Here is a 72,089-nt window from a genome sequence, read left to right as displayed (position 1 = left end):
TAAATGCCTTTATTCTTTCATCATAATGCCTTGGTTATCCTATTTTGTGTTGTTAGCAACCAGTGATATTCAATGTCTAGATTCTTTAATTTATTAGAGGTTATAAGATGTTGGTGTTATAATTCCAAAACTTAATTTTCATTCTAACAGCCATTATTTTATAAGAAAATTATTTTACTTATTTACTACTTATTTACTCAGTGGAGCAATTCATACAGGAAAGGAAAGATAAATGCTTGATTTGTTCATAACATTTATTTAATTTGCAAGGTAATTGGTCCCCTGTCATGTTCAAAAAAATGACTAGTTTTTTAATCATTCTGGACTCATGGATTTGAATATATTTATGGATGTATTGATGTATATAAGTTAATATATAATAAGTTAATATCCTTATTGAAGCTCAATTTTTTCTCATCTGTAGCCAGTGGTGACCTCTTCAAGCTTGCCTCTGAGTCTATTGATATAACCTTATAACCCTATGGTCCTTGAAAGCTTCTTTGCTATCTGGTGTCTCAAGATGTTACAGAATCATTGTGTATTTTCTCCTTCAGACTTGGATTCAGCCAGCTTTTCCCAAGAAGAATCAAATTATTTTAATAAGAAAGAGTCTTGAGAGACTACAGTCTGGGCACAGAGTGTTCATTTCTACTAGGCTATTCATTGTTTATAGATAGATAAATATATACATATAGATAGAAACTCTGAGTTCATACTGATATTTCCAATTCAAATTGAGGAACACAGTGTTTTTACTTAATTTCTTCTAAATTACATCTTTTTCTTCTTCCACATTGAGCATCCTGTGGAAGGGTATAGAGAATGAAAAAAAATAATCATTTGTGATTCCTGAACACTGTTAAATTTTTTGCATATGCTATCCTCCATTCTGCTTTTAATAATTTATCTAGATTCACATTGTCAGATCACATAGTCATTATATACTCTAGTGTTTCCCTTGTATTTCTCATTTATTCTCAATTCTATGAAAATTTTATATATTTAATTATCACCACTGGTTGTGATGTAGCTATCTCTTCATTATGGCTGTTTGAAGTTCAATCTCCAGGTGATTCTTTAGGAAGGTCTCAGGCTTTCTCTGAATTATTAAATGCTAATCACAGTTTATTTATGCTCTTTACTCAGTTTTGTTAAATATAAACTCTTTGGTTCACACTTTCTTTTATTAACTATCTTAAACGTTTTATACTATTTTCTTTTGGCATAAGTGTTGTCAAGAAGTCTGATGGTGATCTAATTTTCTTCCCCTTATATATCATCTGCTATTATTGTCTCATTGTCCAAAGCATTCTTTTTTCTTTAACATCCAGAAATTTTACTAAGATATATATTGGTATGAATTTTTCTGAGTTGGTACATAGTATAAACTTTCTATATGTAGCTCTCATTCTTTTTTTTTTTAATTTTAGGAAAGTTTTCTTGAATTATAACTTTTAATATTTCTTCTGTTCTCTTCCTTTGTTTTTTAATTCTTCAGGAACTTTGTTTTTAAGCTATATAACTTTTGCTTGTTTTCAATATTTGGTTTTTCTTTTTTTTTTTTTTTTCTTTTTTTTTTTGCGGTACGTGGGTCTCTCACTGTTGTGGCCTCTCCCATTGTGGAGCACAGGCTCCAGACCCGCATGCTCAGCGGCCATGGCTCACAGGCCCAGTCACTCCGTGGCATGTGGGATCTTCCCGGACCGGGGCACGAACCCATGTCCCCTGCATTGGCAGGCGGACCCTCAACCACTGTGCCACCAGGGAAGCCCTCAATATTTGGTTTTTCTTGAATACTTTTAGTTACTTTCTTCACTTTAAAAAATAAATTTAACTTTTTTCCATTTAAACCTTCATTTCTCTTGAGGCATGATTTATGGTTTTTATTAGCTCTTAACTTCCTTCTAGTTGAGTGTTCATTTCTTAAATGCCGTTTTCTTTCAATCCTAATTACTTTTTTTTACTACTTTCAACTAATTTCTGAGTTTTTAAAAATTATGATTTATGTTGTTTCATATCTTGTATAATTTTTAATGTCATAGCATTTGGATACTTATATATTATAGTTTTGATCTTTTTCTTGTCTAGCTGCTGTGTCTTCTTGATATCTGGATATATTATTTTGCTCCTTATTCTTTTTCTATCTTGTTATAATTATGTATGAGATCTGGATTGATAAATTTCTACTGCTCATCTTTATGTGAATTTATTTTTTTCTAAACTTTTAGGAGATGTGGTTTAGCTAGAGTTTTTCTTTTCTGTTGTTTTCCTGAAGTAATCTAAAATATGGTAACTTGATTTCTGAGATTCCTTGACTCTGTTCCTCTCTTCCACTTATTAATGGCTCATGTCTATTTTTTTGTCTGTTTTATCCTATCCTGCCCAATTTTACTTCCCCTTACAGCAGTATTCCTCAGTGTGAGGCCCTGTCCTACAATTGCTCCCTAACTAGTCAATTTCTAGAGTTTACAAGGAATGGGCTTCTTCAGCACCTAATGTCCCCCGTCAGAAGCCCTCTGTAGTCACACATTCTTTGAGTGAAATAAACTCCCAGATTTAGCTATTGTTCTCAAATATCCTGCCATGGTTTCCAGTGATAACATAAGAGTTTTGTAACTCTTGGTATCTTTTTCCCCAAGTGCTTATATTTTGGGTTTTATGGGGATACCTTCTCACTTTGTTTTATATATATATATATATATATATATATATATATATATATATATATATATATATTTCCTTTGTGTGTTTTTTTGTGGGTATTTGGGAAAATCCAAAATCTATGCTGTCATCTTCCCAGAACTCACTAGAATTTGTTTTAATTATTCAGTTGTAGCCTTGAGCCTTCAGATTTAAAATTTCTTTGGGTATTCTTATTGTCTTTATTAATTGTCAGAGAAAGATTCTTGGATTTCTGTTTCAGAACAACTCTCTCATACTGGATTACCAGATCTCCTTTCAGTGTTAGCAGGGTGACTGTATACTATTAATCACCAAATATGATTTTGGAATTTATAAACTGGCAAACCTTAAATTCGTGCAATTCAAAAATATCTCTGTTCCGATTTAAAAATTCTATTAGTTATTATTCTAATCTCAAATCTTAACTGGAGGTCTTGCTGTGGGAAACCAATTTCTACTAACAGTAAATTGCATAATAAGCCAATGATCACATTTAGCTGGATGTTTCTTACCTGAAAGCATGCATGGAGAACAACTCCAAATCTCCACAACCCCCAAGAGGCCCAAATATTCTTTGGCCTAGATCAGTGTATGATTATGTGTTGCCATTAGCTATCCTGCTGTGCAGGAATATTTTGGAGTTTTGGACCATAGGCAAAGTGATCTGGGTGTGCCCTAAATCCAGTGTTACATGTCCATATAAAAAACAGAAGAAGGAAACACACAGAGGAAAAGGTCATGTGAAGACAGAGTTCCTTCTGGTTAATTTGCCAGGCTTTTGAGGGAACAGGAGCAGCCAATGCCCAGAGCATGTTCTGGCTCCAAGCCAATATATCCAGTTTCTTCCCAAATATGAGTTCCCTATTTAACAACAAAAAAGCAGTGAGATTACAGTAGTTCACATTTTCTATGTTAGAAATCTCTCTACTTATTAATATATCCTCCCAGATCTAAGATATGAAAGGCAAGTGCTGAAAGCTCAAATGCCCACAGAAGCAAAATGCACAGGAAATATAAATGAATAAAGTGAAGAATGATGATAAAAATTTGTATTTTCACTCAGATGCACTTTGCATTTTAAAGAAGAATATACTTCTTCCCGTGCATATACAAGTATGCTTTCTCACTTATTTTCTGAATCACAAAGTCCTATCATTTACTTTCCTAATTTTAATACAGGCACGAATAAAATTAAATTTGTCTCTCCTCCTGACTCTATCTTGCAAGAAAAGAGCACAAGTACAATAACAACTTGACACAACCTAATTATAATGTAAATAAAGGGCAGTTGTAGGGATATTTTAAAACTGGAACTTACAGATTCCATCCAAAGGTAATACTTCCACTCAGCTCCAGATGAGTTTTGTCATGCACTAATATAGATCAAATTTGCCAGATACTCTACTTTTTCCAAAGAGGTAGTATGTCCAGATTACTCTGTGACATGTCCCAGGATTTAAATGTTAGCAACTCATTCAATTAATCTAAACATTGTGTAGGCAAATATTGTGTGGGCCAAACAAAATACATCTGCAGGTGATGTAATACAGTGTGTTAGTTCTGCTTAAGAAGTCCAAACTTATTCTTCTATATTTTCATTCTTCTTGTATTTCAAGACCAAGCTCACAAATTTGTGAAGCTTTTCTTGAATCCCTCCAGAAGGTTTGTATTTCACTCCTTTGTGTCCTTATTATCTCCTAAACAGACTTCTGTCACAAAATCTATATAATTTTTCCACTCTTCCAGATAATAGACTATAGTGGGTTGAATGGTGGCCCCCAAACTATGTCTACACACTAAACCCGAGATCCCATGAGTTTGACCTGATTTGGAAAAAGAGTCTTTGTAGGTGTAATTAAGTTAAGGATCTCAAGATGAGATCATCCCGGATGTGCCCTAAATCCAATGATACATGTCCTTATAACAGACAGAAGAGGAAAAGACACAGATAGAGGAGAAGGTCATGTAAAGACAGAGGCAGAAATGAGAGAGATGCAGCCACAAGCCAAGGAATGTCTGGAGCCAGCAGAAGCTAGAGGAGGCAAGGAAGCATCCTTTCTTATAGCCTTCAGAGTGAGCGTGGAGCTGCTGACATCTTGATTACTGACTCCTGACCTGCAAAATGTGATAGAAAAAATTCTGTTGTTTTAAGTCACCTTATTTTTGGTAATTTGCAGCTCTAGGAAACTAATTCAGATACCATGCTTCTATAATTTTGTATCCTAAACCCCTAGCACAAAGTCTGGCATCTAGGTGGCAGGCAGGAAATAGATGTTAATTCTTTGGAATCAAAAGTATAAATTCTCACTCTTTACGAGCTTATGAGTTTTCTTGCACACTTCATGCAGTGTAGTGGAATTTTATTATTCCATTTCTCATAAGTTTCTTAAATGGACTTATTAAAGCTCAAAAATCAAACAGTAGCAGTTTATTGGAGTTGGAAATCTTTATGTCCCATTCCTCTCAACAGAAGTGCATAATGGATGCCTCTCAATAGATAAGAAAAGAGAAACAGCTACATCTTCCGCTTCAGAGCTGTTGTGTAGTATAAAAGATCATCTCTTTCCCAAGGGAAGTGATCGTCTTCACTGAAGGCAGCGTAGCAGAGTGGGTTCTGATAACAGAAGACATGGATTTGAACCAAATTATTTCACTTCTCTGAGGGAATAGGGAAAGAGAGAGGATGATAAACACTAAGTATTAAAGGATTAGATAGGTTAAAAGTTCTCTCTGAGTATCTGGACTTAGCAGGGACTAAAAAAATGTTACTTGCCTTCTACGGATTTCCAATATGCTGTTTTCTCTTGATTGAAGAATTAAAGGTTGGGAAAATATATTCACTAAGTCTGCTGGTTTAAATTTAAGGGTATTAAGTTAGATTTCCTATTCTTAAAATGCAATCCAGATTTTCCTTCTCTAATTCCTGAAAAGCTGGTTGGGAGATGGGCAGGCTCAGGAGCTGTGACTTTTAGTACCATGAGGACCATTAAATCCTGAATTTGTTATTTCCCTTGCTGAAGTTTTTTGTTTTTTTTTTTTAAATTGTGTGCTGCCTTGTCTCTGTGTTTAACACCCTTCCTGTTGATTGTTAGTTGATGGTTATAATCAGAATTATGATTTATAATGAGAAGGTCACAAAGATGAAATCAGGTACTGACAACTAGAATCACATCAATGTCAAGGCTTTTTGTGAGGAGGCAGGTCTTGCAAATTATATTTAGCCTTATCAACTCAGTTTTCTCAGTTGGCAAAACATATTCATCACCATGCTAGTGTTGTTGGTAATTATGTCAGCCTGTCCATTAATCTTTCCAAAAGAGAAATACACCCAACACAAGACCTGTAGAAGAAAACAGCTTTTATCCCATTCCCTGTGAACCAGTCGAAAGAACTAGGCAAGTAGCAAGAGACTCACCAAAGGGAAGCATCTTCAGCTCTGTCAGTTTTGAAAACACGCATATGGTAAATTAGGTTATATAACTAATTGGTACTGATCAGTTGTTTTCAACTGGGTATGATTTTAAAGCCCAGATGACATTTGGTAATGTCTGCAGACATTCTTGGTTGTCGCAGCTGGGGAAGGGAGGGTGTTCCTGGCATCTAGAAGGTAGAAGCCAGGGATGCTGCTAAACATCCTGCAATGCACAGGACAGCCCCACACAGCAACATATTATACAGACCAAAATGTGAATAGTACCATGGTAGAGAAACCACAGAACAGGTAAACACAAGAGAAGTGTCTGGAAAGGAAAACTCACTTAAATTTGGGGCTGACGTAACTGTTACGAGGCATATGCATGCCAGAGCTTAGAGACCAAGAGAGGAAAGGAAAATTTTGTGAAGCAGAGACATGTATCTTCAACATAATAAGCTATTCAAAATGTGGCATTATTTTGAGCAATCATTAGAGGGTAAGAAAAGAGAGCTACTTGATCTGATACCTGGGATGTGTTTCTCACAATGGCATTAAGGTTACTAGATAGAGGCTGTAGTAAAACAAACGTTCACTGAAACACTATACTTTAATTAGTGTACAATGTTGAACAAGTCACAAAAATGTAAACTTTGTTGGTGTTTGTGGGATAAAGGACTGAATTTTGGTTACTGAGTATTTTTGGACCTTGTCAATTAAGACATAAAGGTACCAAAAATGGAGATAAATATAGAAGGAAGTATGAGGAAGAGAAATATGCTATTATCTTTGTCTAACATCATATCAAGTCAATAGATGCAACCTAGAACTACAAAATAATTGATATCATTTAAAGGTAACAATTGCCCTAAAGTATTAAAATTTTAACAATCAAAAGTTTGGAGTGGACAAGTAGATGGAAGATTGTGTGAGCAAAACCTTCAATTTTTGAAACTGGAAGTTGAGACAACATATTAAGATGATAATCAATAAAAGGTAGTAAATATATAATTTAGCATTTGAAAGGAAACTTCAGGAGAATAAACACACAAAAAATTGTTAAGAATGATTGTAACCAAGACGTGGAATGTTGGACAGTGGGTGTAGAGTAGCTATGTTGGTGGTAGGGGCTCAGATAGAAGGTTATTCTTTTATCATAGACATTTCTATGTAATTTCTTTTTTTAACCATGCGCAAGCATTATTTTGCTAACTTTTATTAAAGATTTCATAAAAATATGCTAAATTTAGCTGAAAAGTTTGGACTTAATACTCTATAGTTTGCCTTTGATATCCCAGCCATTGTAGCCTCTGCAGCTATCCACAGTTATTAGCTGTTTTACATAATAGTTGATTTTATAGTTAGTGTTCAGGAAGTTTTTCATATAGGGGAAATGTTTTTTTCACATTTATTTTTTCTATATATTTTTAACAACCCTGGGAAAAGTGGTTAGGACCCTTGGAAAATACACTGAGATAGATTTGTGTTTGGGGAGTTTGTTGGAGGGTACTAGAGATCAATATCTATGTGAGAATGGGAGAGCAGGATTGGGCAGGAGAGTATGGCAAGCTCAGACACAATGACATCCTCAGCCAATTCTAGAGGGAATTTTGGAGCTGAGATGGCCTTTCAGAGTTGTCCCAAATAGGCAAGAGGACCTGGGCTGTACTCTTCCATATTGACGATAATTGCCTAGAGGCTTGACCGTGGGTGAGGAGGCGAATCCCCAGAAAATCAGCTGAGAGCTGTAAGCCACTGACAAGCCAGCAGTTGGGTAAATCTATGTTTTATTACTGAAGCCAGCATGTCTGATCAGTGTATCAGCATATCCATTAAAATCTCCAATTGGTAGATGTGGAAACAGAAGGGTTCTTTATGATTTTAGCCATACTGACCTCCACTCACCAACATATCATATAAAAACACACATTTTATAATCTGGCCATTGTCAATTTTTCTCTGCTCCCTGCAGGCCATGGTCTCTTTTTTCTCCATGCCTTTGAGCATGCTATATTTCCATCTGAGATGTCATTCTCTTTTCTTCTATAAGACTACCTGTAGATGATCCTTCAACAATCCTAGGAAAAGTATAATACCAGATTATGTTTGGGGTATTTCCACTTAACATTCTGTACAATGCTGTAAATTTCCCATGAAAAATCTTATCAAATTGTATGCTTATATTAAAAAAAAATTTTTTTTGTTGTTTTCACTTAATAGACTTTGCAGCTGCTAGAATTTCAGACTTTGTTTCTTGGCTGTTACTGTTTCTCAAGCACCGAATTCACTGTTTTGCCTCTAGTAGATGCTCAACAAACACAAATTGCAAACTTGAAAGACAAATGGAAGGCTTGTTTTAATTCCAAAACTGATGCTCTATATTTTACACTTCAAATTTTAGGAGCTCAGACAAATCCTTTTGTCTTTGTTTCCAGGTTTGCTCTATCTACCTCATAGGTCAGGTATAAAAAACAAAATGCACTTCCAGTAATGATTTAGATGCCCTCTTTACAAGCTAAGGTAAACTGGATATATTGTTTTTCTTTTATGATTCTGATACCACCAGTTGTCAACCTTAAGAAACATCAATTTCATTACTATAAAATGGGTTGTTTCCCTACCACAAGCTTACATTTACCTCTTCTGACCAATCTACATGACTCATTGAGCAGTGAGTTATGCCATTTTCCTAATGTGATACCCAGTACCAAAACAAGATCACTGCAATTGAATGTTTATTTTCAAATACAGTGTCTATAAGCATCCACATGGTTGTGACTTTTCATAACACTATCCCAGCCAATGAAAGAGATTTTCCTCTTGCTTTCTGACATCTGACTCATGCTCAAACTAACTAAGCAGCAGGAAAATATGCATCATTGTCCTGTGTGTATGTCAGGTTTTTATGTATATTTTTTGAGGTTGTCCATCAGAACCCAGAAAAATACTTTCCTCCTGTCAGCTGGAAGGAGAAAAAAGCCTTGGATTTATCATAAATACATTTAAATTCTTTTATGATTCTTTTCTGCTACTAGAGGGATATAGACTATCAATAAACAAAAGAAATTGTTATCCAAGAGTTTATTTCATGAAAAATATATAGATATAGCTTTCAAATGTGATAAACTAATTTTATAAAGTATTCATACTAAGTGGACATTAGTGAATAATCTTTGGAAACCTAAACTTTAACGTCTGTCTTTCTCTAAATAAAATATGAAAATTATTTTCCACTTGAGAGTATTTAGAATATAGATACTGCCTGGTAGGAAACTTTCTAAAGTTATGGCTTTGTATGTCCTTTGGAGAGCTTTATAAAAGCCTATTTGCTTATCTGAAATTATAAAACTTTCTTTTAGACTTATTAAGAAAATTTAGGTGAACTTAAGAATTTCCTGGTTCTAGACAACTATGTAAAAGACACCATTACAGAATTAAACCAATCTTGAAAAACAAAAGAAAAAAAAGAAAATAGAAGATTTACTGTAGATATCAGACATAGAGTTAAAAATTACTGTAGGAACTCCATATAACTAGAATCATTTAATATTTATCTTTGTGGCAGGCTTATTTCACTCACTATAATGTCTTCACGTTTCCTCCATGCCGTGGCATGTGCCAGGATCTCCTTCCTTTTTAGAACTGAAGAACATTCCATTGTATACCTATTCCACATTTCGTTTATCCATTTACCTGCCAATGGGCACTTGGGTTGTGTCTAGCTTCTGGATCTTGTGAATAGTGCTGCTATGAAGATTGGTGTTCAGATATCTGTGAGTTGACGTTTTGAACTCTTTTGTGTATATATGCAGAAATAGAATTGCTGGATCCTATGATAATTCTATGTTTAGTATTTGAGGGACTGTTACATTTTAAGTTATTACTTATAAGTACCATTATTTTATTCATTACATTGAAAAGACCATGATGAATAATTTAAGATTTGCCACATTACAATGGATTCTTAACACGTTGTCTATAGTATGTATCCAATAAATGCTTGCTGAACGAATGGGTCAGTATCATTGAAGGTCAGTATACTGTACACTGGATGTAAGGGTAGAACATAGATGTTCAAATCCAAGCAATCACCCAACCCATCTTTGTGGTCGGGCTTCTGGGTACTTTAGTCAGTTAATTTTCTGGGCTTCACTATTAGTTCACGTGTAAAAGGGAAGAGGAGAAAAGCCTTGTCACGAGAAACAAATGAGTAAATTTATGTGAAGACAATCTGAAGTGCTTTGAAGAGAATATGATATTCTAGTCAATTTTTAACCATCATTCATCTAAAAACACACGTTTCAGCATTTTCATAAAACACATGTATTGTGGTTTGACATTCTTTATGCAACATTTTTGTAAAGCATATTTCAGAATTACTTCTTGAGAAAATGATGAATCCTGGTATTATTCACTTACATATTTAAGCCCTTCAAACTATCTTAAGAAATCAAAATATTACTTTTTGGTTCCAAATTTTCCTGAACATCAGGGTTAAGTTTACATTAACTATGTGAAAATGCTGGGGGGGAAATCTACATAACAATAGAGTTTGAAAAATATATGAGAAAATGAATAATGAAAAAAAGATAATATCTTGCAACTGCATAAGTAGTATAAAATACAAGCTATCTCCTCATTGTTAGGTTGAGTGTTAAGTATAAGGCACTCTGCAGGTCCTTAGCAGTGATAGCACTCTTTGCTGTAGGTAAAAGAAGCTTAATTGTAATGATTTTAGAGGAAAAATTAGGGAATAGTGGTATGCTGACTTCCAGAACTCAAGTTAGGGATGAACATATAAACTACAGGAAGTCAGGAATAAATTTGAACATCAGGAATGATTGGAATCACCTCTTCTTAACGGGGAATCACAGATCACATTTCAGGAGGGGAGACAATACTGTGACCATATTTGGAAAATATAATCTACTGCTCCCCTGCAAATCGCCCCACTTTCCTGCTTATCTACAGCCAAACAATTTCTAAGTGCCTGTAGAAACTTAGTGCAGAAACTAATCTCGGCTGCAAAATCTTAGAGGAATTCATTGATCCCACATATTCCTAGGAATATATGGTATGTTGTGTCAGATGGAGCTTAAGTTAGTTAATTTAGACAAAGCTCCAATTGTTGAAACCATACATGTAGGTATCATTGACTGGGCACTTGCTTTGTGACAGAAGTTATACTGGAAACATTACACATGTCTAATTTTTAATTTAATACTTATGACCATTCTCAGAAATAAGGGCTTGTAACCTCCTTTCACAGGTGAGGAAATTGAGACTGTAAGTGTTCAAATGACTTTGTGATAGATCTAAGTCATGAATCAAGGTCTACCTGCCAGCAAAGCTTATATTCTGTACTTTACCTTATAAACCTGTGTGTGTGTGTGTGTGTGTGTGTGTGTGTGTGTCTGTGTGTGCGTGTGTGTAGGGGGCACATACCTGAGCTTATGGGATTTGGCATCAGTCCTCCCCAACTCTCATATATTCAGCATAGCTCTCATTGACCTCCCACATCAAACCCCTGCCCTGGACAACAAATCCCAAATCCCATGTAATCACTGCCCATCCAGCAGGGCCTTCCCACTCCAACATCACACCCTTTCAAACATATACACGTACATAAATTTTCAGAGCAACAATTATTTTTTTTATGAATGTTTCCAGTGCCCTGACCTTCATGACATCTTGGTACGCAGAAATGTCAAAGCTATCAAATGTCAAATCACTGTTCTAGCTATCTAATTGTGCCACAAATACAAAGACAGCCTTAGATAAAATTTAACTCAGAGTACTGGGGTGGAGAGAAGATGTAATCACTAGCTAGCAAACCAAATGGCAAAAGGAATATTGGACAACGCAGTCTGCCTTTGTCCAGCTTAGTTTGGGCTAAGCTCGGCCAAATATAAACTACCTCAATCCCATCTGAATACTCTTACTTTATTAGGCCTGAAAAATCTCTCTCCAGAAATGACCAGCAAATTCAGTTATGCCTCATATCTATACAGGTTTCATGACTGGTGCTCTGGCATTATTATTTCTATACTATGCATCACAAGCTTTATGTTTTTATTCTCCACATTCTGCCCACTCAACCCATCTCCCCATCTCCTATATAAAAATTGTAAATGGTCTATTTAACAAAATTTAAATAGTTTATTCATTATGATAATTTAGCTTACTTTGGAGGCCAATAAAACATGTCCATGTTGGATCTATTTTATATAATTTCAACTATTAATTCAACATCCTATTGTTCCTAATATCCAGAGGTTACTCAGATATCTTATTCTTACTTCTGAAAATTATTTTGAAGCTCAGGTATTATAAAAATAACAAAAATAAGAAACAATTTGTTAGACAATAGAGAAATGGAGAATTTTCTGATGTCATAATGCTAAGTAAAAATAATAATGTTCATGAAACGTTATTTGACAAGTAGTGGTAATGTTCATTAAAAAACACTCCCCAGGGCTTCCCTGGTGGCGCAGTGGTTGGGAGTCCGCCTGCCGATGCAGAGGACGCGGGTTCGTGCCCCGGTCTGGGAGGATCCCATATGCCGCGGAGCGGCTGGGCCCGTGAGCCATGGCCGCTGGGCCTGCGCGTCCGGAGCCTGTGCTCCGCAGCGGGAGAGGCCACAACAGTGAGAGGCCCGCGTAACGCAAAAAAAAAAAAAAAAAAAAAAAAAAACACTCCCCAAACATGCATTATTCTTATTATTTAATCTATCTCTAATGGTGAAATTGTAGGTAGTAAAATATTTAAAATTTTTGAAACAATATTTTACATGATTACTTATAGTTTCATAATTTTTAGCTACGGCATATTGAATAAAGACTATTCCTTCCTTAACATATTTGACATGCTTTATATTTGTAGGATATGAAAATAGCTCAAAGGAATTTTTACTTTCATTTTTCCTAGATCACAAATGAAAATTGAAGTTTAGTTAAAGGAAAACAGTTTCCAGGAAGAAAGATATTTTAGACAAATCAGAACAGCAACATTCTCCAAAAACGCAGTCCCAGAAGCAACTCCAACGTGGCCAATAGAACTGCACCTGGTGCCCTGAGGGAGCAAGATGATGCAGCAAGTAATGTTTTCTGCAGCCAGTGCTTGGCTCTGTGACTAGCTTCTGAAGAAGAGAAGGGGTTTTAAGAGCGGAGACAAGTTGCACCCTTTTTCTTATTGATCAGCAATGATGGCATATTGTGATTAGAATTCAGAATACTGCCAAAAAAGAACAAATATTCTCAGTCAATTTCTGTTCTGTGGGCTTTCCTCATTTGTTAACTATTGTGATCACCTTTATTGGGACTTCATTTTCCCTGACTGCATTCTAGGAAGCCTTCACATGCTCATCAAGGAGTGGCAGGAATTAGTGAAAAGAAAAATAAACCAAAGTCAACAGGACCAAATCTTTTATGATAAATGTCACTCCATAGAATCAAGTGGTTAAAACATAAACATTACCTAAATTTCTGCCAAACTACTCTCTATTAGAGAAAGTTCCAGAATTGTGAATTCAGGAATACAGGAGTGTTCAGTTCTTTGGGGATGTCTCTGCTACTATTGATTTAAAGCATTAGTAGGAATTTGTAGTGCAAATAATAAATTCTGTAGTGCAATGTACTCTTTCCACTTTGCCTCAGGCAACTCTGGGCAGAAAGGAAGATCCTAGTCTACCTGCATTGGATCTACTAGAAGGCAAAGTGATCGTGTCACAAAATATTTGGCTTAAATATTCCTGAGCAATTTACTTAAACTCAGATTCCTCCTTTAACAATTAGGAAGACTATACCATCTTTATATAGTTGTACAAATAATTAATTAAATGATATAAGCAAGGCCTCCAGTATGACTTTATTTAGAGATAGGGTCTTAAGAGATAATTAATGTTGAATGAAGTCATAAGGGTGGGCCCTTAATACAATAAGATTGGTGTCCTTATAAGTAGAAGAGACACCAGGAGTGCACATGTGCAAAGAAAAGTCCTTTTGAGGGCACAGCAAAAGACAGACAGCTACAAGCCAAGGAGACAAGCCTCAGGAGAAACCAACCCTATTGGCACTTTGATATCAGACTTCTGGCCTCCCAAAAACTGTGAGGAAAGAAATTTATATTGTTTACACCATTCAGTCTGTGCTTAGTTTTTTTTTGTTTGTTTTGTTTTTTACTTCAGCTCAAGCTGAATTATACATACACCCAAATACATCACCAACAGTTGAAAATCAAAGGCTCTCTCCATTTTGTCTCCAGAATTTCCATTTCCTTGTGAAAGATCAGTCAAAAGTGCAATTTCAATTACTAGGAGCAACTGAGAGGACAAAAATGGCTGAATCAATACAGACCCCTCAGATGTAACAAAAGCAGCATCAGAAAACCCTATGTCAAGATTATGAACCTCCTTCTCCACTTAAACCTGTATAAAAGACTGAAGTGTGCCCTTTCGCTGTGAGGAGTGCATGAAGCTTTGGTGTGTTCATCTTGCATGTGTACATAGCCCATTGTGATATGGGATAACCTTGGAAGTGGGAAGAGAGGAGGATATACTAGGGGTCAGGAACAAGAGGCCAGAACTCCAAGGAGTTTGAAACTCTCAATTTGAGTCTGGCTTACGAGGTCATTTTGAAAGCACGTGTGTCTGTATAAGAGGGAAGATATATTTTATTTAATGAAATTTTAGCTTCATTTATAACTATTTAGACATATAATAGTGACCCTCTATTTGTCCTTTGCCCTTGGTCCCTGAAATGTTAGGAGAGCCTTTACATTTCTATATTCTATGGAGAGAGAGAAGAACTGAAACATGCAGCTTTAGGTACAGATGATATAGTGTGCATTCGTAATTTTACTTCCACCAATCAATAATGTTCACACTGCACTTCTGGGTTTCTATGCAGGTGTTCAGTGTAGGAGTTGAGTGAGCAGTAATGGGTGAGGACAGAGGATGGGTCCTGGGGATCCTACTCCATCAACATATCCATCTTGTTTAGGCTTGGGACTCTCACATATGTAGAGGACTCACCTCAACGAAAAGACCATTATGCATTTATAGTTTAGATAGAAAACACTTGCAGGTGCCATGCAATATAGAAAGCATTTCTTATTTTATTTAAACTAATTTAACAGTTCCATGAGATAGGTGTCAATGGTCTCACTATTTTGTAGAGGAGGAAACTGAATTTCAGAGAAGTCAGAAAAGTTGCTGATGATTCCATAGCCAGTAACTGATGGAGAGCCAGAAAATAAATCCTACACTTAGAACTCTAGTACATCCTATTTTCAGGACTCCATGCTGTCACTCAGCTTGTGTTGTGCTCAAAAGTTTTCTTTAAATATTATTCCAAACATCACTGAATATTACTGAGTACAAGCATATATATTGATATATATATATACACATATATATGTATATATACACACATACACATATATGTGATGATACACATATATGTATATATATACACACAACTATAATACATGTACATAATTATATATGAAAGTATATTATATAATCATGTGCATATATATATATACATAATCATATGTGTACATAAATACACATATATCTATTTATATAATCATAAAATTCATGGACCTTAACATTTCAAACAATTTAACACAAAACTGGATTCTTAAATATATTCAAATTATTATTCAGGTGATTATGCAATTCATCCAGAAAGTGGTAGTTATACCATACCTTATAATTAATATCAAACTGCCTACACAGAATAAAATTAACTGTTTGTACTCTAACTTTCATTGCAGCACCATCACTAAGGAATTCAAATAACTTTAACAGTAGGTTTTGTAATACTCCTCTCCAGCAAGGGGTTGATGGAAGCATCTAGTTCGTCTTTGAGGTAGTTTCACTGGGCTTGTGGAAAATCAATATTAAAATATCCCCAAATAATATTTTAAGTGCATAACAACAAAAATCATTGCTATGACACTGATAGATTTGTTTCTGTAATTCATTGGATTATTTTGATGAAAACATTATTATTCTGTAAACTTTCCTTCCATTATTATAAGGTGGATAAGAAACTTTTTAAAAAATCTTAAAACACTTGAGGTAGTTATTCATAAAGTAAGCACGAAGAGCTTGCTGTTAGAAACAAAATGTGCGTTTGAGATAAAGTTCACAAAATTAAAACATATTCTGATTTATTTCTTACTCTGTACTAGTGTCATAGCAGGGCTCGAGCACTGATTTTTGAGGTGGGCAGGCACTGGTACCTGTTTTTCACCTTCACTGTCAGTGCCCTTTTTAGACCATTTAAACTTTGAAATAAAGTTTATTAATTTTTACTTTTTTATTTTAGTATAGTTGATTTACAGTGTTGTGTTAGTTTCAGGTGTACAGCAAAATGATTCAGGTATATATATTTTTGCAGATTATTTTCCATTATAGGTTATTATAAGATATTGAATATATCCCTGTGCTTTACAGTAAATCTTTGCTCCTTATTTAATGTATAGCAGTTTGTATCTGTTGATCCCAAACTCCTAATTTATCCCTCCCCCACCCCCTTTTCCCTTTGGTAACCATAAGCTTGCTTTCTATGTCTGTGAGTCTATTTCTGTTTTGTAAATAAGTTCATTTGTATCATTTTTTTAGATTCCACATATAAGTGATATTATGTGATATCATATAAAGTTTAAAATGTATAATGAGAAACAAATTGCTCTGAGGCGAAAGTGGATCTTGAAGAATATAAAACTTTAATGAAATGGTTAAAGTTTAAATCTAATTTATTATAAAACTAAAACATTCCATTCTCTTATAATTAGTTTACACTCAGCAACGTATTTAGAAATCAGTAATGAATGGTGGATAGTAACAGAATTACTGATATATGGGGTTTATGCACTGAGCACCTGAGAGGTTCTACAAATACAAGCTGTGTGATATTTTTATAAAATACCTAAACTTCTGTAGTAGGCTGAATAAAATTACCCAAATATACCAGTTCCTAATTACTGGAAACTGTAATTGTTGCCCAATAAGGAAAAAAGGTCTTTACAGATGTGATTAAGTGTCTTGAGATGGAGTTTATCTTGGATTTTCCCTGTGGGCAGTAAGGATAATCACAAGGTCCTTCCTTATAAAAGAGGCAGAGGGAAATTTGGTACAGAGAGAGAGAAGAGACACACGCACCAAGGGGATTGGCAATCTGAAGGTGAAGGCGGAGATTGGAGTGATGCAGTCACGAGGGTCTTGGGGATCCTACTCCATCAAAATGCTGAAAGGGCCACCAGAAACTGGAAAAGTCAAGGAACAATTCTCCCCTGAGCCTGGGGACGAAGTGCAATTCTGATGACACCTGAATATAAGCCCAGCAATACTGGTTTGGGGCTTCTGGCCAAAGAATTCTCCATAAGAGAATAAAATTCTATTGTTTTAAACCACTTAGTTTGTGGTTATTTATTGCATCAGCCAAAGAAAACAAATACACTTGTTTTTGGTTTGGTTTCTTCAGCTGTAAGTCTGGGGTAATAATAGTATTTATTTCATAGAACTGTTAAGAGAATTAAGGAGTTGATCTACATAATGCATGCAGAATAATGCCCTGCACATAGTAAACACAATGAAGATGTTAGTGGGATCTCTACATCTCAATCTCTTTCTTTCATCCTCTCTCTCTCTCTTTCTCTCACCCTCTCTCCACTTTGTTATATCTATTCTTTGTCTCTTTCTGTCTATCCTAGATACAACTTTACTACAACTATACCTACCTATATAACCTATCTGTACTACCTGGAATTTTCAATTATTACGCATTTTTGTTCGACATCTCATGCTAAGATTATGAATAAAAATAAACAAAAACTATTAAAAATGAGAAAATACATTTCCACCAAATGACAGTACACAAAGAAACCCTAAAAATACGAAGCTTACATTATTCAAAGCATTTCTTTATAATGCTGAAAAATAAGTAGTAGCACAACACAAATTTGCTTTCATACTTGTCAATAAAAAAGATAGTTTGGAAGGACAAAGAAAATCCTAAACATGCTAGTTTTTATTTTTATTCCATATAACTTATAAAGCTTTACCAGATGACCTCAGACTGACTTTCTCTCCCCTCTTTCAAACCTCCATCGAACAATCTAATTAGCTTATTAATGTGTACTTCTTTATGGTATACTACTTATTCAGTTGTAATGTACCCACTCAACTCTATATTCCTTGGGGACAGAGGTCATATCTTTGCATCTATGTACCTGCCTTCTCTCCATAAATTCATACTATCCCATCTTTTTCCTCAACTTCTAAACTCACAGAAAAGTAGAAAACTAGAAAAGTACCTGGCACCACTACAAACTCACACACACACACACACACACACACATACACACACACACACACACAGCTTTTTTTCTTTCTTTGACATTGAGAGGGAATGCTTAAACCAAATTAATAAATGGGTCAGACAAAATAATCCTTAAGTTCCCTTTGTATTCCAGCTCTCTAAGATTCTTAATTATTTTAGATCTTTGGTACTTCCCATTATTTTTCCCTGCTTGGTCATTAGTTTATTCAGGACTATTCTACATAAAAGAAGTTGTGAGATGACTTATACTGCAAAAATAATTATTGGCATTTTGCAAACAAAACAAATATTAAAGGCACTGAGCACACTAGGCTGAATGTATTGACTTGTTTCCTTCTGGACTAACACTAAATTATTGAATTTTCAGGGTTGCATGAGTGATGGCCAGTTGACAATGAAGAGCAACAAAACACTTCTAACTATTCTGATTCTGTCAGGTAGTAGTCTGGAAGGCCCAAGACTGTATTTCCTAAGTTTACTTCTATTTTTATAGAACTACCATTTTAATATTTGCCAACAGATTATCTTTTGACAGTCACCTGTTGGTAATTGTATTGTAATCACCTATTTACTTCTGTTTCTCTAAGATTCCATCAGTTTACTGATGACACTCCCTGGGCCTTGCTTTCTTAAGGTCTAGAAAAGTATGCAGCAATAAACACACTCACAACAAATATTCTGGAATATATAAATGAATAAAAACTGACCACAATCTAAAATTAAGTGTAGTTCCTTCTAGAACAGTTGTGTGTTAATGCCAGAGTTAAGCTCACTTTGAGTGACCTTATCACTAATACCTTTCAGGACTGTTTGATTGGATTCTCTGTACAAATAAATCCTGCCCACATAATTATGTTGGCTCCTGAGCCCTCTAGAAACAATGATCCTAACATATCACTAGTTTTTATTAAAAACTTTGTGGAAAAGAGTATCACATGTCCCTGCATAGATTCAAAATCCCATCTCAAAAAGTCTAGTGCACATTTCCCCTCAAAAGTGAAACTTCTCCAGGACTTCCCTGGCGGTCCAGTGGTTAAGACTCTGTGCCTCCCCTGCAGGGGGCACAGGTTCGATCCCTGGCTGGGGAACTAAGATCCCATAGGCCACATGGCGTGGCCAAAAAAACAAACAAACAAAATCCTGAAACTTCTGGGCTAATTGTTAACTATGGGCTTGTGTTCAGGTGATTCTCTAGAAAGACAGAGAGACAATCTGAGCTAAAGCTGTTAAAAACAAGCTCCAGCGTGACTCAGAATGTACCATTCAGTAAGAGGAAACTGTGCAAACTAAGGCTGGAATCTTGCATCTAGTAATGAATATGCTGTTTTATAGTTCAAAGCAGATTTAAAATATTAAAGTCAGTATAATAAAATTAAAACGAGAAAGGAGATTAAAATGTGTATATTTTTTTCTTTCAACCAAACCTCATTTACCATGAGAAAGCAAAGTAGCACAGTGCAAAGTACCTGGAGTTCAAATAAAGACGGTTTCATATTCTCATCTAGCCAATGGCTTTGGGTAATCATTCACTTGTTAGTACTGGCTTTGTTCTCCTATCTATAAAAGTGCACAAATATCTATATATTTGTTTTAAAAATTATATAAAATAATATAAATAGGAAGCTTTGGGAAATACCCAGCATATAGCAATTACTCAAACAGTAGAGCTCATTGTTATAGGTTTTAGAGTTTGGTACATTTTTTTTTCCCATCTCTGTCCCCAGGACTTTATACTTTTAGTGATTGCAGTTATAGTTCCTATATGCCCTTGATTCCTATCGTGGATCATTTCACGGTAGACATTAGGCTGATTGAGGGGTTTTTTTTGACATAGTCTTAAAAATAATTATTTTAATCATTTCAAATACTGTCTCTAGTGAACATGGGTTCTTGATGGACCTGTAGGCTTTCTAACTCAGGTCTTTAGAAGCGACTTCTTGAATAAGGGTCACTAAGCCTTCACTAGAAATAGCTGTTTGTTCTTTCCATCTGCACTTGATGAGGAAGTTGTGGCGTCTTTTTTCACTGATGTGGATTTTACCATCATTATCCATGCCTCTAACCTGTGGCCTCGGTTACTATAATACTCTTGACTTTGGCTACTTCTGAGTTTTGGCTGGTGAGGAATGCAGCAATCTATTTGCTTGTGGGTAGGCACCGCAGGAAGTATATTGTACCAGTGTTCCATCGTAAAATGCAATGGAGCTGCACTTTAATGAAGCCACAGCAAGGCTGAGTATATTTGAGGAATCACTTGAATATTTAATAAGCCTAAATGGAAAAGAGGTTTGTTTTTTCTTTTTCACTTCTCACACTATTTTTCCTATCAGTGGTTGAACAAAACACACTTAATGAAAACATCTTCGCTGAATATTGTCATTTCCAACACCATAGGCATTACACAACAGAAAAGTTAGATTCACAGCAGAGCTTAAAGACCCCTGCTTTCAAACTCAGCCCAAAATGGTTGTTAAGAAGCCAAGATCACCATAAAAGGATATACATCCCTGCCTTTAGGTGCTGGCACCATCTTTATGGAAAGTGATGGAGCAAAACACAAAAAGTGTCCAGCAATGAGAGAGGGGAGCTCACCTGTTACATAAACAGGCAAAAAAAAATTTTGCAAAAGTCATGTCATGACATTATGCAAGGCATCTAGTATGCAAGATGTGAGAAAAGATATTCACGGTGATAGTCATACAAAGGGAAAGAATAAACAATTACCTCACTTCAGGCACTCTTTAGACATGCCTACACATATACAGAGTATATATTGTTTATTAGTTTCCATACAATACACACACATATACACATAAAACACAAGCAAATATATATTTCTTTCTTTCAATTGACACCCCATTTCTCCTTTTAAGATGTATCCGGAGCCATTATTGTATTATCCAAGTACCTTACTTATCTGGAAACATTTCACCAAATCTTATTTCCTAATTGTACCTTCTTTTCTAATAAAATGAAAATATCATGATCATATCAGCCACCTAGTTTTTGCATATTCTTTTGTAGCTAGTGATGCTCTGCTGTATTAGTGACTGGAACTGACTCAGAAGAAACTTGGATTTAGTGCATCCAAAAGTTCATTAACTCACGTGTTACAAAGGCAAATTTTACTGAATTTTTAGCCCACTTTCAAAAACCTGTGAGCAGATAATTCTAATTATGATTAGTTATAAGCAGATCCTGCTTTCATGAAGATTGACAGAGCATGCTGCAAAAGGAGGTTTAGGAATGGAATACTAACTCAGCCACTAGTTGGCTGTAAAGCTAGGAACCTGGAGGTAGAATTCCATAGTGGTTAAACAACGGTTCTGGTGTGAGATTAACCACAAATTCAGGCTTCCCTGCTCACTAGCTGTGAAAGTTTGAGCATATTACATAACTTTAAATCTCCATTTTCTTGCCATTAAAGTGATGCTATTAAGTATACCTATCTCAGAGGTTTGTTGTACTTATTAGGTAAGATAATTTCACTCATGGGTCTACACTTAGCCCTCAGTCATCTTAATTATTAGTGTTTATATCATTGTGTGTGCAACGAGAAGGGTATATTCTTTTCCTTTCTAGGTCCCTCCAATATCAATACTAGACTCAGGAGATCAGGAAAATAAATTAGTTTCACTGTTGTTTGAAACTGTTGTTTGAGTGATTGATTTGTTTCCTTTTTTAAATTTATTTAAATCATTCAGTGATTACTGAGTGCCTGCTATAAGCAAAGAACTGATGTTTTAAAGATGAATAAGGCAGAGTCTCTGTCTGTAGGAATCAGGTCTATGATCTCAGGCAAGATCCACAGATGAACGTGAATTACAGTAATGTTCGTTTTAATGGAAGACTGCACCTAACACAGCTGTGGGATTGGATGTGGAGGAGGGGTGAAGAAGTCTCGAAAAGAAGCTTGAACCTCATCTACATTGTAGATGTAAGAAATGTTACAACAAAAAGAGACAGGAGAGGTTAACTATTCCACAGAACTTATTTTAGAATTGACACTGAGTGAGGTTACATGCCATGGCCACATAGCTGAAGAACTACGAAGTCAGAGTTCCTTCTTTTACTCCAGGGCTTTTGCCTAAAGCCATGTTTTCCAAGCCACATACTGTGCTGTTGTTCATAGATCTCAAGGTTAAGAATTGGGCCACAACCTTCAAACTTACATTCTGGAAAGCAAGGCCCCCAAGGCAGAGAGACAGCCCATCTGGGGAATGTTGAAAACCCTATAATTTCCACCCAACCCTACAGCAATATTTGCCTTTTATTTGATGGTAAGGTGGCAATTAAAAGAAAATGTGTACAAGAAGAGGGCAAAGGCAAAACATGAGAGACTCACAGTGAAAAAGGGAGGAAGCATATGGTCAAGGTAATTAGCTTCTTTCTGTTAAGTGCAGGCACATAATTGAGAGCTGCATATACCAGTCTGTATATTTCTGACCTTTATAAGAAACTCACCTAATAGCCAGCTCTGACTTTCAATAAAAGTGTCAGAAATGTTATAGGTCACTATCCTACCTTACTTTGATAATTTCTTCAGCAGAGCTTTATATCAAGACTTTCATTTATATATCTACCCCCAATCTAATTGGACACCACTCAAGGCAACATGTAATTTACTTCTTTAATTGTAAGTCCAATATGTTCTTTCACTTTGCTAAACAATTCTTCAATTCCAAGCAGACACTTACTGGGTGTTTCACAAATGTGACTCAGTTCTGATTCTATTTACCTGGAAACAGTGTCAGATCCCACAGCTTAAGGGCTCAGTCCCACAGGACTGCCCCTGTTTCAAATGCCAATTGCAAATTCAGCTTGTTACCTGTCCTTCTGACTGATTAGCTATAAATTGGAGGTTCCCATGACCCCTTCCTCGGTTTCCATTAACTCCCTAGAGCAGCACATAGGACTCAGGAAGCCAGTTTACTTGCTAGATTACTGGTTTATTACAAAGAACCTTAAAGGATACAAATAAACAGTCAGATGAAGAGATACATAGGGCAAGGTCCAGAAAAGCCCCAGACACAGTATCTTCTGTCCTTGTGAATTTCAGGTGTACCACCCTCCTGGTGATGCTGAAAGCTTGGCCTCTGTGCACCAGTGGCAATATCGAATCTCAGAGACAGAGTTTTGGGTGACGTAGAAAAGAATAGCTTTATTGCTTTGCCAGGTAAAGGGGGACACAGCAGGTTCCTGGCCCAAAAAATTACATGTCCCAACCCGGGAGGATTTGATAAGGAGTTTTATAAAAATGGTTCAAGCGTGGGGTTCCTGATAAGATTACGGTGTGTGCGGGGGGGGCGGGGGGGCCTGCACGCCTCTAATCTGGTAATCTTCTTAATGAGCTTCTCTGGACCCTTTAATGTAGCCTCAGGTGGTCTTTCTCTGGTATGAAGAATGCTGACATCTCTTTTCCCTTCCTTCCTTCCTTCCTTCCTTCCTTTCTCCCTCTCTCTCTCTCTCTCTCTCTTATTCTTTCTTTTGCCACTCTCTCTCTCTCTCTTTTATTCTTTCTTTTGCCAAATGCTTTGTTCCTAGGGTGTTACAAGCAACACAGCACATTCTTCATGCATCTATAGGGAGTATGTTAGGATACCACTTTGTTCCTAGAAATCCCAACCATTTGTTTGTTGTTTTATCAATCCAACTCACAGTAAAAAGAATAAGAGGAAAAAACCAAATTCCCAATTTATGAATCTCTTAGGTAAGAATTAGGACATAATTATGCATGCTCAGGACTACATAGACTTGTGAATTATGAGTTGCCCCAATGTAATAAAAATTTAGTGGCATTTTGTCTTACATTGTCAAAAAAGTAAACTTCTGGCCTACTGACTAAAGTTTGATTTATGTTATCTTCCTCTTACTTTTTACAAAAGCGAGAAATTACAGAACTATCTTAATGTTTCAAAAGATTAATTGTCCATAACACCAATTTAGTTTGCATGAAGTCTGAACAGCTGTAATTATGCTTACCATCCCTAGTGAATATACCTAAGAAAATATTTCTAGGTTACAAATTCCATCATGTTACATTTAAGAGGCCAAATTAAATACAATGAAACCTGCTTATTTCACTCTTTTCCTGAGTGCTCTCCTATAGTTCACATTCAAATTTCAAAGCCTTAGCAAAGTTTCCAAACTGCTGGGTTGCCAACATTTAACTTATTTTTTTCTTCTCCACATTTTTGAAAAATGATAAAATTTTTGGTAATTATTTTTTGATTAATATCTTCCTTTCCAATTGCACATAGTCAGCTGATAAAAAGACACAAGGAAAAGTAAGATAAATTTACATTTCAACTTCTCCTTTTAATCATAGCTTTTGAACTGACCTCAATGATGTTATCTGAGGTTATCCATTTCTTCACAAAAACTGTAATATTTTAATCATCCTAAGGTAGTACAGTTGAAAATCATAGCTTTTGAACTGACCTCAGTGATGTTATCTGAAGTTATCCATTTTTTCACAAAAACTGTAATATTTTAATCATCCTAAGGTAGTACAGTTGAAAATACTAGCTCAAAGTTAATGCTAGGAGGGTAGAATTTTTATGCCCGCTCATTAGTGAGTACTTTAAATATTCACATAGATATTATTCTCTCTCTAATTGACAAAATTATTTTTAATTAAGTGTTCTTAATTATCAAAGAGGGGTTTTGGGGACTTATACCATTTTAAAAAATTATTCTAATGTCCTTATAAAAGGAGAGAAAATGCCAAAGCACTATGTATTCTGTTCCAGAGGCAGCAAGATCAAAATATACTTCAAATGTTTCCAGGAGGTTTGCTTCCTAATGTTCTTAAACTCACTTTCTTCTTGAGGCTTATATTCTACAAAATGGCTCCTTTTAGCTCTGTTGGTGCAAAAGGAAGAAGAAAAGATGTGAAAAGAACAGGCAAATGGAAATGTAGACTTTAGAATGTTTATACCTTAATAGATACCAGAATTAGGCATCTGCCAAAATAAACCCAAAAGTTTAAAGGTATCTTAGATATTAACACAGAAAGTTAAGAGACAAGAGGTCTCAACATTACTTAATGGGAGGCAATCTCAGAGAAAAATGTATATCACAGAGTAAAAAAAGACAGCATTTGGACTCCAGTTTTTCACTTAATGTATGATTTTGAGCAACTTATTCAAAATCTCTGATCTTCATTTTTCTTGTTTTTAAAATAAATATAATAATATTGTATAAATATTTATAGGGTAACTTCCATCCCCAAATAATATCACTTATCCTAGAACTACCCATGCTACCCCCTCCCCAACATTAAGTGTAGAGTTTGGTACCTATGTTCATATGATTTGATCTTGTCTTCCCTGGGAATACAGAATACATCACCTATCCCAAGTTGAACTAATACACTTTTATTCCTGAGAGGTTGGAATTTAGTCTAAGGCACTAAACTTAGTCTGACTTAACTGTTGGAATAAAGTAATATAAGACAACCATGTTTTGTGTGCAGGAAAGCAGAGAAAGCCATCTAAAAAGAGAAACAAATTGAGTAGACGTTCAGTGAGCGGTGCTTGTGAGAGACCAAGGGAGACTGGAATGGTGGATATATGTGTTCTGGTTGATTACCTGTGTCAGCCAGACACAGATGCAATATAGTGACACATATAGTTAAGATCCATATCCACTGGTGGGTGACCCAAAAGCAAAACGGGATATCAGAAACTAGGAGGTGCTCTCCAAGGAGTGAGTGGTTTGAGCCCCCATTGGACACTCCAGCCCTGGGTAACAGGGCCTGGAAAACAAGCCCCCCTCAGTGAATTTTGGAAACCAGCAAGGTTTACAACTTGGAGAACCAGAAGGCTGTAAGAAACTGAGACTTCTCTTAAAGGCACATGCACAAACTTATACACTCCTAGTCCCAGCACAGAGGCAGCAGAATGAAAAGTGCCTGATGCTCTAGCTGACCTGACAAGACCACCTCAATATGTCCCTCTGCTTGCACAAGGCTCTGGCTCCAGCTTCCACATGTCAAGGCAATGGCCCTTGGCTAACCTTGGAAAAGCCCTGGGCAATGCCTATTTCAGTTCCAGCTTTCCCACCAAAGCCATAGGGCACATTCAATCAGCAAAGGGCTGCTCTTACATGACATAATTTCAAGACTGGGAGAGATAATGGTTTTACTTAATTTACAGAGACAAACACAGAAAACCAAAAAAAAAAAAAAAAAAAAATGAGTAGACAGAGAAGTATGTTCCAAACAACAACATAACCTGCCCCCAAATAAAAAACAAAAAAAAACAAAAAACATTATGAAACTGAGATAAGTCATTTACTGAATAAAGAGATCAAAACAACAGTCATAAAAATGCTCACCAAACTCAGGAAAAGAATGGAGGAATACAGTGAGAACTTTAACAAAGAAATAGAAAATATAAGAAAAGAACCAATCAGAGCTGAAGAATACAATACATTTAAAAATACACTAGAGGGAATCAACAATAGATTAGGTGGTACAGAACACATGAACAACATGGAAGACAGAATAGTGGAAATCACCCAATTAGAACAGCAAAAAGAAGAAAGAATTCTTTAAAATGAGGATAGTTTAAGGGACCTTTGAAACAACATCAAGTGTTGTAACATTCATACTATAGGAGTCCTAGAAGGAGAAGAGAGAGTGATAAGGACAGAAAACATATTTGATAAAATAATGACTGAAAACTTACTTAACCTGTGGAAGGAAACAGATATCCAGGTCCAGGATTCACAGAGTCCTAAACAAGATGAACCCAAAGAGATCCACACCAAGACATCATAATTAAATTGATAACAGTTAAAAATAAAGAGAGACTCTAGTGGGCATTAGAGAAAAATGACAAGTTACATACAAGGGAACCCCAACAAGGCTATCAGCTAATTTTTCAGCAGAAGCTTTGCAGATCAGAAAGGAGTGGCAAGATATATTTAAAGTGCTGAAAGAAAAAAACAAAACAAAACACTACAACCAGGGATAATTTACCTGGCAAGATTACCATTCACAACTGAAGGAGAGATAAGAGTTTCCCAGACAAGCAAAAGAATTTATCATCACTAAATGGGCCTCACAAAAAATACTAAAAGGCCATCTTTAAGTGAAAAATAAAAGGTCATAACAACAAATCAGAAAATATATGAAGAAAAATATCTCACTGTTAAAGGCAAATATATAGTAAAGGCAACATATCAACCACGTAAAAAGCTAGTATTAAGGTTAGAATACAAAAGTTGGGTGGGTGAAGTAAAAAATATAGAGCTTTTGGATGTTTTCAAACTTAAATGACTATCAGGTTAAAATAAATATAAATATAAATATATTTTTGTCAATATATTTGAACCTAACGGTAACCACAAACCAAAAGCTTACAATAGATACAGAAAAAAGCAAAGAGAAATAAATTAAAAAATAATACTAAAGAAAATCATCAAAACACAAGGGAAAAGACTCAAAGTAGAAGAACAGAGAAGTACAAAACTACCAGAAAACAATGAACAACATTGCAATAAATACATACCTATCAATATTACTTTAAATGTAAAGAGACTAAATGTCCCAATCAGACAACAAATGGTGGCTGAAAGGATTAAAATAAACAAACAAAAAATAACAAAGCCTATAAGAGATTCACTTCAGAGCTAAAGATACACACAGACTAAAAGTGAAGGGATGAAAAAAGATATTCCATGCAAATGGAAATAAAAAGAAAACTAAGATAGCAATACTGATATTAGACAAAATAGACTTTAAAACAAAGACTATAACAATAAACAAAGAAGTACATTATATAATTATAAAGAAGACTATCCAAGAAGAAAATATAACATTCATAAAAATGTTTGCTCTTAACCAAGGAGCAACTAAATTTATAAAGGAAATATTAACAGGCATACAGGGAGAATCTGACAGTAATACAATAGTAGTAGGGAAGTTTAATACCCCATTTACATCAATGGATAGATCATCCAGACAGAAAATCAGTAAGTAAACTTTGGCCTTAAATGACACATTAAATTGGATGGGCTTAATAGATATCTATAGAATTTTCCATCCAAAAATAGCAGAATTTACATTCTTTTTGAGTGCACATGGAACATTATCCAGGATAGATCACATGCTAGCCCACAAAACAAGTCTCAATAAATTTAAGAACTTTAAAATTATAACAAGCATCTTTTCAATCAATTGCAAGAAGAAAACTGGAAAGAAACATTAACACATGGAGACTAAATAACATACTATTTATAAAACCTACGGGTCAGGGACTTCCCTGGTGGCTCAGTGGTTAAGAATCTGCCTGCCAATGCAGGGGATATGGGTTCGATCCCTGGTTTGGGAATATCCCACATGCTGTGGAGTAACTAAGCCCGTACACCACAACTACTGAGCCTGTGCTCTAGAGCCCATGATACACAACTACTGATTGCACATGTTGCAACTACTGAAGCCTGCATGCCTACAGCCCATGCTCCACAATAAGAGAAGCCACCACAATGAGAAGCCCATGCACTGCAATGAAGAGTAGCCCCACTTGCTGCAACTAGAGAAAGCCTGTGCAGCAATGAAGACACAAAGCAGAAAAAAAGAAAAAGAAAAAAAGAAAAACCTATGGGTCAATGAAGAAAGCAAAGAGAAAATTAAAAACAAACAAACAAACAAAAACCTTGAGGCAAACAAAGTTAGAATCACAACTTTCCAAAATCTTTGGGACACAGCAAAATCAGTTCTAACAGGGAAGTTTAGACTGATACATGTCTACCAGAAGAAACAAGAAATATACCAAATAAATAATCTAAATTTCTACTTAAAGGAATTAGTAAAACAAGAACAAAGCCCAAAATTAGTAGAAGGAAGGAAATAATAAAGATCAGAGTAGAAATAAATGAAATAGAGACTAAAAAAAAAGAAAGAAAAAATAGAAGAAAATAAACAATAGAAAAGATCAATGACACTGAGAGCTGTTTTTTTTTTAAATTAAAAAAATTGATAAACAGCCAAACTCAACAAGGAAAAAAGACAGAGGTTCCAAATAAATAAAATTAGAAATGAAAGAGGAAAAGTTACAACTCATATCACAAAAATACAAACAATCATTATAGAATAATATAAACAATTATGTGCCAAAAAACTGGACAATGTAAAATAAATGGATAAACTCCTAGGAACATACAATCTTCCAAGATTGATTCAGGAAGAAATAGAAAATTTGAGCAGACTGAACACTAGTAACTAAACTGAATCAGTATTCAAAAAACTCATTCTATTAGACCAGTGTTACTCTGATACCAAAACCAAACAAAGACACTACAAAAAATGAAAATCACAAGCCAGTATCAGTGATAAACACAGGTACAAAAATCCTCAACAAAATTTTAATAAGCCAAATTCAACAATAGATTAAAAGGATTATCAAGTGGGATTTATTATAGGGATGCAAGGATGGTTTAATATCTATTAATCAATCAACATGATACATCACTTTAACAAAACAAAAGTAGAAATCATACGATCATCTCAATACATGCAGAAAAAGAATTTGACAAAATTCAATATCCATTCATGATAAAAATTCTTACCAAAGTGGATATAGAGGGAACATTCCTCAATATATTGAAGACCATTTCTGACAAACCCACAGCTAAAATCATACTCAACTGTGAAAACTAAAAGCATTTCCTCTAAGAACAGGATGTCCACTCTGGTCACTTGTATTCAGCATAGTATTGGAAGTCCTGGCCACAGCAATCAAATGAGAAAAAAAAAAAATAACAGGCATCTAAATTAGAAGGGAAGAAATGGATCTGTCACTATTTGCAGGTGACAAAATACTAGATATAGAAAACCCTAAAGATTCCACCAAAAAAACTGTTAAAACCAATACATGAATTCAGTAGATTTGCAGGATACAAATTAATATACAGAAATCTGTTGCATTTCTATAAACTAATAATGAACTATCAAAAAGAGAAATCAAGAAAACAATCACATAAAAATGAATAAAGTACTTAGGAATAAATTTAACCAAGGAGGTGAAAGACTTGTAGTCTGAAAACTATAAGACATTGATGAATGAAATTGAAGATGACACAAATAAAAGGAAAGATATTCTGTGCTCTTGATTGGAATAATTATTATTATTAAAGTATCCACACTACCTAAAGCAATCTAGAGATTCAATGCAATCCCTATCAAAAAACGTATGGTAATTTTCACAGAATTAGAACAAATAATCTTAACATTTGTGTGGAACCACAAAAGATCCTGAAGAGCCAAAGATACCTTGAGAAAGAAGAACAAAGCAGGAATTATCGGTCTCCATGACTTCAAACTATACCACAAATCTATATTAAACAAAACAGTATGGTACTGGCACAACAACAAACACATAGATCAATGGAACAGAATAGGTAGATCAGAAAAATACCTATGCACATATGTTCAATTAGTCTGTGACATAGGAAGGAAGAATACACAATGCGGCAAAGACCATCCCTTCACTCAGTGGATTTTGGAAAAGTGGACAGCTTTACGCAAAAGAATAAAACTAGGCTATTTTCTCACACCATATACAAAAATACTCAAAATGAATTAAAGACTTAAATGTAAGATCTGTAACCATGAAACTCCTAGAACAAAGATAGGCAGTATGCTCTTTGACATTGGTCTTAGCAGGATTTGGGGGGAATATGTCTCCTCAGGCAAGGGAAACAAAAGCAAAAATAAACAAATAGGACCAAATCAAACTAAAAACCTTTTGCACAGAGAAGGAAACTGTCAACAAAATGAAAAGGCAACATAGTGAATGGGAGATGTTTGCAAATGATATGTCTGATAATAGTTTAACATCTGAAATGTACAAAGAACACATACAACTCAATATCAAACAAACAATCTATTTAAACAATGGGCAAAAGACCTGAATATACATTTTTCCAAAGAAGACATACAGATGTCCAATAGACACATGAAAAGATGCTCAATATCACTAATTATTAGGGAAATGCAAATCAAAACCACAGTGAGATATCACCTTACACCTGTCATAATGGGTATCGTCAAAAGGACAACAAACAATTGTTGGCAGGAAAGTAGAGAAAAGGCATCCCTCATGCACTGTTAGTGGGAATGTAAATTGGTGCAGCCACTAAGGAAAAAAGTATAGAGGTTCCTAAAAAAAATTAAAATTTGAGCTACCATTCAGTGCAGCAATATCATTCCTGGATATTTATTATTTATTAGAAGAAAATGAAAATACTAATTTGAAAAGATATATGCAGCACAGTGCTCATAGTGGCATTATTTATAATAGTCAAGACATGGAAATATCCTAAGTGTCCATTGACAGAAGAATAGATTGAGACGATGTCACACACACACAATACACACACACACACACACACACACACACACACACACAGTGGAATATTACAGCCATAAAAAGAAGGAAGTCTTGCATTTGTGACAGCATGGATGGACTTAGATGGTATTATACTAAGTGAAATAAGTCAGACAGAGAAAGGCAAATACTGTGTGTTTTCACTTATATGTGGAATCTAAAGAAAAAAAACAAATATAATAGAACAGAAACAGACTCATAGATACAGAGAAAAAAACGAGTCTTTGCCAGAAGGAAGGGGAATAGAAGTATGGGTGAAATAGGTGAAGGGAATTAAGAGGTACCAACTACAAACTTTAAAATAAATAAGTACAGAAATGTAATGCACAGCACAGTGAATAATATTGTAATAACTTTGTATGATGTGTAATCTATAAAAATATTGAATCACTATGTTGTACACCTGAAACTAATATAATATGTAAGTCAACGTTACTTCAGTAAAAAATAATAAAAAGTATATAAAATTTAAAAAATTGTTTGCTTGATTATTTTCTGGGCTGAAAGATATCTGACAAAATTTATAGTTGATTTTCCATAACTCCAGAAAACTTTTACAAAGAAATCCTTTGCATGCTCTTATGTTAACAAAAGCTAACATTAAACTGAATTGTTGCTATGTGTCAAACATTTTTATAAGCACTCCACAGTGCAGAAACTGTAGAAACTTACAGTTTCTACTTAATTCTCTTAATACATCTATGTGGTATTTTTTTTTTTTTTAATTTCCTGACGTTTCAGTAGAGGACACAGGGTTTGCCAGTATCAGAGAGTTAGTGGTAGAGTCAAGACTTGAACACAGGTAGTGTGATAGCAGAGCCTACTTTCTTAACCACTATTCTATAGTCCCTTGAAAAAAAACACAATAATAACTCTACTAACTGTAGCAGTTATCATAGATGTATTGAACACTTATTATGTGCCAAGTTATTGGTGAGCCTATATATATATTTTTTAATTTTATTTATTTATTTTTGGCTGCATTGGTTCTTCGTTGCCGTGGGTGGGCTTTTCTCTAGTTGCGGCGAGTGGGAGCTACTCTTCGTTGTGGTGCACGGGCTTCTCACTGCGGTGGTTTCTCTTGCTGCAGAGCGCAGGCTCTAGGCCCGCAGGCTTCCATAGCTGTGGTTCGTGGGCTCAGTAGTTGTGGCGAGTGGGCTCTAGAGCACAGTCTCAGTAGTTGTGGTGCACGGGCTTAGTTGCTCTGTGGCATGTGGGATCTTCTGGGACCAGGGCTCAAACCTGTGTGTCCTGCATTGGCAGGCAGATTCCTAACCACTGTGCCACCAGGGAAGTCCTATTATTCTATTTAGGTTCCAGTAATGTAACAGAACTAAAGTTCTATCATTGCAAATAATTTTAAAAGAAACTTTATATAGCAAAACATACCTTAGACCTTGTCACTCCTCTCTTATTTAAAGCTGTTTTTAATATATTTCAGTCCTATTGAAACAGTAACTTAATTTTAGTAAAATATGACTTACATCCTATCCCTGACAAAAAAAAGAATTGTTTTAATAAGATTTCAGAATACTGGTTGGATAATATTCCAACATATTTTAAATTAAATGTTATTCCAAAAATTTAAACAATAAATGTCATTTATCCCTTTATATGATATTTTCCAGCCTGCTGTGGTAGACAGATGGCCCTGATATCTATGTTCAGCTTCATGACCCAGGTGATGTTGGTGAAATCTCATAACCTCTCCAGGCTTCCAGTCCATCATCTATAAACTAGTGGGAGTTAAAATAATGACCACCAGGTTTCACTTTGTCTCGTGATTCTATTCAATTGGCCTTGGCTGCCTGTAGCATGGGATTTTGAAGGATTTTGAGCTGTATCGAGATTCAGAAGAAAAACCTGCCATGATTAATAGTAAGTCAGAGTAGAAAGAAATGGCTCTACAATTACAGGGCATTTGCACAAGATATCTGCTTTACCTAAGGTAGGTAAATTGCTATAACAAAGAGACTCAAAAATATATATTGGCTCAAAAAAAATAGAGGTTTGCTTCTCAGTCTCATGACAGTACAGGACAAGGGAACAAGCTGGTGTGATGTCCCCTCCCATGCAGTAGTCTGTGACCCAGTCTGGTGGACATTATTTCAGTTCTAGCCCAAATGGAGACAAGCTGTAGAGTGTCACCACATTAGACATTTTTATAATCCAGCTCTGAAATGTCATCCATCACTTCTACTTTCAACTGTTTAGGTATCATTTCACCTGGTCAAATCCAATTGAAATGGAGTCTGGACTTGTAGTTTCTCTGTGTCTTTAGGAAGAAAACAAAAATATGGATTTTGGTGATCAGCTGTCACAATACCTAAAACACCTTTCAATTTTAATATTCAATTTGGTTTCAATTTAACACATTCTCATTTATCTATTATGTTATAGATTCAAGTCACAGGTCTTCTGGGCTGTGGATTTGAGGATTGGTTTCTTTATCTCTAAAGTGGCAGTAATAACTGGCAAAGTGACCAGTTGTTTAGCTCAGTTGGTAAGCATAGGACATTAGTAGGTCTTGGGTGAGTGTTTCAAAATCGATGTTAATTGTCTATCTTGATTCTAGTGAAATAGTTCTCTAATTTTTCATTGAAATATCAACTTTGGAGTGTAGGCCACCATCTTTCTTGCTGTTCAATGTATACCCAGCAATTACAACAGTTCCTGGCACATAGAAGATACTCAATGGGTATTCATTGAATGAATAATCACTTAGATTATGTAACTATGATCATATGTAATAAGTTCATGGGAACTATCCTTTAAAACTATTTGCTATAAAGCACTAAATAAATATACAGTATTATTATTATTAATATCAATAAGCAAGAAAAACTCTAACCATCACATTTCCATTACTGCCTTTCAGAACAACTACTGGTATGTCCATGAGGCAATTTAACATGAACAAAAAATCATTTCGGGCCAACAATGGGATTAATAACAATAATCATTAACCCTGAACAGTAAGAAAGGTGACTACATCCCAGAAGTCTTGTGACTGTCATGACTTCCATCAGTTCACTCAGGATTTTATCTAGATGTTGACTTGTTTGTCCCCACAAGTGTCGCAGTTTGGACAATAAATTACATAATTACTCTAGTAATAAGATTTTTGCTTGTTTTTGTTTTTACTTTTGAATGATATTATGTTTGAATCTTTATTGATTTCTCTTGGACAGGTATAATTTCATTGAGGCTTGTAGCTCTGTGATAATTTGAATGGCTGCTTTAAATAACAAATTCATAGCTAGAAATTCTGTCCTATTTTATAAAATATTGTGTTGTTTTTAAACATTTGTTAATTGGCAAAATTGACTATTCTAGGTAAGAAGCAAAGTGAAAGTCTTTAGAATGTAGCCTTGAGAGTTAAGATTTACTTGGCAACAGATTTTCCAAGCATAATTGTATCTGGTAGCAGCTACAGGGGAATGCCACAGCTGAAATTTCAAACACATTTCATGATAACCAGTGAATTGGCAATAGGTTTCCCAAGCATAATTGGGCATAACCAGTAATAACTATGAATTAGAAATAGATCTTCCAAGCATAATTGGAAGATCACTAATAATAACTAATGAATTGGCAATAGATTTCTTAAGCACAAATGTATCTGGTAACAGCTACTAATGAATGTCACAGCTGAAATTTCAAACAGTTCATAACACCATTGTTTTAGGTCATATGACATTATTCTTAGCTGAATATTTTCTAGTGTGGTTGAATGCTTTTTTGGCAAATTTTTATAATAATTTGCCAAATAATTTCTGATTGCAATAACCCGAGTACTAGGTTTTTAATTAGTAGGATTACTTTCAGCTTAAAATCTATTCCTTCAGGCAATTAAAAAACAATTACTTATCTTTTCTTCTTCATCATATAAAAACTATATTTCTACCATTATTTTTACTCTATTTCTTCCTTGCACTACTATTCAAATATAGGACTTTTATGATTTCATATTTACCAGATCATATTATTATATTTTTCCCCTAGCAAAGTCCACTCAGATCATTTACATCTCCCAAAATGTTAATAGTCTCCCCTTTCAGCTCTTTGCCTAAAGACTTAGCAGCCACAGTATTTAATGTTAAACCCAAAATTGTTCTTTAAATACATTAATAGCTATTATATGTCAGGTATACTGCTAAGTGTTTTCATACACATTATCTCATTTGTTTGCTGTTGTAATCTTGTGACATAGGTATTGTATGTTTCTCCTTACACATCTGGTCTTTTTCAAAAGAATAAACATTCTTGAGACCAGTAACCATATGCTTACCAAGATGAATTTTGAAATATGGTAGGTACTTAATAAATAGCTGTTGATCAAAAATCTTAAATCAGGGCTTCCCTGGTGGCGCAGTGGTTGAGAGTCCGCCTGCCGATGCAGGGGACACGGGTTCGTGCTCTGGTCCGGGAAGATCCCACATGCCGCGGAGCGGCTGGGCCCGTGAGCCATGGCCGCTGAGCCTGTGCATCCGGAGCCTGTGCTCCGCAACGGGAGAGGCCACAACAGTGAGAGGCCCGTGTACCAAAAAAAAAAAAAAGAAAGAAAAAGAAAATCTTAAATCAGGAGAATAAACATATAAAATATCTATTAGGTATCTATTGCTGCATAACAATATTACTACAATCTTAGTGGCTTCAAACAATATATATTTAGTATTTTACAGTTTCTGTGGATTAGGAATCCTGGTTTGTCTTAGCAGAGTCCTCTGTTTCAGGTTCTCACAAAGCCATACTCAATGTGGTAGCTAGGGCTGCAGTGTCATCTGAGCTTTACTGGAGAACGATTTACTTCTCTAAGCTCACGTAGTTGTTGGCAATGTTCAATTCCTACAGGTGTTGGTCAGAGGGCCGGAAGCTCCATCAGGTTTTAGCCATGTGAAACCAAAGTAGTGTCTTGCGTCCTCAAAGCTAGCAAGAGAGACAGTCTCAGAAGGATGGGTGTTATAACTTATGGGATGTAATCACCTATACATAATCACATACCATCTCTTCACTGTTGCCGTAGCTTATTGGTTAGAAAAAAGTCACAGGCCACGTTTCCACTCAAGGCAAGGGGATTATGCAGGAGTATGACAACCAGAATGTGGGGATCACAGAAGTCACCTCAGAGTCTTTCCTCAGACAATTTTTCTACCAAGTTTTCTGAAAGGAAACTTGTTTAATAATAAATTAGCGTTTATCAGAAAGCCCATATTGATATAAAAGTAAGAGGAAGTTTTAAAATCTGGCCAATGAGAATTTAATATACGGTTAGTGTGAGTGGAGAGTAGGGGGCTGTCTGTGGGGCTAAGTTTGCTCTGCAGAAATTGGCTGTTTTCTCTCCACACTCTTTACAGTATGAGGGCACACTATTAAAATATTTATACAACTTACATAACTGTATCTAGAAATTATGTATTTGATGTAATATATTCAGCCACATTTTATTTTTACTCTTTCTTTTAAAAGCATTTTTGGCAACATGAACTCACCTGCCTTGCAAACTTCAGAGAACGCCAGCACTGTGGTTTGTCAGATAGCAATCTAGATGCTGAATTCATTTTAAGTAATAGCAGGATAGTTCCAAAGGAGGACATAGAAATGAGTGGAATTCAAATTATTGTGCCTTAATCTTTATAGGACTTCTCAACTGCTTTCATATTTTAAATTCCAGCTGATGAAATTTCTTATGGAGAAATACTAAAAATATGCATATATTATATAGAGATGCACATGAATTCTCATGTACATTCCTTTATTCTCCTAGATATGGCACGTCCACGTCTAGTAAAATATTATTACATTTGTAGGCAGTTTTGCTGAAGCAGAAAATTCACTTTGAGTTTCAGTAAAATTCTTCCCTTTCTATCTTTCTTCATATCTTCTTTTTAATGTTGTTAGCAGCACAATATTTGTAGTTAAGTGTGAGTGCCAATTCCAGCTCCTTCACCTACTAGTTGTCTGATCTTGAAAATTCACATAATCATTTGCGTGTCTATTTCCTCATCTGCAAAGAAAAAGTAAGAAGGAAAGAAATAAAATAAAAGGATAATTATACCTGCCTCACAGGGTGGTGATGAGGATTAAATAAGATTGAATATCTAAAGGGCTTAATGCAATTCCCAGCATGAGGTTGGCATGCAGTCCATGTTTTCTTCCTTCTGCCTTACGTTTATATTTCATTTTTACAGTCAAAAAATGATGATTCCTTTGGAATTGTTTCTCCAAATGAAGTCCAGACTTCCATAAAAGTATGGCCCATCCTGAAACTGAAATGACTACCATGACTGCACCATTTTGCTCCACTGGCCATAAGCTCTGTTAAATACTTCTCAATATGTTTTTTATTTTATTTTATTTTTTTGTTAACTCAATTCTAAAGTTTCAAATGGCTCATTGCAGGATTTTGTTTTAATTTTTATTTAGCAATTTCTTTTCTACCTAACTGAAATTTGAGTTACTGGTTGCATACATTTGTGGAGATTTACCTGGTTATATATTTCTTTCATTATATTTATATAAAAATAAGCCCTTGAAATATAATGCCAGAGTATTTGGTGAAGTATTTTGGTTCATATCTTCATCCACCTTTTTTTGAACATCTGCTGTGTGAAATTCACTGTGAACTCTACAAAGGAAAAAAACAATGGCAATTTTAAGAATAATGTTATTTGTTAATAAACATTGAGCACTTACTACGTACTAGGCACTCTCCTAAGTAATGTGTTTATTTACTTATTTAAACCTCACATCATCTTTTAAGGTGGATGTTATTACCAGAATTTTATATATGTGAAAATGGAGGTCTGGAGAGGTTAAGTTCACTATAGTTAGGTGTAGGTCACACAGCTCATAAGGAGCAAAGCTAGAATTCAAACGCACATGCCTCCCTCCAGAGTCTCTGCTTTCCATCAGTGGCCAAAGACTTACACCTAGAAGCTCATGATTTGGTATATTTTAAATATTTTTAGCCCACTAGTTAGATAAGTCCTTTGTTTTAATAATTTTTTAATTGAAAAATTCTCTCTCCACTCTTAATCATCAGTTTGGTGTCTACAAAATAGAAGAGGCTTTGTGGAACTATTATGGAAAAGTCACATTGCTTCTGTATGACCACCCCAGTGTGACCCTTGGAAGCCCTTTCCCAGTGCTCCTTAATTATAATGCTCTTTACTCATAATGCTCTTTACTGACATATATACAATGATATGTATAAAATAGATAACTAATAAGAAAAAAAGATTAAATTAACCTATACTTATGGGATTTATGGGAAAATAAAAAAGATGTAAATGATCTAAATAGTCAAAGGTGGTCAGACTGTATTAAAAAGCAAGACTCAAGTATACGCTGCTAAAAAAAAAAAAAAAATTAAAAAAATGCTCTTTACTTGTTAATTAATCCCTGAACACCTCAGACCTTTACTGATGTTCTGAGAGGGGTCTCACTTATGAGGGTCAGCCATTGTTCCACATTTCTAATTTGTGAACAAAGCTATCAAACGTTGTAAACGTGGAGTGGGCATGGGTAGAGGCTTTGGACCCTTGCTTCTTCCCTCCCTGCTGTAGATGGAAAGTTTATGTCCTCCCAAAGTTCAAATGTCAAAACCTAATCCTCAGTATGATGGTATTTGTAGGCAGGGCCTTGGGGAGGATAATTAGTTCATAAGGGTAGGATCCTTATGAATGGAATTAGAGCATGCATGAAAGAAACCCCAGAGAGCCCCCTTGCCTCCTTCCACCATGTGAGAACACAGCAAGAAGATGTTCCTTTATGCACCAGGAAGAGGGCCCTCACCGGACACTGAATCTGCCAGCACTTTGATCTTTGGACTTCTTAGCCTCCAAAACTGTGAGAAATAGGAGTTTGTTGTCTAAGCCATCAGTTTATAGTATTTTTGTTGCAGCAGCCAGAATTAACCAAGATATTCTTCATCAAGGATAATGGGAGGCATTGACCTGGCATTTGGGTCTGCTCTGCAGACTCAGTCTTTCCCTTGGGAGTGTTATTCCAACGTGACACCTAAGGAATGTGGCCTGGAATGCATCTACCACCATTGCTTTTACGAGAAGGCCAACTCCTTTGTTTTATATCACAATTGGTTCCATACTTTGTTGAGGAAAGGAGGTGCTATTTATTTGCCTTCTTAGAAATACCATTTTTGAGCTCTGGCTGTACCTATGTTAAAGTGAACTACTTTGAAAGTATAGTTAGTCATTCCTGAAAAGGACAGCCTCACCTGTTCTAGAGTCAATAAGCATAAACTTCACTTCTTCTAAGCTTTCCTTCAAGATGAATATTTATGAAATAACAGCTGACATTTATTGACTACTTATTTATGTAGCATATGTTCCTTAACTCATTGAATCCTTATTGCAAACCTGTATTTTGTGTCTTCTTATTAATCCATTTTATAAACAAAGAAAAAGAATAACAGAGCTGTCAAGTAACTTGCCCACATTCCCACAACTACTGATAGAGTCAAGATTTGAACTCAGACATTTTTGTCTCCAGACATGCTCACTTAATCCTATACCTGGTAAGTGTCCTTGATATTTTCCTGATGCATACTATACAATTTCTAGTATATAAATGTAACACAGGGTCACTGATATATTTTTGAAATAGTTATTTATATAATTTGGTTTTTTTGAAAAACTTACTAGAAGGAGAGATTTTTAATGAAGTTAGGCAGCGCCCCCTTGTCCAGGCTTGTAGAATCCTGCCAGATACAATTCTTTCCCCTACTTCTTGTTTACCAGCCAAGAAAGCTTTGCATACAAGCTTTTTGGGTTCAGCCCATATATACAGTGGCAGACTCCCTGGTAATAAAATACCTTATTGGGTGAAACAAGAAATTCTAGCCAAAGAGACACCTCCAAAACATCCAGACTCTCTGAGGGTTAGCCAAGATGAACAGATGATGTAATCTGTGCTATGATAACCAGCCCTCCAAGCCAAGGCTTCTTCTGACTGGTTTGTGAGAAAATGTCTTGGTCTCAAGTTCACTCACAGGGAGAAGGATGGCCATGCCCAATTTATTTTGTGAGTAGTTGAGAAGTAATGTTGATGAAAAATGTTGAATTGGGCTTGCCAAAGAGTGATAATCTTGGGACAATTAAAGTAATTAGACGGACGCAACCATATTTAATGTTCAGTTATTTTCCAAAAATTTTTTTAAAAAGATCTTCCATTCGGTAAAATTGGAAATTCTCCTTTATATTTAATATCTTATATTTTCTAAGCACTGCATTATTGAATTATCAGGAAGATGTTCCCCTTAAAGTTTAAGTAATGACTAAAGTATGGTCTAATTTTAGGTAATAGTTATTTTCTTAATAACTTCTATCCCTAGAATTGCTGTGGAATAGTTTAATTGGTTGGTGGTTCCTAGTTGTTCCCTAATTCAGGTTGGTAAATATTTGGAATGAGAACCATGCTGGGCTCTTCTGTCAGAATATAAACATAAATATATTTTAGTTCCTATTCTTGAAGTGTTTAAAAGTTAGTTGGCAGGATAAAATAAATCAATAATAAAAATGGTTAAGATTTATTGAGGGCTTAATTTGCACCATGGAATGTTTAAGCACTCTGCATTTATTAAATCATTTAATTATAAAAACAATCAGATTGCTGTTTTCATCCTCATTTTAAATATGGAAGCCGATACTCAGAGAGCTGTAGTATTTTGCTCCAGGTTAAATGGCAAAAAAGTTTGTAAATTAGATTGCAGATCCAGGTATGTTAGTTTCCTAGGGCTGCTGTAACAAAGTACTGCAAACTGCCTGACTTAAAATAACAAAAACTTCTTCTTTATCCATTCATCCAATGATGGACACTTAGGTTGTTTCCATCTCTGGGCTATTGTAAATAGAGCTGCAATGAACATTTTGGTACATGACTCTTTTTGAATTATGGTTTTCTCAGGGTATATGCCCAGTAGTGGGATTGCTGGGTCATATGGTAGTTCTATTTGTAGCTTTCTAAGGAACCTCCATACTGTTCTCCACAGTGGCTGTATCAATTTACATTCCCACCAACAGTGTAAGAGGGTTCCCTTTTCTCCACACCCTCTCCAGCATTTATTGTTTCTAGATTTTTTGATGATGGCCATTCTGACTGGTGTGAGATGATATCTCATTGTAGTTTTGATTTGCATTTCTCTAATGATTAGTGACGTTGAGCATTCTTTCAAGTGTTTGTTGGCACTCTGTATATCTTCTTTGGAGAAATGTCTATTTAGGTCTTCTGCCCATTTTTGGATTGGGTTGTTTGTTTTTTTGTTATTAAGCTGCATGAGCTGCTTATAGATTTTGGAGATTAATCCTTTGTCAGTCATTGGATGAATGGATAAAGAAGATGTGGCACATATATACAATGGAATATTACTCAGCCATAAAAAGAGACAAAATTGAGCTATTTGTAATGAGGTGGATAGACCTAGAGTCTGTCATACAGAGTGAAGTAAGTCAGAAAGAGAGAGACAAATACCGTATGCTAACACATATATATGGAATTTAAGAAAAAAAAATGTCATGAAAAACCTAGGGGTGAAACAGGAATAAAGACACAGACTTACTAGAGAATGGACTTGAGGCTATGGGGAGGGGGAAGGGTAAATGGTGACAAAGCGATAAAGAGGCATGGACATATATACACTACCAAACGTAAGGTAGATAGCTAGTGGGAAGCAGCCGCATAGCACAGGGAGATCAGCTCGGTGCTTTGTGACCGCCTGGAGGGGTGGGATAGGGAGGGTGGGAGGGAGGGAGACGCAAGCGGGAAGAGATATGGGAACATATGTATATATATAACTGATTCATTTTGTTGTGAAGCTGAAACTGACATACCATTGTAAAGCAATTATACTCCAATAAAGATGTTTAAAAAAAATAAAAAAAATAAAAAAAATAAAAAAAAATAAAAAAAACTTATTCTCTCACAGTTCTGGAAGGCAGAAGTCTGAAATCAAGTTGTTGATAGAGACTTGTACCCTCTAAGGGAAGACACTTTCTTGCCTCTTCTAGGTGTTGGTGGCTGTTAGCATCCCTTGTGTCTATGTAATTTCAATCTCTGCCTCTTGTCTTCACATGACCATCTCCTCTCCTGTGTCTTTTCTTCTCTCTCCTATAAGGATACTTGTCATTGGATCTAGGTTCCAACCAGAATAGTACAGGACAATTTCATCTTGAGGTCCTTAATTTAATTACTTCTGCAAAAACTATTTTTTCAAATATGGTCCCATTCAGAGGTCCTCTGGATTAGCATGTGGAGATATGTTTTTAAGGGCCACCATTCAATTGAGTCCACCAAGTATTCTGGCTGCAATGCCCTTGCTAGGAGTCTCAATATGTAAATAAATAAGTTGAAGGGAATAGTAAGATAGAAAGTAGAAAAGGCAAAAGTACTGGCATTAGGCAGAAAGGAATATGAACTTTGTCTTTATTATAATTATAGTCTGTTTGTCCTTGGGCAGGTTACCTATTACATCCAAGTTTTAGTTTTGCCATCTATAAATTGTGCTTTATTAAAAAGTTTTACCATATCATTTTCTGAAGATTAAAAAAAAAGAAAAGCTAAATAAAATCATCAGGTCTGACATCTAGCAGGTAAATACAAAATGTTAGTTTACTTTACTGCCCATGAACAAACAAGAACAACAACAACAACAAAAGAGGGTGAGAGACAAAAAAGGGGAAAATAAAGAATAATTCATCTCTAGATGAGACTCAAGAATAGAGTTTGGAGGCTGCCACAGTAGAAGTATATGTTAATAGATTGGTTGATTTTCTACAGATGAGGACAAGTTAAGTTCTCTCTAGAAAAGGTGAGTGAAAGAACATTTATTTTGGAAAAAAATAGAGTATTTTTACAGGAACATTATAGAAAATGATTTCGGTCTGGAAAAATAGATTGCTGCAGTACCAGGAGGATCTTTAATATTAAGATGAGGAGCCTGTACAGAAATCTGAGGAATTTGTTATAAAGATCTGAAACAAAGATATTAAGGGTGTTTTTCTGGCAAAAGTATTTTGTATAGGAGAATTAATAGTCATAATACAGAAAGAACAATTATATAAATGCACAAAAGCAAACAATTTAAGAGGAAATGAGCAGAAAATTTAAAGAAACACTTCACAGATATAAAAGTGTATATAGTCAATGAATCTAGGATGACACAATATATGACAGTGATATTATCACAAAGGAATTCACAGTCTATGGCCATACCACCCTGAATGTGCCTGATCTCCTCTGATATAGAAGCTAAGCAGGGTCGGGCCTGGTTAGTACTTGGATGGGAGAAAGAATGCACAGCCCTATTAGCAATCAGGGTGTGCACATGATAGGACTAGAAAAAATAAAAAATGGGAGATTACTCAGGATGTAAGAATAACAAGAGCTTATATACTCTAATTATGAAAGTATAAATTGAAATATTTTATAATATTTTGAAAATATTTTGGCATTCTCTAAGACCCAATATTTCCCTGCTTAGAAAAGAAATGTATGCACATTTACATCAGGATACATATATAAAACTGATCATAGGAGAATTGTTAGTAACATTTCCAAACTTGTAACTGCCCAAATGATCATCAGGCATAGAAAGGTCAAATAATCCATGTTGCATAAGCAATGGGGTGCAAAATAATAATGAAAATTATTGAACTACAAATGCGTACATCAACATGGATGTATCCTAATAAAATGCTGAGTGAAAGAATAATGTCACAAAAGAATACACACAGTATGATTCTACTTATATAAATTCCAACTGCAAGAAAACTAAGCTATCTGTTTATGCTGGATACATGAATGAGAAAATTGTAAAGGAAAACAAGAAATCCAGGAGATTTTAACACAAATTTCAGAATAGTAGCTCCTTGTATGAGAGGGAAGGGAAAATAACTGGGTTATGGTACCATGGCTTCCAAGGTACTGGGGAAATTCAGGCTTTTCTAAAAACTTATTGGTGTTATTCATCTGCTCAGTTTAACCTACTTGTTAATCTTTATATTTATATATGTACTATATGATTGTGTGTGCATGTGTTTTGGATATCTTTTTGTACAAATATCTCACAAGTTTTAAAATAACACAAAAGATAATTCCTTTGACACTAGATTTTAGAGTTGAGTTAGACAGTAATTTGATTCAATAAGAGACTCAGTCACTTACCTAGTGCCAACTAAGAAGGAGACAGCCACTTGCCAGAACTGCATCTTGAATTAAAAAATAAAGTAGTCAGGCAAAGATAAAAACATAAGGTGTTCCTAAATTCACTTCCTACCATGAGCACACTGAATCTAGAGCTATACGTGGAACAATTTTTTTTTAAAGAAATCCAGAAACTAAGTTACACATCAGGTAAACTAGAAAATGCCTACATTGAAATAGGTAGAAAAGGCTGAGATACTTTCTCACCATAAACCACACCCCAGCACAGTAACATAATATAAGAAAGGGACTCACAATCCTCAGCTTCTCCCTGAGGAGCAAAGGTTTAGACCCAACATCTAGTGCTCCGATTTTCAAGACTTCAATTTGATAGGTGGGCCCGCAAATCACCTAGCTCTGAATATTAATGGGGTTTGCTTTCATGAGACCCACAAGACTAGAGTAAATAAAGGAATATTTCTTAATGGGATCAAGAAGACTTGCTGTGTTTATCCCCCCATGGCTAAGTACAAAGGGAGCAGCCAGAAAAGCTCATCTTCTAGTCTTTCCCTGAAAAAAAGACATATTTGCATACTTTAAAAACTGTTCCTGAGCGTTAGGCTTCTAATTTATCACTAGGGTCTACTGTGATCCTCCCTTAAGACCCTCTGGCAAGGCTGGCAGGCACTGTCTTCCCATTGACCCTATGGCTCACTCCAGGTTCCCATGTAGTAGAATGAAGGAAATAAAAAAGATCAGAGCTGATATAGGGACTGAAATGATGATAGGAAAGATCAATGAAATTAAGAGCTGGTATTTTGAAAATATAAACAAAATAGAGAAATCGTCAGCTAGACTTACCAAGAGAAAAAAGACTGAGGACTCAAAGAAAATCAGAAATGAAAGCAGAGACATTACAATTTTTAACAAACAAATCTAAAGGTCATTATACATCAACAAATTGGACAACTTAGAAGAAATAGATAAATTCCTAGAAACATGCAAGCTACCAAGACTGAATCATGAAGAAACAGAAACTCTTAACAGACCAATTACTAAAAGAATTGAATCAGTAATCCAAAACCTCCCAACAAAGTAAAGTAGAGAACCACATAGCTTCACTGGTGAATTCTACTAAACATTTAGAGACGAATTAACGCAAATCCTTTTGAAACTCTTCCAAAAAATAGAAGAGGAAGGATCCCTTTTTAATTCATTTTATGAGGGCAAGATTACCCTGATACTAAAACCAAACAAGAGCACATAAGAAAACATTATTACAGGTCAAGATGAACATGGATGGAAAAACTGTCAACAAAATATTAGCAAACCAAATTCAAAAATACATTGAAAGGATCATACACCATGATGATTCAATGAAATTTATTCCAGGGAGATAAGGATGATTCAATATCTGCAAATCAATCAATGTGATATATCACTTTAACAAACAAAAAAAAGGAGTAAAAATCATATGATAATTTCAGTAGATGCAGAAAAAGCATTTGACAAAATTCAACATCCAATTATAATAAAAGCTCTCAACAAACTGGGTGTAGAGGGAAAGTACCTCAAAATAATAAAGGCCACATATTACAGCTAACACCATATTCAATGATAAAAAGCTGAAAGCTTTTCCTCTAAGTTGAAGAACAAGATGAGAATGCCCATTCTTACTACTTTTATTCTACATAGCACTGGAAGCTGTAGACATAGTAATTAGTCAAAAAAAAAAAAAAAAAGAAAGAAAGAAAGAAAGAAAGAAAATTTAACCAAGACATAAAGGAAGGAGTAAAACTGTCTTATATGTAGATGACATGGTGTGTATGGAAAACCCTAAAGACTAGACCAAAAAACTAGTATATACTAATAATGAACTATCAGAAAGAGAAATCAAGAAAACAATTCCATTTACACCAAAATGAATAAAAAATATAGAAATAAATTTTACCAAAAATGTGAAAGATCTATACATGAAAACTATAAAACACTGATGATTGAAATTGAAGAAGCAACAAATAAATGGAAAGCTAGTTAATGCTAATGGATTGGAAGAATTAATATTGTTATAATGTCCATACTACCTAAACCAATCTACAGATTATATGAAATCCTTATCAAAATTGTAAAGGCATTTTTCACAGAAATAGAAAAACAATCCTAAAATTTTATGGAACTACAAAAGACCCCACATAGCAAAAGCAATCTTGAGAAAGAGGAACAAAGGTAGTGGCATCATGATTGCTGATTTCAAACTATATTACTATGCTACACTAATCAAAACAATATGGTACTGGCATAAAAAAACCACAAATACCAATGGAACAGAATCAAGAACCAAACCTTCACATATAGAGTTAACTAATATTTAACAAGGAAGCCAGAAATACTCAATGGGGAAAGGATAGTTTCTTTAATAAAAGGTGCTTGGAAAACTGTATACACACATGCAGAAGAATGAAATTTGATCCCTACTTACACAACTCACAAAAATTATCTTGAAGTGGATTATAGACATAAACATAAGACCTGAAACCATACAATTCTTAGAATAATACACAGGGAAGAGACCCCTTAACATTTGTCTTGGCAACACTATTTTGGATATGACACTGAAAGCAAAGCAACCAAAGCAAAAATTTGAAAGTGAAACTACAGCAAACTAAAAAGCTTCTACAGAGCAAAGGAAACAATCAACAAAATGAAAATGTAACCTACAGAATGAGAGAAGATATTTCCAAATTGTATATCTGATAACGGGTTAATGCTCCCTCTCTCTCTCTCTCTCTCTCTCTCTCTCTCTCTCTATATATATATATATATATATATCCTCATAGAACTCAATAGCCAAAACAAAACAAAAAAAAACAAGCAATGCCATTAAAAAATGAGCAGAGGACCTGAATAGATTAGCCAAAGAAGACCAACAAATAGCCAGGAGGTATATGAAAAGGTGTCTGACAGCACTAATCATCTGGGAAATGCAAGCATCAGGGAAATGTAAGTCAAAACTACAATGAAATATTACCTCTTACTTGTAAGAGTGGCTACCATCAAAAATACAAGAGATAACAAGTGTTGGTGAGGATGTAAAGGAAAGGAAACCCTTGTGCACTGTTGGTGGGAATATAAATTGCTAGGTCCACTATGGAAAACAGTGCAGAGGTTCCTCAAAAAATTAAAAGTAGCACTACCATATGATCTAATAATCTTATTTCTTGGTATATATCCAAAGAAAATGAAAATAAAAACAGGGTATTCTACATTTTTATATGTCAGTTATACCTCAATAAAGCTGAAATGTAAAAAATTAGATGAGGAATTTTATAAATTAGATGTATTTAAATGATACTTTCATTCCTTTTGATGTCTGTGAATATCTCTGATTATAAAATAAAACCTTATTTGTGTATAGTGTGGTTTCTTCTTCTATTCCTCCTCTTCCTTCACCTCCTCTTCTTCCTCCTCATCCCCCAGCCCCCCACCTTCCTCATTTTCTTCTTCTTTGATGAACTGTGTGTACTTAACCTTTGTCTTTCTATGCTATGCCCAAACTACAAAAACAAAAAGAAAAAAGAAAACCTCTCTCTTCTTGATCAGAGGCTAAAGGAAATCAAATCTTTGCAACTTATCCTAACAACAATCAGGGCCTTTGTTCACAAAGGTGTACATATGGGGAAGTGAATAAAAGTGCCTGGAATTTTGTAAAGTGTGACTCAGATTCAGGAAAAAAATATTCAAATAACTCTTAAACTACTTAAGGCTTGCTAAGCATGGAGTATCTCACACTCAAAAACAAACAAACAAACAAAAACAAAACAAAAAAAACCTTCTAATATTACCATTCTAATATCATACTTATGAGCATGATTAGATTTTACTTCATCATTTTAGAATTTGCTTTCTGTGGTATATCTGGTTATTTGTTTGACAAGATGTTTTTGGCAGTGAATTGGAAGTTTAATAGCCGAGCATGTAGGAGAGTGAGAAATTTTCCATCTGTTGATTGAGAAAGCCAAAGGGAGAAAAAAGTCATTGCACAATTCTAGAACAGGGTGGATTATTCAGAATATTTCACAAGGTGGCTTTTATCAGACTTTACACAGTATACTGAAGAGTATCTACTGGAAAACTAGTATTCCCTTTTTTCTTTCTTTTAAAAGATTCTCTTTTGCTGCAGTTTTGTTCAGATTAGGTTAATTGTTACACTTTTAGTGGTCAGAGAAGTAAATAGTCAATGAAGAGTCATGTGAAGAGCGTTGACATGGGTACAAGATTCATTGAATGTGGGAATGTGGGAGTCCAGGTTGAGTTTGGGGAAAAGGGAGTGGCTGGACTCCTGGATCTTGACTGAAGAGTACAATAGTATTTTTTGTCTTCAATAAATGAGCAAGAAAAAGTTAAGATTTGTGGAAGAAAAAGTTAAGATTTGTGGCAGAAAATTTTCTACGCTTTGCATTTATCTAGTTTATTTAAAGATATCAAAATGTGAAATGGTTAAAGAGCTAGGATGGGATGACTTTGCCATTTTATTTATAAGTAAGAGTTATGTTTGATGGTATCAATGCATTCCCCTAAAGTTATAAATCATTTTGTTTCAATTTCCTATGCAGTTTAACAAGTAACACTTCCTTTTGCCCCATAAATATTGCTACATATTATATACTCCCACAGCTCAAAATAAATAGAAATCAACTTTAATTTAATGTCTATATTGAGAAATTATTGGAAGAAGTGAATCATGAATGTAATAAAAAAGTAAGCTTTGAATCACTTGCCAAAAAAAGGCTTACCACATACAATTTTAATATTGATAATATGATATTGTTCAAGAATGAATTCCCTAAACAACTGGCAGATGTGATAAGGCAGTTTGGAAAGACAGGAGAAAATATGAAAAATTACATTCAAGACAATATTTATAGAACAATGAGAGACCACACAGATCACTCACCTGATAAATGTGATATTCCTAACATACCAAACCAGAAACAGAAATGAGTTTTTGAATTTATATAAAATATTGAGAGAGAGAGAGAGGGTGAGAAAGAGAGAGATACTCATATGAGGATACCAAGCCCAAACAACCTAATTCTTAGATTAAAATACTCAGTGTTTTGAGTATAAGGAATATGCAGGGATTGAAGTAGCCAAAGCACAATGGTAAGAACACATGGGTTTGAGATCTAATTTTGCCTTGTGATGGATAAATGTGGATTTTGTTTTTATTTTTGTGACTTCTCAGAATTCACCCTCTACCTGATTTATTTCTGAATAACTTTTGGTGGAATCATTGCCTCCGATTCTACATATTAATGAGGGAGTAAACCTGTAAGTGTACATCCTTCACTAAGGCTGTAAAGGAATCTGAACACACTCTTCCTGCCCTGTCACAGCCAGGGGCAGTCAGATAACCCAAGGACCAACAAGAAAGGCTCTCCATGGCCTTTGAAACCTGAGAAAGTTACACACAGACCTGAAACAGGAAGAGGCATAATGGAGCTCAAAGAGTTGATGTACATGGACATGACTTATAAAATGCTGAACCAAATTCTAATTAATAAGTTTGAAGAATTATGGCATCCAGTGCCTTCTCTTTGATGTCTGCTGTCTGTGTACACTTCTTGACAAAGTGAAATAAATTACAGATGGTTTCTAGCTATTTAAATCAATGTGGGAACAGGTAGAAATTGTAAAGGGATTGGTTCTATTTCACTAATGTCAGTTCCTACTCTGGTAAATAAATGGTCATTTGCTTTCCCAGCAAGTAGATACCAAAAGTCAGTCAAAGCTGGGATTAAGAGCTATACCATCCTGAACAATTACCAGCTATTTTGAAAACTATCCCTACAGAATGTACTGATATTTTTATATATGTCATCAGAAATATGTTACTTGTAATCATCTATTATCATTCTATGAACATTGAATTTGTGTTCAACTTACTGTATAAGCATTCTGTTTTCTAATTTACTGTTAAATTTCTTGCTTCTCTGGATCACTCATTTAAACTGTAAAATGTGAGATGTTAATTCTGACTAACCTAAATATAACTTTCAAAAACTCACTTTTCTGATTCTACTATTATTTATAACTCTAAAGACAATTAGTCTCTAATATCTTTCTGTAACACAGCAAAAATTTCTAAGAGATTCCATATAAAAATATGGGTAACAAATTGATGTTTCCAATTTAAACAGTCTTTAAAATGGCGAATTTGTTCAGTTGGTTTTGATCATATTAAGTTCTTATTTTCCATCATCACTCATAGGCCTCATAAATATCAGCACATTCTCTTATATTTAGGTCATTAGCCATTAAACATCCACTAAACTTATTTGTCATACCAAAATTGATTAATACTATATGCCTTTAAATTTCAGGAAGACATATCTTTTCTTACAAGAGTCTGAAAGAATTGTGCAGTTAGGTCGAGTTGAGCCATAGCTGGACTTTCTTCTGATCAGTCTTTTAGACTGATCTTTTCAGACTGATCTTTCTTCTCTATCCTTCTTTGATTACCATACAAATAGGTAAATATGTATTTTTCCTGTTCACCTTTGCAGCAGCCGACTTAGAGGCCATCCAAAGCAGGGGGAAAATTGTAGGCTATAGAGCATGCCATCTGGTAGGAATATGCTAGAAAATCTTCAGCTTCCTCAATTCAACAAAAGTAAAAGTAAAAGTCTATTAATTCAGCTTCTTGCTTGGCTGAGAAATAAATTCCACAAGTCTCAAATTGCATCTGGTTTACTCCAGGTCTGGCTCTAATATGTACAATATAAGCCAGACAATTTGGATGAAAATATTGTTCCTCTCTGAGCTTTTAGCAATTGGAAGGAATAATAATGTTTTTCATTTTTTAAATTCAGACACCCTCTATGATATTGATCTGGAAGGCACAGTCTGTCTGTTTGGGCTGTTCCTTCAGTGGTGGGATATAGACTAAAGACCTCTTCCTGAGGAGGAGAGGTTAATGATGGGAAAGTTCGTTCCCCAAATCAGCATACCTGTCAGTGGAACCCTGTGCCAAGACCATCATGCTACATCTCTCTGAGCTTTGCATTGGCAAGAATTCTGAATCTTCTCCTTTGGGCATACAACTGCATTTGGAAGCTATCGTGGCACCCAATTATTGTAAAATTTTGACCATACTCTCCTTCCTATTCTCTTTTCTATACCTCTACAAATTGAAGTGTTTTTAGCGCAAGAGTCATGTAAACACTTACTTATGCTCTCTACAGTGCTTCCTGCAGTCTTAATATACAAGAGGCTTTTTTTTCTTTAACATTTTTATTGGAGTATAATTCCTTTACAATGTTATGTTAGTTTCTGCTGTATAACAAAGTGAATCAGCTATACGTATACATATATCCCCATAACTGCTCCTTTTGCATCTCCTTCCCACCCTCCCTATCCCACGCCTTTAAGTGGTCACAAAGCACCGAGCTGATCTCCCTGTGCTATGCCGCTGCTTGCCACTAGCTAGATATTTTACATTTGGTAGTGTATATAGGTAAATGCTACTCTCTCACTTCATCCTATTTTACCCTTACACCTCCGCATGTCCTCAACTCCATTCTAGACATCTGTGTCTTTATTCCTGTCCTGCTCCTAAGTTCATCAGAACCATTTTTTTAAAATTACATATATATGTGTTAGCATACGGTATTTGTTTTTCTCTTTCTGACTTATTTCACTCAGTATGACAGACTCTGGGTTTATCCACCTCACCACAAATAACTCAATTTCGTTTCTTTTTATGGCTGAGCAATATTGCAATGTGTATATTTGCCATTTAGCCATTCATCTGTCGATGGACGATTAGGTTGCTTCCATGTCCAGGCTATTGTAAATAGTGCTGCAATGAACATTGTGGTACATGACTCTTTTTGAATTATGGTTTTCTCTGTGTATATGACCAGTAGTGGAATTGCTAGCTCATATAGTAGTTCTATTTTTAGTTTTTTAAAGAACATGCATACCGTTCTCTATAGTGGCTCTTTCAATTTACATTCCCACCAACAGTGCAAGAGGGTTCCCTTTTCTCCACACCCACTCCAGCATTTATTGTTTGCACAGTTTTTGATGATGGCCATTCAGACCAGTGTGAGGTGATACCTCATTGCAGTTTAGATTTGCATTTCTCTAATGATTACTGATGTTGAGCATCCTTTCTTGTGTTTGTTGGCAATCAATACATATTCTTTGGAGAAATGTCTATTTAGGTCTTCTGCACATTTTGTGATTGGGTTGTTTGTTTTTTTGATATTGAGCTGTATGAACTGCTTGTATATTTTAGAGATTAATACTTTGTCAGTTGCTTCATTTGTAAATATTTTCTCCCATTCTGAGGGATGAGTTTTTGTCTTATTTATGGTTTCCTTTGCTGTGCAAAAGCTTTTAAGTTTCATTAGGTCTCATTTGTTTATTTTTGTTTTTATATCCATTTCTCTGGGAGGTGGGTCAAAATGGATCTTGCTGTGATTTTTGTCATAGAGTGTTCTGCCTATGTTTTCCTCTAAGAGTTTTATAGTGTCTGGCCATACATTTAGGTCTTTAATCCATTTTGAGTTTATTTTTGTGTATGGTGTTAGGAAGTGTTCTAATTTCATTCTTTTACATAGAGCTCTCCAGTTTTTCCAGCACCACGTATTGAAGAGACTGCCTTTTCTCCATTGTATACTCTTGCCTCCTTTATCAAAGATGAGGTGACCATATGTGCGTGGGTTTATCTCTGGGCTTTCTATCCTGTTCCATTGATCTATATTTCTGTTCTTGCACCAATCCCATGCTCTCTTGATTACTGTAGCTTTGTAGTATAGTCTGAAGTCCAGGAGCCTGATTCCTCCAGCTTGGTTTTTCTTTCTCAATATTGCTTTGGTTATTCAGGGTCTTTTGTGTTTCCATACAAATTGTAAAATTTGTTATTCTAGTTCTGTGAAAAATTCCATTGGAAGTTTGATAGGGATTGCATTGAATCTGTAGATTGCTTTGGACAGTATAATCATTTTCACAATGTTGATTCTTCCAGTCTAAGAATATGGTGTACCTCTCCATCTGTTTGTATCATCCTTAATTTCTTTCAACAGTGTCTTATAGTTTTCTCCACACAGGTCTTTTTTCTCCTTAGGTAGGTTTATTCCTATGTATTTTATTCTTTTTGTTGCAATAGTAAATGGGAGTGTTTTCTTAAGTTCTCTTTCAGATTTTTCATCATTAGTGTATAGGAATGCAAGAGATTTCTGTGCATTAATTTTGTATCCTGCTACTTTACCAAATTTATTGATTAGCTCTAGTAGTTTTCTGGTGGCATCTTTAGGATTCTCTATGTACAGTATCATAGCATCTGCAAACAGTGACAGTTTAACTTCTTTTTTTCCAATTTGTATTCCTTTTATTTCTTTTTCTTCCCTGATTGCCATGGTTAGGACTTCCAAAACTATGTTGAATAATAGTGGTGAGAGTGGACATCCTTGTCTTGTTCCTGATCTGAGAGAAAATGCTTTCAGTTTTTCACCATTGAGAATGATGTTGGCTGTGGGTTTGTCATATATGGCCTTTATTATGTTGAGGTAAGTTCCCTCTATGCCTACTTTCTGGAGGGTTTTTATCATAAACATGTGTTGGATTTTGTCAAAAGATTTTTCTGCATCTATTGAGAGTATCATATGATTGTTCTCATTCAATTTGTTAATATGGTGTATCACATTGATTGATTTGCATATATTTAAGAATCCTTGCATTCCTGGGACAAACCCCACTTGATCATGGTGTATGATCATTTAATATGCTGTTAGATTCTGTTTGCTAGTATTTTGTTGAGGATTTTTGCATCTATGTTCATCAGTGATATTGGCCTGTAGTTTTCTTTCTTAGTGGCATCTTTGTCTGGTTTTTGTATCTGGGTGATTTTGGCTTCGTAGAATGAGATGGGGAGTGTTCCTCCCTCTGCTATATTATGGAAGAGTTTGAGAAGGATAGGTGTTAGCTCTTTGCTAAATGTTTGATAGAATTCACCTGTGAAGCCATCTGGTCCTGGGCTTTTGTTTGTTGGAAGATTTTTAATCACAGTGTCAATTTCAGTGCTTGTGATTGGTCTGTTTATATTTTCTGTTTCTTCCTGGTTCAGTCTCAGAAGGTTGTGCTTTTCTACGAATTTGTCCATTCCTTCCAGGTTGTCCGTTTTATTGGCATATAGTTGCTTGTAGTAATCTCTCATGATCCTTTGTATGTCTGCAGTGTCAGTTATTACTTCTTTTTCATTTCTCATTCTGTTAATTTTAGTCTTCTCCCTTTTTTTTTTTGATGTGTGTGGTTAATGGTTTACCAATTTTGTTTATCTTCTCAAAGAAGTAGCTTTTAGTTTTATTGATCTTTGATATTGTTTCCTTCATTTCTTTTTTAATTTATTTCTGATATGACCTTTATGATTATTTTCCTTCAGATAACTTTGGGTTTTTTTTGTTCTTTCTCTAGTTGCTTTAGGTGTAAGGTTAGGTTGTTTATTTGAGATGTTTCTTGTTTCTTGAGGAAGGATTGTATTGCTCTAACCTTTCCTCTTAGAACAGCTATTGCTGCATCCCATTGGTTTTGGGTTGTTATGTTTTCATTGTCATTTGTTTCTAGGTATTTTTTGCTTTCCTCTTTGATTTATTCAGTGATCTCTTAGTTATTTAGTAGTGTATTCTTTAGCCTCCATGTCTTTTTAATTTTTACAGTTTTTCTTCCCTCTAATTCATATCTAGTTTCATAGTGCTGTGGTCAGAAAAGATACTTGATATGATTTCAATTTTCTTAAATTTACCAGGATTTGATTTGTGACCCAAGATATGATCTATCATGAAGAATGTTCCATGAGCACTTGAGAAGAAAATGTATTTTGTTGTTTTTGGATGGAATGTCCTGTAAATATCAATTAAGTCCATCTTGTTTAGTGTGTCATTTAAAGCTTGTGTTTCCTTATTTATTTTCATTTTGGATGATCTGTCATTGGTGAAAGTGGGGTGTTAAAATCCCCTGCTATGATTGTGTTACTGTCGATTTCCCCATTTATGGCTGTTAGCATTTGCCTTATGTATTGAGGTGCTCCTATGTTGGGTGCATAAATATTTACAATTGTTATATCTTCTTCTTGGATTGATCCCTTGATCATTATGTAGTATCCTTCTTTTTCTCTTGTAACAGTCCTTATTTTAAAGCCTATTTTGTCTGATATTAGAATTGCTACTCCAGCTTTCTTTTGATTTCCATTTGCATGGAATATCTTTCTCCATCCCCTCACTTTCACTCTGTATGTGTCCCTAGGTCTGAAGTTGGTCTCTTGTAGACAACATATATGTGAGTCTTGTTTTTGTATCCATCAGCCAGTGTTTTGGTTGGAGCATTTAATCCATTTACATTTATAGTAATTATTGATATGTATGTTCCTGTTATGATTTTCTTAACTGTTTTGGGTTTATTTTTGTTGGTCTGTTCCTTCTCTTGTGTTTCCTGCCTAGAGAAGTTCCTTTAGCATCTGTTCTAAAGCTGGTCTGGTGGTGCTGAATTCTGTTAACTTTAGCTTGTCTGTAAAAGTTGTAATTTCTTTGTTGAATCTGAATAATATCCTTGCTGGGTAGAGTAATCTTGGTTGTAGTTTTTTCCTTTTCATCACTTTAAATATATCCTGCCACTCCCTTTTGGCTTGCAAAGTTTCTGCTGAAAGATCAGCTGTTAACCGTTTTGGGTTTCCCTTGTATGTTATTTATTTGTTGATTTTCCCTTGATGCTTTTAATATTTTTTCTTTGTATTGAATTTTTGATAGTTTGATTAATATGTGTCTTGTAGTGTTTCTCCTTGGATTTATCCTGTATGGGGCTCTCTGTGCTTCCTGGACTTTATTGACTATTTCCTTTCCCATGTTAGGGAAGTTTTCAAGTATAATCTCTTCAAATATTTTCTCAGATCCTTTCTTTTTCTCTTCTTCTTCTGGTACCCCTATAATTCAAATGTTGGTGCATTTTATATTGTCCCAGAAGAGACTGAGACTGTCCTCAATTCTTTTCATTCTTTTTTCTTTAGTCTGCTCTTCAGTAGTTATTTCCAGTATTTTATCTTCCAGCTCACTTGTCCATTCTTCTGCCTCAGTTATTCTGGTATTGATTCTTTCTAGAGAATTTTAAATTTCATTTATTGTGTTGTTTATCATTGTTTGCTCTTTAGTTCTTTTAGGTGCTTGTTAAACATTTCTTGTAGTTTCTCCATTCTATTTCCAAGATTTTGGATCATCTTTACTATCATTACTCTGAATTCTTTTTCAGGTAGACTACCTATTTCCTCTTCATTTGTTTGGTCTGGTGGGTTTTTACCTTGTTCCTTCATCTGATGTGTTTTTCTCTGTCTTCTCATTTTGCTTAGCTTACTGTTTGGAGTCTCCTTTGCTCAGGCTGTAGGTTTGTAGTTCCCATTGTTTTTGGTGTCAGCCCCCAGTGGGTGAGTTTTGTTCAGTTTCTTGTGTAGGCTTCCTGGTGGAGGGGACTTGTGTCTGTGTTCTGGTGGGTGGGGCTGGATCTTGTCTTTCCGGTGGGTCAGGCTACATCTGGTGGTGTGTTTTGGAGTGTCTATGAACTTAGTATGATTTTATGCAGCCTCTCTGCTAATGGTTGGGGTTGTTTTCCTGTCTTGCTATTTGTTTGGCATGGGGTGTCCAGCCCTGGGGTTTGCTGGCCATTGGGTGGAGCTGGGTCTTAGCATTGAGTAGGAGCTCTCTGTGAGAGCTCTCGCCGATTGACATTATACGGAGCCGGGAGGTCTCTGGTGGTCCAATGTCCTGAACTCGGCTCTCCCACCTCAGAGGCTCAGGCCTGACATCAGGCTGGAGCACCAGGACTCTGTCAGCCACACGGCTTGTAACTCTGGAACCCCACACTCCAGAGGCAGCCTTTTGGATGTGCCAAAACCTACAAATTTTATAAGTTGCGCTTCTAACTTTTTCCTTGCTATGCATCTATATGGGGAAATGGCAGCAGGTAGACTCGGGAGAAATATGAAGGATTTAGTGTCCAAGTTTGAGGAAATTATGTTCCAGTTGGTAGGCTGACCTGATGAAGCAGGTTCTCATTGTATTATATAGTGCCATTTAGCATGACAGTTTCTTCCTCTTAGCTCATTAAATTCTGGATTCCCTCTTTTCTGATGTTTATCTTCAAGAAAGCCATCTCCCTATAGTCAAATACTGAGCTGAGTATCTGGAGAACTTGGCTCTTGTATAGGCTATACACTGAGTGTGAATTTGGGTAATTTCTCTTTTCTGGGCTTTAGTTTCTGCATCTCTGTAAAACTAAGGCTTGGGTGTTTGGATCGACTGTCCAGGCCAAGGGAAAAGTTTTTCTACCAGTCTCCAAAACATTACTAAGGGGGAACAGAAAACAGCCAGAGGTGTGTATACTATTCAAATCAACACCAAAGGAACTCTGCTCAAGCCAGTGAGCATCTCAACAGAGAATATCCCTTTGTGACCTCTTTCTCCAATTTAAGCCTTTAAGAGGCTGACCACAAGAAGCTTTTATAACTATTCTGTTGATCAAAATAAATGTGATCCTCTTGGTCTTTACCTCATGGGCACAAGATAGCTGCCACAGCTCTAGGCATTAAATACATATAAAAAACAAGAAAAAGAAATGATGGTTGGTCATCCCAGCCTTATTCATCCTTTTCATTAGGAATAGCAATACGTTTCTAAAAGTACCTCATCAATAGTTGTCTACCTTAGGTACCATTGGGCAGAATTATGTCACATGGCTATCTTGCCAAGGAGGATAAAAATGTGATTATGTTTCCAGCCTCTATAGTGGAGGTAAGAAAATGAGTTTAGGAATGAGTTTTGGGTATTCATTTAACAAATCAACAATTTCTTTGACATGCATGAAAAACAGTTAATACATAGTAACAACTCAATAAATTACAACTGCTCCCAACTACTAATTTGAGATAAAAAGCTTATTCAGTTCATGGAAATCAATAAGATATGGTTTCATAGCCTTAAAGAGATAGAAAAATGTACATAATTTAAGTTAACCAGCAGGCAGTACTTAAAGAGCTTTACATCCCATTGTGCCTATTTTTTCTTACATCCGGAGGAAAAAAAAAAACACTATGTGTGGGAATTCATAATTTTCCACTCACTAAGTGTTTCTAAAAATTATAATAGCCTAACATTATTAAGGCAGTGTAATAAACTAAAATAATTCATATCTTAAATTAAAATTAAGAAAAACATCTAAAGAGAGCCTAGGAACTTGCTTGTTATCTTTATAGGAACTAATCTGATGCTCACTGGAGCCAAAAATGCAAACCAGGCATTGTCAATCTTTATTCAAGACTGTCACCTATAAAGCCAAGCTCTTTTTAATCTGTAAGCACTGGTTGCCCTGGAATCTAAGTCATGTCATGTAGGAGTGGTGGGGGCTTCTCTGGGGATATGAGCCATCCTAATCAGGGGTTAGAGACTTCCCAGGAAAGAATAAATTGAGAGTGAACACCAGAGACAAAGCCCAGAGCAAGACCAGAGTAGGAAAGCTTTTGCCAAAATAACAAGCCAAAATTGAATAAAAGATATCTTGTAGCATCACTATACTGTAGAGTGAAAACATGCTCTATTTCAATCAGACATGTGTATTGCACTTGGAATACTGGCTTCATTGTCTACTCACTACGTTCAAATTGTTTGATTTCACGGAATCTTAAATTTCTTAACATATAATGGGAAAAAATAAGTCATAACTTTTAGATTGTGGTGAGAATTAGAGAAAATATAGGTAAAATATTTTACAGATTATTTATCAGAGGTATTTATTTGTCTCATTTTAGGATTGTGTTAAAAGTAGGGACTCAAGCAAGGTTTGCATTCAAGCAGCTCGTATGGAAGATAGATCCAGAGGGAGAAATGGAGGTACCAGGCAAACTGTGAAAATGAGAGGGAAGAAATAAAATTCAATACAAGGAGGCATTGTAACATTTACCATCATGGACATCAGGGACTTGACTTGGCTGGGCCTGCCTAGTTAGCAATCAGAATGCTTCCCAGATTGGGTGACTCAAAGGGCAGAAGGCTGGAGCAGTCAGCCAGTCTTCTCCATTGGCTAAGGGTTTCCATTCCCCATTGACTGACAGTTGCCCTGAATGATTAACCCTTTCATAAATCTAGGCTGTACTTGTATTTGTGGGCTTAGAGAGCTAAGCAGATAGAACAGGCTTCTCTTAAGTAGAACTTCCAAGACAGAAAGCAAAAATTAAAAAAATATTCAGGGTCCCATGAGTCTGAGCTCCTAGGGAATAATGGCCAGTTCTTGCTACAGTTGAAATTAGAGGCAGGCCATAGAGCTGTGACATGGGTAATAGAGTTATCTGCTACAGTGTTTAATCAACTTATTATTATAGTGGTGAAATGAAAGGACATGAGCAAGTTTTCAGCAGTCATGTCATAAGGACATAACACAGAAATTAAGAGTTGGAAGAATTGATCCAAACAGCAAATGTCAAGATGCTTGGGAAGTAATATCTTTGGACAATGTGTTGAACAGAGCCCATAGATTTTAACTGGTATAATCTGTCTCTGTGGTGGCAATATTTTTTATCTTCCTAAAGTGGCAGAGTTAATGAGTTACTACTTCACATAGCTATTGAGAATTGAGTTGTTTCAGTAACCTATTTGCTAGTAGTATGAATTGAAATGTGCTATCCTGCCAATCTCTCAACTGACTTCTATTTGGAAATGTTAATATTTTCATTTTTCTTGGAGTAGAGGTTTAGAAGTATTCTATTTAACTATTCTCACCTTCTTTCCCACAAACTCAATATATAGATCTACCTCTGAACCATGCCTCAAATATCACCATTTTGTTCCACTGTCAATATCACCACCTGAATCCAAGGCTTCTTTGGTATGGACTGCTTTCACTCTGGCTAACCTGCCATTCCTTCTCTACAAACATACTATAGTGACAAAAAAAATATGTCAGGCCATTTAAACCCTCCAGAGTCTTTCCATTAAACCTTGATTAAAATCTAATTCCCTTTTTCTTGCATAGAGAATGCTATGTTATTTGTTTCCCAATTACCTCTGTGATTTTATTTTTACTACTCTCCTTATTACCTACAACAGTTTAGCCATAAAGGCCTTTTTTCTGCTCTTCTAACTCCCCAAGTTTATTGCTACTTTGAGAAGACTCCACTTCTGTTTGTTTCGTTTTTTTTTTTCCTTCCTGGAATGCTTTTCCCTAATTATGACTGGTTCTTCTTTATCATTCACATTTTAGGGCTTCCTTGGCTACCCAGACAAAAGCTGCCACTCTGTCACTATCCATCAAATCACACCTTTTGAATACCCTGCATAACCCTAATCAGTGTTCTAACTTTTTTCTTCTTGTTTATTTATTTTCCAATTTCTCTTACTAGGCTGTAAATTATATGAAAGCAGGGATTTTTGTCTTGCTCAAGCTTATATCCCCAGTAACTAGAATAGTTCCTGGAACATCTTATCTGTTCAAAAACTATTATTTAAATGAATGAATGAATACATGAATCTGGTGGTCAGTGGATATACTTTGAAAAGTATTGCTGAAGAAACATGGTTCCTAGTCCCCAGACCTAGTTTCTTTGCAACATAAATTTAAAAGTCCTGAGTATTTGCCCCAAGGAACAGGGAGGAACTTACTATTCCTCAGTTCACTCTAGGAGTCCAGATGATTCTTAAATTTAGGGATAATTCCTCCTTCTCATCTCATTTCAGTGACTTTCATACCCTACTTGAATCCTGCAGTGCAATGCTACTGTGTTGCTCACCACCCATTGTTTTCACTGGTCTTTGATGAGTACAGAAATTGAAAGTACACATTTATAAACTTTTGTAGCAATTTGACTTCATTGTACAAGCCAAATGTGTGACCATGTTTAAAAATAATAATTTCATTGATTCATTTTAAAGAGTATCATTTGTAATGGATTAGGGAAAAACAAAATCTTTCCTTCATCACAAATAGTTGCAGAACCTGCTATTTTAAAGTTAGAGTTGAGATGAAGCACAGGGAAGACTCATGAAGCCCAGCGCCAGCTCACAACCAAGACAGCCAGAATTTTTAGGTAATTAGTGAAGGATTTCTCAAATTTGAGAGTATAGAACTCTGTTAAATAAAAGTAAATATTTCTAGACTCCTTATATGTTCCTAAATGATTTATAATATAGTATTTAATTTGTAAACAAAAATACATGAACTGTTCATGTGTATAGTTTTTATGCAACTGTAGAACCAAAATAAGTTTAAAATCAAATTACAAAACTAATAAAGTTCAAGTAATTAACATGTATGTAACTTGTTTCACTGAAACTAAATAGATAATTTTTGGGCATATGATACTAATTGCTATGATGCAGATTCTAGATAAATTTCTAGAGCAGGGGGGGTTCAGCAACCTTTTTTCTGTAAAGGATGAAATAGCAAATGTGTTAGATTTTGTTGGTCATATGATCTCTTTTGCAACTGCTCAATTCTGCTGTTAGAGCATGAAAGTAGTCACAGACATAACGTAAATGAATGGTCCTTGGGAATACCTTGGTATTCGGTGTTGACTCTGGACTTTAGGTAATAGCAGACAGTGAATAAGAAATCTGAGAAGAGTAATAAGGGTCTTGTACAAGCAAATAACATACAGACTAAATGATGTGAAAGCAAAACCAGGGAACCACTTGAAAGAAACCTGAAGAATAGCTACAAAATAAAAAGAAATATTTAGGTAGTGGTAGGAAGCTCTTCTTAGTTATATCTGGCTGTAGACTTTCCCCAGGTCTTTAAGGAAAAGAAACAGGAAGTTGATATTATATTTCACAACTCCTCAGTAACAATAATAACAATAATGATTCACATATATAGAGAGCTTAATAGGTGCCAGATCCTCTTCTGATTTGGGCTGCTCACTTAGGTCATCAGGCTGTACTGCCTTGGTGGGCATAATAGAGAGGTTCATTTAACCATATCAAATTGGAGATGCTAGTCAGCTGTTAGATATACAAGTCTAGAGTTTCTTAAAGAGGTTCTCTCTATAGTTATGGATTTGAAAGGCAAAAGCACATAGATGGTACTATGAACATGAGATCACACTGGAAAGTACTGTAGACAGAAAAAAAGAGTTTAGAACCAAGCCCTGGAGCACTAATACTGGAAGAGTTCCAGGATCAGATCACAAGCCATGGAGACACCAAATTTCCCTCTGTGAACCCTAAAGGATTATAAAACTACACAAGATTAGAGCACTTGGTAAGCCATGGATTTTACAGAGAATGGAAAAGTAAAGGTTATCTGGATTTGCATGGAAAGAAATAATTATCACCAAAGCCCACAGGTTACTGTAGGTTCAATTATATATTAGACACTCACACTCACTTTAAATTATAAAATCAGAAAATGCAGTGTGGGCTAAGGACATGTTCTGAAAAAGAAAAAAAAACTATTCCAATGATTCTATCTATATTAAGGAAAGTAATCTTGAAGTGCCTGCATCATCATTGTATAATTAGCACCCCAGGTTATAGTTATTTAATCCACTGAAAGTCAGAAGAAGCACAGTTATATCTAGCAATACCGTGATGAATTATACTCCTAATGGAGTTAAAAATTGAAACTAATTGGTTTATGTGATTGTTATTAAGTTCAATTTAAGTTAGTTAATGGAATTTTGTTTGGCAAGGGAACAGAGCTGATCTTTGCAGATGATATTTTTACTTTTGAAATAAGTTGCTTTCACCCTATTGAATCCATGGATCTGAATAAACTTAAAGTGATAATGTTCCTTAGGCCAAAGGTTAATTTTAGAGAAAACGTAGCAAGACAATTCATAATACTCCTAATACAGTGGTGTTTCCGTCTAGAATACTTTTACAACCAATCTTCATTTTGATCAGTCTTCATATAAGACCAAGTCATTTAAATCAATGTGACAGTTTAGTGGAATATAAATCTATATCACAGTTGCCTAAATAGATTCCACTGCCACCCAATGACAAAATAAATTATCTTTCATGAGAACCAGACTTGGCAGGAATGCCAGAAAACCTAGTTAAATAGACAATATACAACTTAGATAGTCTTCCACACTATTTGTCATTCTTCAGGTATGATTGTTTCTTAACTGGTCTGTGAAATATAGCCTGGCTGAAATTTGAAATCAGTATTCACATATGTAGACCACAAGTTGATAATTTTTTTAACCTATGTTTAATGGAGTACTCTTACATTTTTTATATATCATCAGTTATCCTAAAGGATAAAGGGGAGTTGAGAAAATTCAAAATGACAATCAAACTCACTTCCATCACTTACCATTTCAAGTTTGTTTCATCACTTTCCAGACATTAAAGAAAGCAAAAGGAAAGAAATGGAAATGGAAAATGAAAGTCCTGCCATTTCTTAATTATCTCCTGCATGACTTCTTTTCCAAAATAATTATTTCCCAAAGAACCTAAGTTGCAGCAATTTGGGGATGCACAAGTTCCAGCTAGTGATCACATTGACATGAATGTCTGTGCATATGGGTCACACATGAGTTTCATTTGGAGGTATGGATTTGCCATATATGAAGAACATCACCCACCATAAGATGGACAAAATAATAATAAAGCTCATCTATGTACAATCACAATGCTCTCCATAGTGGTTGAGCTTTCTTCACTTGTTGGGAAGTGATGACTTATGTCTCAGTCATCCTACAGACCGATTTCACAGCCATTTGGGCAGCAGTGTTAGATGATTTCATTCCTCTGCATTCTATAACTGCTCTTTACAACAACTTTGCATGATATTTACCTCACTGGTTTTAGTGCTGGAATAAACATAAGAGATGTGTTATAGACAAGGACCCTAATTGCTTAAGTGCCTGTGCAAGATCACACTGTGAACTTGAGTCATAAAAAAAATCAGGTTTCTTGATTTGAAGACCAGTGACAAAGGAAGGAAAAACATAACTGACTGATATTTATTCTGCATATATGCAGATTGTCATCATAAACCCTTTCTATACATTAACTTACTGTTTACCATAACCGTGGGTACTGCTTAGTAGTTTTACTGTTTACAGATAAGGAAACCGACAGTCCCAGAGATTAATTCTCATGGCCAAGATTACACAGCTAATAATTACATTCTGAGATTTAATCAATGTTCTTTTCAACACACTACACTACTGTCAGGTCACGGTGAAAAAAATGTGTCCATTTCTACAGGGATTAAGAATTTGAAAATGATTGATGGGTGAACAAAAGAAGGAGCCAATCTTTCACAGTGCTTTACTCACTAGAGTTGAATTCATAAAACCAGAATACTTAGGAAATATGACGCTTAGCATAATTGAATTTTCTTGATTTCTGAGACTTCACCTTATGGTCGCTAACCATTTGGACACTCTGTCTAAACTAACGTATTTATTCCCTTACCTTACTAACCCTGAGAGTACTTTTACTTACAAAACTTACAGTTGTCCTGCTAAATGTTAATGATTATATACAGAATTGTAAATACAGAAATGATTATGGATATTTACTGATTCTACTCCAATACCAGGGTCTCACACATGGTAGACATCTAGTAAATGTCTAATGCTAAAAATAGTTTCAGAACATCAATTGAAAGTCATGCATTTTGTCTGTCTCTTAAAAAAAGGAAAAAAAAAAATTAAAAAATGGCACAATGGAAGGATCTGTATTCACGTCATTTAAGGTTTTACAGAAGCTAAAACTCTATTAACCCTTTAGAGTGGGTTATAAACTAGACACTTTAGAATACACACTCTATTTCTAGACGCTTCATGGTTTACTGCTGTTTAATGGATAACATATAAGAAGTGCACAAGGCTTTGCACAAACTTGTGTCAGCCCACTCTTCTATTACTATTACTACCTTCTTCTGTCCTTGCCACCTATGACACTCTAACATGACCTACACTCTCCAGAACGGATCAGATATCTTCCGTCTTCAAGCTTTTGCTTATGCTGGTTCCATAGCTTGAACTCACCTATTATAATCACTCAAGGTTTCCATCTTATAGGTGCTGATAATCTAAACTAGAAATAAAAGCGTATAAGATGGTTTTCGTTGATTTGGTTGATTCATATATGTATAATATTCTTTCCATACATTTTTTCCCTCTCAGATCATTGGAGACAAAGACCCACTGTCTTCCAGCATTGAATGTTTCTATGCAGAGAAGTCTGAAGCCAGCCTGGTTATATCTACCTTGTGGGTAATTTGCTTTTTTCTGCCCAAAAGCCTAAAGAAAACTTTCTTTGTACTTGAAGTTCAATAACTTAAACATGATGCATATTGGTACTGATGGTTTCCTATCACATTTTACTGAAATATAGTCTCTGTAAAGTACCTGGGAATTTAGTTCTATATTCATTTCAAAGAAAGATTCAAAAACAACACACTTTCTTCTCTCTCTTTGTTGCTTTTTCTTTTTTTCTCTATTTCAATCAATTTTTATCATCTAACTAGTTTAATCTTTTTTTTTTTTTTTTGCCTTTCTCACCTGCATTATTTCTGATTATCCCAAGTGTGTTGTTATTGCTGTTTTCTGTCATAATTTGATTTTTCAGCTTGCTCTGTTTGGTTCCTTGTTGATTCCAATGTATGTACCAATTCAGTAATGATGTTATTTTCTTAATCAAGTTTTCAATATATCTTTTCATCTTTTCTTGTTAGTTTATCTTCATGACTTTGGTTGTTAGTTTATTTTCATGTCTTTCAGACTTTGGCTCATTAACTTCATACAGTAATTATATATGTTGTAAAGTGTAACACTTATGAAGGATTTTTTGTTCCTTTGTTTATTTTTCCTTTTAGATTTGATATTTATCTTTGAAATGCTATGTTGTTGCTACCTCTCCTTCTTCCTTAGCTAGGTTTGTGTATTTACTATGCCATTTTCCGCCGTAATTTTGCTCACTTTCAGGCAGCTGGGTGACTGCTTGAATGCTGAATATTTCCTTACTTATCCAGGACTAGTTTGTTTTCCCTGCCAAAGAGTGATTTGAGGGTAAGGCATTTGGTGTTATGTCTGCTCCTCCATAGCTCAGTGGCAGGGGAAGATGTGTAGTTCAAAATAGCGGTGTGCAGTGTTTTTACACTACCTGTTACTTTAAAATATATTTTTGGCTAAGTGTCCTTTATCAAATTTCATTTCTCTTAGTTGTAAGTAAAATCCAATCTCATGGCATAGTTACCACTGTGCTTTGGATTATTCCGCCAATTCAGAGTAGCTCTGGATTCTTGAGTTTCCTTCTTTAAACAGGTTTTCCAGGGACCGTATCCACAACTCACCAGTAAGAACAAAAGGAATTTAAGACTATCCACTTAATTTGCTACTTTCAAAATGTTGGGGTAATGTTGGAAATTCTTAGGATCTGTGGGCTTGTTAGTAAGGCATCTAAGATCAGCAGTTGTGCCAAGGTACACAGATACTTTAAGCTACTATATAAATGTCTTTTTCATTCCATGACCTCTAATTTATGAAGCATTAGATGGTTTCCTTTTCCATGTCTGGCTGCTCTTGGTAAAGTTTTCTTCCTTTCTACTGTATATATATTTTTATTGGATTCTTGGGGAGGGAGTCTTAATCCTGAAGTCCTTGTTCATCTCTTTTCAGATGGCCCATATACTGCCTTTATAAAGGCCCCAAACTGTGGTGTTTTTTTAAAGAGAGGCTCATTTCTGGCTTAAACAATCACCACTTATAATTGCCATCCTAATGCTTCCAACAAGAAGCTTTACAACAGGTGACTTGCTTTTCTGGGAGTGTCATCTCTAACACCAGCACTATTTTAGGCACTGTTAGAATAGAGAAATTTGAACTAGCTGTCTTCAAGAAGCATGCCATTTGGCTAAGGAAAAATAATAACAAAATTTAGGTGTCAACTTTTAAAAATAAGAATAATAAACACAGATGGAAATGAACAACGATTTTTGACAGAGTAAAGAAGATTTCAAGGAAATAGGAATTTAAAGGGAATGAATTTGAATAGGAGTTTTAAGGTGGGATTTAGACTTTTAATGATACAAAAAATGGTACTTGAGGTCATGGGTACATTGTGAGCAAAGGAGAGAAGAGAGACAGCATGGGTGTGTATGGGTGTACCATATTAATCAACTTGGCTCTAATATAAAATACAAGCAAAGAGAGAATGTGAAGTCATGTTTTAAAAAGACAGAAATCATAAAGACTGAGTAACAACCTTAGTGACATTCTACCTTTAACCTTCAGCTTTGGAAGCATACCGCTCATGTCAGATTCCATGTTTCTCAGTTGAACATTTAGATTCTTTTCCTCCTGTTGAGAAAAATAAGCTTTTCCAGCAAGCTAACCTCATCTTATTGAGTTCAGATTCTAGCAGGCTGACATTAGTAGCAAGAGATTAGAGGTGTGAACTTCCTCAATTTATGTGAACAAGGTGCTAAATGCAAAGGCCAATTATGAGTACCCCGAATGTCAACTTCCTGTTGCCTGAATAACCAGCGAATGAGCTTGATCAGGGTATAGCCCATCTCCTGTGGTATTTATAGGATTCTCAGCTGAAAATTATTGGATTCCTGAAAGTGTGGGTTTTGAGTTCCTCAGGGTATTGAGGAATTTTGTGGGTTCTCTATAAATGCCCTAGATGCTGTCCAGAACACCTGGCAATAAATTCCAGCCTCTTTGACTTCCCATTTCTTCTGATGCAAGGTTATTAAATATGAAATATTGCATGCTGAAATTCATATAAAACAGCCTAATTAGTAATAGGAGGAAGTGAGAGCAAGGGCACATGTGGTAAGAAAGGGATCATGGAGGGGCTAAGGATAGGGATCTATAACTGCAAAAACACCGGGAATTCAATCCCCTTCCAATGTTTCAGCACCCTGCCTTGCCTGACTATTCCCTTCTGCTGACCTTCTCCATTGTTCAGACCATTATTTTTCTTTTTTTCATGATTTTTAAAATCTCTTTTTAAATAAACATTTTATTGTAGGATAGTTTTAGGTTGACGGAAAAGTTGTAAAGGTAATATGGAGAGTTCCCATATAAGCCTCACTCAAATATTGACTTATAGGATGTATAACTGAATCACTTTGCTGTATACCTGAAATTAACACAATATTGTAAATCAACTATACTCCAATATAAAATAAAAATTAAATTAAAAAATAAGAAAGAAATTCTGCCAAATTCTGCTCCAAAATAAAATAAAATAAAATATGAAAGGAAATACCAGGATACAGACCCTATGCACTATAGGGAGGAAATATTTTCTTCCCCTAATTCCTTCCCTACCTTCACCATACTCAGTGTTATGCCCTGGTTTAGATTCTCAAAATTTCTGATAGAATAAGCTTACTCAAATGACATTATGATTCATGCCCATACATATTATTCTTTGTGCTTTCCACAGACTTACTTAAAGCATAGTCGATGGACCTCTTCTGGTTTAAAAAAATGTTTGTAACCAGTCCCCAAAGCAAGAAGAAACTTGTGACAGAATTTAAATCCTCTGCTTTGCTGAGTTTCTTGCAGCAAGACATTTTGGAAGCAATACATTGATGTGTATCCTGGTGGCATCCTCTGGTACATTCTCATTGTCTTGTCTACCTAAAGATTCCTACTCATTGTTCAAAACCAACTATCTGCATTACTTTCCCTGAGAAGTCTCTATAACCAGTGGACTTTCCCCCTGATAACTCTAGTCTTTTTTAGATATAGAACAACCATTAGAATTTAAGCATGTTGAATATATGGGTGAAGTCCTAAAACTTTATTAAAGAGTTAGGCACACAGAAGAGTGTTCTTAATGTTTGTTGAATTGCATAAAACTCACCTATATTGAGTTAAATTGAAAAACTGACTATCCCTTTTTTCCATAGCCACGTCATAAAAGAAATAGGTGTAATTCATAGTGTGATTTAGGGTTGAAAGAAAAGAGTAATGAATTTTGATTTGATTTAGATTATTGATGTGAACACAAAATAGCATTAAATTAATAGAAAATTTCTCACATCCTTACCTCTTTGGCATTTTTTTTTTTTTTTTTTAGGTTGAGCTTCCATTATCAATCCTTGGTGCTTACTGCCTATTACTTATAATGACAATGTTATAGTACTCTTGGGTTCTTGCCTTCTGTATTTTTCAACAAATAGAAAATCTTTGATTTGACTTTTTTTTGGTCTAGAAAACCCTCTTTTAAATAAAAGAGTATGACACTAATGGGAAATAGGATTTGCTTCCTAGGTTCTAATCACATATTCTTTATCAGTAATAACACTACCAATAAAAAGTAGTCTTCATTGAACCAGGTTAAATCCATTCATCACTGTAAACAGAGAGAGGAACACAAAGTTCTATTATTAGGGTGTAGCCTACAGTCTCAACCAAGAGTGATTTTGCCCCATCGGTGGTATTTTGCAGTATTTGGGGATATTTTTGTTTGCTATAGTAAGGCAAGGGTGCATGCTATAGGCCTCTAGTGCATAGAGGTAAGGAAACAATACAAGACAGCCTTCACAGTGAACAATTAACTGGTCTAAAATGCCAATAGTTTCAAGGTTGTGAAACCATGGTGTTCACGATGAATACAAGACAAATATTGGTCAAGAGAATAAAGGTGGAATGGGTTTTATAGGAAGAGTACACTGCATGCAAAAATTCATGAAAACACATTAAATAAGTTGATATCTGAAGGAAAATTTATGCAGTTGATATTAATTAAATGTGAGGCAGAAAGTGGGTGAATGTAAGGGTGGAAGGTAGTGAGGTAGGTTCTAAGTTATTGGAAGTATTGGAACTCTCAGAAGGGCGGTGGGGGGCGGTGAATAAGATGATTGAGAGCTTTTTAGCTCAAGCACTTCAGAATCTGAGATGTGAAACCTATATGTAAGATAAAATTTAATACTGTGGTTTAAATGTTATGATAGAGATACACACAGGGAGACAAGGCAGCATATAGGACAGAGAAATAGCCAAAATAGAGAGGGACTGGAAAGGCTTTCTTGGTGAGATAATGTGGTTATATTTATACTGGATTCTAAAGGATGAGTCACAGTCAACTAGATGACACTGGAAAGTGGTAAGTAGTTTATTCCAGACAAAAAGAAAGGTGCACAGAACAGGAGGATAGAGAGAGTCTGGAAAATGTCATATTTCACGTAATCCAGTATGTGTTCCACATATTGCATGAAGTGAAGAGAGGGGTGAGGGATGAGGCTGGAAAAGAGGGAGTAGAGGTCAGAAGATAATGAAATGTCTCTTATGGCAATAGTGAAGTTTGCACTGATCATGGAATGCCATTGAAAGAAATAAAGCAAGGGAGCAACTCCATCAGAGTTGTGCCTTAGGAAAATCACTCTGTCTAGAGAGTGTGGCTGGAAGGACCAGGCTTGGCGTCAAAGAGGCCAGTCAGGGGAACTTGAGGGCCATCTGAGCAAGAGTAGCTGGTGGTACCACCAATACCCCCTAACTTACATAGACATGTTATTTGCTTTTCACTTTCAAAATGTGATATCTATGAAATAAATATTTCTAAGTCGTTCCCCTAAGCATATCACCATCCTAGAAAATGTGGACATGCAGGTGAATCAAATATGGATATTGATCCCCAGAAGTTACAAGGGAGACAGAACACATATATATTAACTGATATCTAAAGTAAGAAATGATGTACTGCATGAAAACGGTATAGGTACATTGCAATGGAAACTCAGAGCAGGCAGGGAATAATTGTTCTATAGAGAATCAGAAAGGAGTCTATGACAATGATGAAAGTAGGACAGGCTATTAATACTATAATAATTTATATTAAAATAATAGGTGATAATTATTAAGCCTTTATTATGTACTAAGTGCTTCATAGATGTTATCTGTTAATCCTTACATGATTCTAAATTAGCTATAGCCATCATCTCCATTTTACAGATGAAGAAAGCTGGGGTCGCAAAGAGGTTGAGAGATTTGCCCAAGGTCACTCAACTGTTATATGAAAAAATCAGGAATTAGTCCAGGTATGGATGAAGCAAATAGCATTTAGAAATGTT

The sequence above is a fragment of the Globicephala melas genome, chromosome 5 (genome assembly GCF_963455315.2).
Source record: "Globicephala melas chromosome 5, mGloMel1.2, whole genome shotgun sequence".
Lineage (NCBI taxonomy): Eukaryota > Metazoa > Chordata > Mammalia > Artiodactyla > Delphinidae > Globicephala > Globicephala melas.
Note: the sequence above shows the minus strand (reverse complement) of the source record.